Raw genomic sequence first — 72,089 nt, forward strand, 5'->3', positions numbered from 1 at the left:
AGGACACATATGAATTACACAGGTTCTGAGGCTGATTTAATGCAGATAAGGCACCAAGTGTGTTTAATTATCACCTTAATCAGCCACAGAACCTGTGTAATTAATGTGTGTCCTGGATTAAAGGCATGATGTGGCAACCCTAGTGTCACTAGAACAGGAACAGGAGAGAAATCATCAAATGGGGACACTAGAGTTGCCACCTCATCCCTTTAAACCTGAACACATATGAATTACACAGGTTATGAGGCTAATTTAATGCAGATAAAGCACCGAGTTTAATTACCACCGTACTCAGCCACAGAACCTGTGTAATTAATACATGTTCGGGTTTAAAGGAAAGAGATGGCTACCATAGGTGACACCCTGGGCTTTCCTCTCAAAAACCCCAATTGGCGCCATTATCATGCCTCCCCCTCCTCCATCTTGTCCTCTGTATGGAGTACAATGCGGAGCCCAGGCTGCTCTCCTTCCCGCCATGGCGGCTCCTCCGGGCAGAGACGGTCAGGCAGCGCGAGGAAAGCCCGGCCTCCCGCGTCCTCCAACCGCCTTTGCCGGCAGTCCCCTCCCCCCACAGCCCCGCGCGTGCGCCCTAACCTCCAGCTGGGCCGGAGACGCTGCTATCGCGTGACGTCAGGGGCCGAAGGTGGGCGTGTCCGTGGAGGAGCTGTTCTCCGTCACTCCCGGAGCGGGCTGCAGTAGTCTGGAGGGAACCGTACGGGGGAGGCCGGGGCAGAGCTTCTTCCCTCCTCTTCCCGTCGCCGCTCAATCGGTGTTACCGCTGCCGCCGACACTCCACCGCCCTTTGCTGGCAGGTAAGGCGTATCCGCTGTGTGCGAGCCGGTTCCCCGTCCTTTCCAACATGGCTTCCCCTTCACCGGCCTATGTGTGTCCTCTCCTCCCATTGTCTTCGGTGTGGGAGCGGAGTCCGGCCCCCCGGGGAGCTGTGTGACCTTCTCATACCGCCATCTCCTCCCGGCCTCATCCGACGGCGTCACCGACCGGGCCCCGATCATGGCGTCATCCGCTGTGTGCGGGGCGGGGATTACCTCCTCTGTCTCCTGCACTACCGACCGTCCCGGTGATCGGCACCCCCCTCCTCCAACCTTCCCAGTGACCGGCACCCCCCCCCCCCCCCTCCTCCAACCTTCCCAGTGACCGGAACCCCCCTCTCCAACCTTCCCAGTGACCGGCACCCCCCCTCCTCCAACCTTCCCAGTGACCGGAACCCCCCTCTCCAACCTTCCCAGTGACCGGAACCCCCCTCTCCAACCTTCCCAGTGACCGGAACCCCCCCTCTCCAACCTTCCCAGTGACCGGCACCCCCCCTCCTCCAACCTTCCCAGTGACCGGAACCCCCCTCTCCAACCTTCCCAGTGACCGGCACCCCCCCTCCTCCAACCTTCCCAGTGACCGGCACCCCCCCTCCTCCAACCTTCCCAGTGACCGGCACCCCCCCCCCTCCAACCTTCCCAGTGACCAACACCCCCCCTCCTCCAACCTTCCCAGTGACCGGCACCCCCCCCCTCCAACCTTCCCAGTGATCAACACCCCCCCCCTCCTCCAACCTTCCCAGTGACCGGCACCCCCCCCCCCTCCTCCAACCTTCCCAGTGATCAACACCCCCCCCCCCCCCTCCTCCAACCTTCCCAGTGACCGGCACCCCCCCTCCTCCAACCTTCCCAGTGATCAACACCCCCCCCTCCTCCAACCTTCCCAGTGACCGGCACCCCCCCCCCCCCCTCCTCCAACCTTCCCAGTGATCAACACCCCCCCCCCTCCTCCAACCTTCCCAGTGACCGGCACCCCCCCCCCCCTCCTCCAACCTTCCCAGTGATCAACACCCCCCCCCCTCCTCCAACCTTCCCAGTGACCGGCACCCCCCCCCCCCTCCTCCAACCTTCCCAGTGATCAGCACCCCCCCCCCCTCCTCCAACCTTCCCAGTGACCGGCACCCCCCCCCTCCTCCAACCTTCCCAGTGATCAACACCCCCCCCCTCCTCCAACCTTCCCAGTGACCGGCACCCCCCCCCCCCCTCCTCCAACCTTCCCAGTGATCAACACCCCCCCCCCTCCTCCAACCTTCCCAGTGACCGGCACCCCCCCCCCCTCCTCCAACCTTCCCAGTGATCAACACCCCCCCCCCCCCTCCTCCAACCTTCCCAGTGACCGGCACCCCCCCCCTCCTCCAACCTTCCCAGTGATCAACACCCCCCCCTCCTCCAACCTTCCCAGTGACCGGCACCCCCCCCCCCCCTCCTCCAACCTTCCCAGTGATCAACACCCCCCCCCCTCCTCCAACCTTCCCAGTGACCGGCACACCCCCCCCCCTCCTCCAACCTTCCCAGTGACCGGCACCCCCCCCCCTTCTCCAACCTTCCCAGTGACCGGCACCCCCCCCCTTCTCCAACCTTCCCAGTGACCGGCACCCCCCCCCCTTCTCCAACCTACCCAGTGACCGGCACCCCCCCCTCCTCCAACCTTCCCAGTGACCGGCACCCCCCCCTCCTCCAACCTTCCCAGTGACCGGCACCCCCCCCCCTCCTCCAACCTTCCCAGTGATCAACACCCCCCCTCCTCCAACCTTCCCAGTGACCGGCACCCCCCCCCTCCAACCTTCCCAGTGACCGGCACCCCCCCCTCCTCCAACCTTCCCAGTGATCAACACCCCCCCTCCTCCAACCTTCCCAGTGACCGGCACCCCCCCTCCTCCAACCTACCCAGTGACCGGCACCCCCCCTCCTCCAACCTACCCAGTGACCAACACCCCCCCTCCTCCAACCTTCCCAGTGACCGGCACCCCCCCTCCTCCAACCTTCCCAGTGACCGGCACCCCCCCCCTCCTCCAACCTTCCCAGTGACCGGCACCCCCCCCTCCTCCAACCTTCCCAGTGACCGGCACCCCCCCTCCTCCAACCTTCCCAGTGACCGGCACCCCCCCTCCTCCAACCTTCCCAGTGACCGGCACCCCCCCTCCTCCAACCTACCCAGTGATCAACACCCCCCCTCCTCCAACCTACCCAGTGATCAACACCCCCCCTCCTCCAACCTTCCCAGTGACCGGCACCCCCCCTCCTCCAACCTTCCCAGTGACCGGCACCCCCCCTCCTCCAACCTTCCCAGTGACCGGCACCCCCCCTCCTCCAACCTTCCCAGTGACCGGCACCCCCCCTCCTCCAACCTTCCCAGTGACCGGCACCCCCCCTCCTCCAACCTTCCCAGTGACCGGCACCCCCCCCTCCTCCAACCTTCCCAGTGACCGGCACCCCCCCTCCTCCAACCTTCCCAGTGACCGGCACCCCCCCTCCTCCAACCTTCCCAGTGATCAACACCCCCCCCTCCTCCAACCTTCCCAGTGACCGGCACCCCCCCTCCTCCAACCTTCCCAGTGACCGGCACCCCCCCCTCCTCCAACCTTCCCAGTGACCGGCACCCCCCCCTCCTCCAACCTTCCCAGTGACCGGCACCCCCCCCTCCTCCAACCTTCCCAGTGACCGGCACCCCCCCCTCCTCCAACCTTCCCAGTGACCGGCACCCCCCTCTCCAACCTTCCCAGTGATCAACACCCCCCCCCTCCTCCAACCTTCCCAGTGATCAACACCCCCCCCCTCCTCCAACCTTCCCAGTGATCAACACCCCCCCCTCCTCCAACCTTCCCAGTGACCGGCCCCCCCCCCCCTCCTCCAACCTTCCCAGTGACCGGCACCCCCCCCCCCCTCCTCCAACCTTCCCAGTGATCAACACCCCCCCCCTCCTCCAACCTTCCCAGTGATCAACACCCCCCCCCCTCCTCCAACCTTCCCAGTGATCAACACCCCCCCTCCTCCAACCTACCCAGTGACTGGCACCCCCCTCCTCCAACCTACCCAGTGACTGGCACCCCCCCTCCTCCAACCTACCCAGTGATCAACACCCCCCCCCTCCTCCAACCTTCCCCCGGTGACCGGCACCCCCCCTCCTCCAACCTTCCCCCGGTGACCGGCACCCCCCCCTCCTACCTTCCCCCGGTGACCGGCACCCCCCCCTCCTCCAACCTTCCCCCGGTGACCGGCACCCCCCCCCCCTCCTCCAACCTTCCCCCGGTGACCGGCACCCCCCCCCCTCCTCCAACCTTCCCAGTGTACAGTGTGACATAACATATTGTAACAACCACCATATTATTCTATAGGGTCTCTGCTAAATATGTGTGTGATATATATGTTTTTGGGTGTTCTATGTAGTTTTCTAGCTTTAACTTGAAACCAACCAGTGTCTGAAAAAGGTTTAGTCTGTAAGTGGTTAAACTTCCCTCATTTACAGCCTGAAGTTCATTCCTTTGATCTAAAGAACAAAACTTACAATGTTTATAGTTAGCTCCAGCTGAGGAATGTTGTGAAACTTGGCAGACTGCCTTTTTTTTTTTTTTTTTCTTACAGCTACCAGCTTGAGCAGAGCACTCTGCATAGAACCAGGAAAATGCTTTAAGATAGGGGGGGGATCGTGATGTTGATTCTTAGAGCCCTTTTACACTGCCAGCGCCCAGGCGTCGGCGGTAAAGCGGTGCTTTTAACCCCTGCTAGCGGCCAAATAAAGGGTTAGAAGGGCGCTTTGCAGGTGCTTCGGCGGCACTGCCCATTGTTTTTAATGGGCAGGGGCGCTTTAGGAGCGGTGTATACACCGCTCCTAAAGCGCCTCAAAGTTGCTGCTTGCAGTATTTTTTTTTGACATCCTGTCAGCGCAGCGCCCCAGTTTGAAATCACTCGGCCTTTCACACTGGGATTGCAAATGAGGCTTTTTTCATTCACTTTACAGGTGCTATTTTTAGCTCTAAAGAGCCTGAAAAATGCCTCCAGTGTGAAAGGGGTCTTAAAGTGGAGTTCCACCCTGAAAATGATTTTCACATTTTCCCAGTCCTTTATTAATAAACATTTGCAGTGAATTATTATTTTTTTTAAACTTACCAAAAGTGTCCTGTTCAGTGGTGGCTCCTAATCCGCATCACTTCCTCCCTCGCCTGTGCTTCTGGAAATGTAGTAGTAGTCAGTGGGCAGGACTGTGTGAAAAAAATCACGTTTTTTTCCCGACCTGAAATGACGCTATTTAAGGCGGATCACAGCACCATTTTTAAAAAGGGAACCAAGCCCTTTGTTATATCTATCAATCATATAGTTTGCTCTGCATAGATAATGTTATGTATGTTGCCATAACAGCGTAGGACCTTCCTCCGTCGCCGCCCGTTGTTATGGCAACTTGCTAAAAAATCGTCGCTACTGCCTCAGGAGCATCGCGCATGTGCAAGATCGAGAGGCGCATGCTGGTTTCCCAGCATGTAGCTCTCGGTTATCCAATAAGAGGTTGCGATTGGGCTTCATATGCCCACATTCATGGCAATGGCCAGAAGATGATCATCTAAATCGTAAGATTAAAAAATATATATATATGCTTACTGTCCACTAGCAAATATACATATAGTTTGTGTGTTATTACTGCAGTGTGAGGGCATGCCTGGAAAAAAAAAAAAATTCTGTGGCCGGAACTCCGCTTTAACGATTAATCGTGCAGCTCTACATGTACTGCGGAGATGTGTTGGGTCGTTTTTACTGGAATAATGAAATGTAACATGTATGGTGTACCTTTCATGGAAACAGGCCTCTCTGGAATGACTAGATTTTTTGCTGGTGTGCAATAGCTGTGCATCAATGTTTGTCCTGGTATGTGGTGTTAGCCATAATAAAGTCAATAGTTTAGTTTTGTTTTTGTACGTTTTTTTTTTTTCTTATATATGATCTGAATGCTAATAGAACTTGTATGCACTTCCTGTCTTTTTTTTCTTTATTCATCCTTCTCAAATGCCTCCCCAGACACACTGGCAGCCTTGTTATGTTGGTGCCCCCTGTGCCTGCCAGGGTTCTATGGGGTACAGCTTGGCTCTCCTCTGTGCTTGCGCCTGTTTGCAAATACAGTGTTGTGTACTACACACAGTGAACGTGATGGAGACATGGCGCCAAAGCCGCTCATCTCCCCCACATCAGTGATGACAGCGCTTCCCGAGCTGCGTGCCTTTTACTCTGCCTGTGGGCGCGGTGCTGTGAACGGCGGTGCATAACACTATAGTTCCAAAATGGAACACGGACATGCAGGAGAGGTCTGTGGGACTTCATAGTTCTTGGCAGGTGCAGGGGGCACTAACATAATGGGAGCCTGGCAGTCTCAGCCTAGTTCCATTAGATTGCCCCATAGAGAACAGCAGGGCTGTGTCTGATCTGCAGGCAGATGCACTTTACGGAGTCCGTCCCGTATCACCGGGACCTTAGGCTGGGTTCACACTAGTGCCAATTGGGTGTGGGTTTCTCCGCATCCAATTCGCATGAGAGATTGTGACTGGCTCTCAATGGCGCTGGTTCACACATCTCCATGGTGGCTGCGGAGTGAATTGCACAGAGGTTCTGTGCTTGTTTGGCTCGGAAGCAACGGACCCCTGTTATCAGTCAGTATTGGATGTGAACCCAGCCTTAAAGGAGAAGTCCAGCCTGAGCTTCTCCTATGGATCGCAGGAGTGCAATTTGTTTTGCGCTCTTGTGACCTGTTTTCAGTAGAGAGTGGTCTGAAGTCTGCTCTCTGCTGACATCACGGAAATCAGTCCAGACACTGCGTCATCATGACCATAAAGTCTGGATCCGCCAAATGCCTGGACTGATTCCTGTCTGTGAGCCACAGAGAGCCTGAGATGGCCGCTCTCTGCCCCTCCACAGCCCAGCACTCCAGTGAGTCTTCATGGGGCAGAGCTGAGAGCTGCTGATTGATAGTCAGCAGCTCTCTGCTCGGGGAGATGAGAGAACAAAGCCATCGGCAATGTTGCAGCATTGGTCTGCTGCTGCATCCACCTAGGTAAGTATGGTGGGCAAAAAAAAAAAACCTTTACTTTTAAGCAGCCCATAGATCAGGGATATGCAATTAGCGGACCTGCAGCTGTTGCAAAACTACAAGTCCCATCATGCCTCTGCCTCTGGGTGTCATGTTTGTGGCTGTGAGAGTCTTACTATGCCTCATGGGAATTGTAGTTCTGCAACAGCTGGAGGTCCACTAATTGGTTATCCCTGCCATAGATGATTAGATTTTCTTTCCTTCCACCTGGTAAAAGAAAATTGCTCAATTATCTCATCAACACAGTTGGTGTTGGAGGGGGGTGCTTCCTGCAGCGCTAATGTGTTCTGCTGGAGGGGGGTGTTGTGAGGAGTGTTCCTGGCTGGCAGAACACTATGATTACTGCTAGCGAGTATAGCCACCGGCAGTAATCGCATGCTAAAAATCTAGTAGGCTGGTTGTACAGAGGGTGATTGAACAGATATTGTAAGTCACTACAAGACCATTACTAGGCATTCATTTCCTGTTGTATTGAACCTAGCATAGTCCTGATAAATGTCCTGTATTCTGATGGGAAAGGTAAGCCAAGGGATTTGTGCACAGAAAACGCACTGATCTGGTATTGCAGATGTGGTGACAGACCTACCTGTCCATGTAGAGACTGTTGTGTATCCCTAGTTGATGCCCCCATTGCTCCTGGTTGTAAGGGACGTTAAATCTTGAATGATCTGTGATTTTCTAGCATAAATCTTCCACCTACATACTCCCTGTCCTATGTACACATTGGTAGCATCACTAGGTGATTGTCAGACATCTTGCTGAGAATAGTGTGCTGTATGTGATTCGCCTTACCTACTGTTATCAACTACTAACAAGCAAAGATTTAGTCATTCTGTGCACACAAGCTGTTGGTTTATCAGTCTTGTAATCCTTTCTTTGTGTACACATTATTGTCTTTATATATTCTTGTGGTCATAGGTTGCTCACCTTTGTCTTCTGGGACTTGTTGTTCCACAAGGCATGAATAAAGTCAGAGAAGGGAGTGATTGTTAGCCATTGTATACTATCTTACAGAATCAGTTTCCCTTTAATTCAGCAACTGGTTAATAATAAATAGAATTTAAATACAATGGTTGATTTTTCAGTCACTTTGATATACAAGGTCATCTGCTCATTAACCCCATTGTAGTCCTTTGTACTAATAGTTCCCTATTCCAGTTCACTGGTTAATTAGTGATCCCTGAAAACCCTTCTCTTCAAAGAAGCTTATCCTGCTTTTAACGAAGACTGTTTTACTTCCTCCATCAGGTCATCCCCCACAGCTATTACCTTTTGTATCAATTGACACTCCCCTTTTAGATTGTAAGCTCTAAGGAGCCGGGCCCTCTGATTCCTCTTGTACCAAATTGTAATGTAATTGTACTGTCTGCACTCATGTTGTAAAGCGCTGCGCAGACTGTTGGCGCTATATAAATCCTGTATAATAATAATTTATATTTAAAGGGAAGAGGAGAAATGTTATTGGAAATTGACTTCCATGGGTTTGGCTGATGTAACTTTAAAGAAGAAGTGCGCTGGTGTGTATTTTGCAGGTTTTGGTTTTGTTTTAAATACTTGAAACCTTTTGAAGGTTTTACCTGTCCCCACCCCCGTCATTCCTCTCCTCCTGGCTTTGTTACTGATGACTGCCCTCTCCCACCCCCACTGACTGGGAACCTGCCAGTAGAAGGGTTAATGGAGTAAGGAGCCATCCTCTTTTTCATGTAAATGTTTTTTTGTGAGGAGTTAGCAGGAAGGAGGCTGGTGGAGGGATTGCTGTACAGTAACATGCAATAATCCTGTCCCCTCCCCCCATGAGTATGAGGGGCTGATGCAATCTGACAGTGTGAACGAGGATCTGATCACATCATAGGGAGACACTCCTCCTCCTCCCCCTCCCCCCCCCCTCCCCCTCCCAGTGTCATCTGTGAGCATCTCCCCTCCCCCCTGCTGCAGGTCATCATTAGCTTGAAATCCGCTCCCCCGCCCGCCCATGGTGTACTGGAGGAGGGGCCGCATTGCGATCAGACATCTTGTGTTTTTTTTTTTTTTCCCTCACTCTCCTCTGCCATGCTGAGTTCATATGAGGTGAGCTTCTGTAGAGTGGGGAAAGGGGGTGCAGGAAAGGGGGACTGCCTGCTCAGGATCACCCACTGGTTTTCTTCATATTACCACTAATGAAGGATGCTCAAGTCAGGTACATTCAATTCTGTCTTTTTATTTATGATTAGATGTGATGTCACCTGAAGCAATAATAATATTAGAAAGGGAACCTTTTCATCGTCTTCTATTCTAGCCCATGTTGTTGTGTTGATAAGTTAAAGGGATGTTCCCCCTGGGTGTCGGAGTTGTGACCGCACTGGGCTGGTCTTGTTGTATAAGCTTGTTTATGAGCTCATTGGGGATTTGGAGGATAGCGCTTCTGTTCTGAACATGATGAACCATGTGACCAGTGTAATCAGTTCATTCTTGGCAGTTATTTTGTGTTTTTGATTCATGTGGATTTAAACTTTTGTTATAAGAATTGATATGCTCAGTCAGCAGTGAGACGTCAATGGGCAAAAAGTGAATTTTATTTTTTGAAATAGATACATTCACAATACTGCATATAGCGATGAGCCGGTTATTTTTTTTCCTCTTAATTGTTACAAACAGGCTTGTCTTTCAATGATTGCACCATTATTGCAGTAGTAAGGATTTTCTTTGTCTGGAAGTCGTGAGAATCGGTGCTTTGCAAAACCCCAAGCCTCTACCTTCCTTTTCTCCAAAGTCTAATTGTGGAAAGGTCATTAGATGTGATCTTGGTTTGTTCCAAGGGTCCTTGTACATGGGGTGCTGTAGGACCTCATCTGCCAGCTGCTGTTTCCTTGTTTCAGCGGTTGCCATGATACTTATCCAGAAGACAGCAGTAGCATGCAGCACCGCCTGCAAACCACCACAAATCCCACTTTGAATGATGCATTATCCAATAATTGAAGTACCTGGGGTTTTACCGAAAGTAATTTATCCTTTAAAATGATATTTACCAGTCTTTGAACATAGATTTTTTGTTTTTTTTTTCATTCATTTTCCTATGGTGTAATAATTGGCATCTGTCAATATTTTGTAAGGTAGAACACACGCTGGAAATTTCACTTCTAGTATTTCATTCAACAAAAAAAATTCTCTTATCAGAGCCAAGCCATGTCAGTCCTTCAGTAGCTGTCCTTTCTTTAGTCCTGTAATTTTTAATTAAATTATAAATGGATTTGTCCTGCGGCACAGATTAGAGGTCACTCATGAGCAGCAGTGAATACAGTTGTCATTCGTTGTTGTGGAGATTGTATATTTAAAAATAAATATTCGTTTAGTGTTAAAGGTGTGTTTTATTAGCAGGTTAGTAACGTTATTGCCTGTGTGTGTACTTTTTTTTTTTTTTTTTTTTTTTTTTTTTATAAATGGGCTTCAAAGGATCTATATGCAGCTTATCTGTGCTAGATATTTCACACATAATGACCTGTAATCTCTCCTTAGGTTGTCTTTTTGTGAGTGAGCTTGTGAAAGTTAAAGCTTAAATTTTTTTTTTTTTTTTTTATCCCATTCCTTAATTGCTGTCCAATATACCAAAGATTTGTTTTTAATCCAAATGTCAATGCACTCTTACAGTGTCTTACTGCGTCTATTGGAAACCCTCCATCCCCCCCCCGCAGGTTTAGGGAGTAAAATATAAAATCATTACTTGTGGTATTGCAGCTTCCATGTTTATGAAGCTCTTGTTCAGAGTAGCCTTTTAGTGTGTTGACTTTTTGGTTTGGTTTGTTGGGGGTTGGGTTGCTGATCATGGACCATTGGGAAAGAGGCACAGCAGGGGCTGACTCTGGATATTATTTGTATCAGGGGTGGGACGCAGGTGGTGGCTACATGTGTTTATGGAATGTTAGGTGACCTTTCATATGCATTGGTTTTTGTGTGCGTGTGTTTTTTTTGTTTTTTTTTTGTTAACCGCTTCAACACAGGGCACTTTCGCACCTGTCTGCCCAGGCCAATTTTCAGCTTTCAGTGCTGTCACTTTTTAGACAATTGCACGGTCATGCTACACTGTACCCAAACTAAATTTCTATTGTTTTGTTCCCACAAATAGAGCTTTCTTTTGGTGGTATTTGATCACCTTTGCAGTTTTTATTTTTTGCTAAATGAATAAAAAAAAGACCGAAAATGTTTTTTTTTTTTTTTTTCTTTGTTTTTGTCATAAGTTTCTCCTTCACTGACGATGAGTGCTGATGGGGGGCACTGGCATTTTTTATTGGCACTCATTGGCAGCTGCCTGGGCACTGATTGGCAATTTTCCTTGGTGGTCTAGGGTGGCCATGCCTGGTGGTCCTGGTGGCATCCTGGTGGTCTTGGGCGGGCATCCGAGGAGGGGGCTGCGCTGATAAACAATCAGCACTGACCCCCCCCCCCTGTCGGGAGAGCAGCCGACCGGCTCTCCTCACGTCTGTCAGACGCGTTTGAGGAAAAGCCAATCAACGGCTCTTCCTATTTACATCGTGATCAGCCGTGATTGGACACAGCTGATCACGTGGTAAAGAGTCTGTTAGAGACTATTTACCTAGATCGGAGTTGCGGCGTGTCAGACCGACACACCGCAACAACGATCGCTGCGATGCACACCCCCGGGGGCACGCAGCGGCTTGATATTCCGCAACGTCCTGTGACGTCCAGTCAGGATATCACAACCACTTTGCCACCATCATTCTGCTATATGGCGGGCGGCAAGTGGTTAAAGTGATACTAAAGTCTTTGTCATTTTTAAGGGGGAAAAAAAAGTGTTATACTTGCCTGCTCTGTGTAGTGATTTTGCACAGGGTAGCCCAGAGCCTCGTCTTCTCAAATCCTCCTTTGGTGCTCCTGGCCCCTTCCTTCTATTGAGTGCCCCCACAGCAAGCAGCTTGTTATGGGGGCAGTCGAGTCACAACTCCCTGTGTCCATTCAGACACTCAGCCACCCCCCCCCCCCCCTTCTCTCCTCATTGGTTCACTGACTTTAACCCGCAGCGGGAGCCAATTGCACCGCACTGCTGTCTCAGCCAATGAGGAGGGGAGTCCCGGGCAGCCGAGTCTCTCCTGCAACATCACTGGATATAGATGGGGCTCGGTTAAGTATTAGGGGGGCTGCTGCACACAGGTTTTTTTATCTTCGTGCATAGAATGCATTAAAGCAGTTTTAATATCGTAAAAAATACTGCGCTATCCCATAAGTGGAAATGATCCCCACATGTGTGTGATGAAAAGACAAATATCTCAAACCGAAAATTGAAATGTAAAATGCTGCTGCAACCTTAGATGTGAAACAACCTCCACCTTACTAGCTATACAATTTAAAGGCTGCGCTGCTAGTGCAAATACATGATCATATTAACTGAAAATACCATAATTATGAATGAACACAAGTGAATTGTTTCATAACAAAAAAAAAAAAAAATGCACATAAATCGCATGCAAAAAAAAAAAGAATCGCATGCAAAAAAAATGAGTGGAACATTCAGTAAACAAAAACGATTAAGTAGAGTCCATTTAGTCATAGATTGAAATGAACTGTAGGTCTTGTGGGTGTAGAAAATGGTTGGATAGAGGGAGAAAGACACCCTTCCTTCAAGTGATATAAAGATTATCTCCGTAGGGAGCGTGATGTTAAAATAGAGAGAAGATCCTCCACCTCAAGTAAGGTAAGCCCCTTACCAGATCCAAAGATCTCCTGTCACAGAGATCATGCACACATGTGGCTGTGTCCCCCAGCCACTGGGTCTCTGTCAGTGCGCAGATCGGAAGCCACCTCTCCAGGAAATCAATCCAAACGTGATTTATCCGCTGGAGACCCAGGTCTTCTCTGTGGTTCGCCAACAAACAATGACAGATGACCACTCTTATACTGCCTGGACACGGATATTTGTCATTCTTTTATGGATTTCTCACTCTTCCTTGTTTTTCCTTTCTTAGGTCTGGAAAAGCTTGGTGTTTGATTGTGTCCTTTCTCAGCCAGTCTGAGAAAGGACACAATCAAACACCAAGCTTTTCCAGACCTAAGAAAGGAAAAACAAGGAAGAGTGAGAAATCCATAAAAGAATGACAAATATCCGTGTCCAGGCAGTATAAGAGTGGTCATCGGTCATTGTTTGTTGGCGAACCACAGAGAAGACCTGGGTCTCCAGCGGATAAATCACGTTTGGATTGATTTCCTGGAGAGGTGGCTTCCGATCTGCGCACTGACAGAGACCCAGTGGCTGGGGGACACAGCCACATGTGTGCATGATCTCTGTGACAGGAGATCTTTGGATCAGGTAAGGGGCTTACCTTACTTGAGGTGGAGGATCTTCTCTCTATTTTAACATCACGCTCCCTACGGAGATAATCTTTATATCACTTGAAGGAAGGGTGTCTTTCTCCCTCTATCCAACCATTTTCTACACCCACAAGACCTACAGTTCATTTCAATCTATGACTAAATGGACTCTACTTAATCGTTTTTGTTTACTGAATGTTCCACTCATTTTTTTTTGCATGCGATTCTTTTTTTTTTTGCATGCGATTTATGTGCATTTTTTTTTTTTTTTTTTTTGTTATGAAACAATTCACTTGTGTTCATTCATAATTATGGTATTTTCAGTTAATATGATCATGTATTTGCACTAGCAGCGCAGCCTTTAAATTGTATATTAAAGCAGTTTTATACCCAGCGTCAGCGGCGCATTCACTCTGAAGTTTCGAAGCTGCGAACCTGAAAGAAACGCAGAGGGAACATGTCGGCTCCCTCAGAGTCGCCCGGGAGGCGATGCCGGCGCTTCGTTCTAAGGTAAGTATTTCAGAATGAGCTAGCCTTTTTGCCTTTACAGGTGTGTGTGTGTGCGCCTTTACAGCCACTTTACATTCTTTGTATGAAGGTAAAGAGCCTTCTGTGTGCTTTCTCTCCTCCAACCCCCCCCCCCCCCCCCCCCCCCCCCACCGGCTGTCCCGGGACTCCCTCTCATTGACTGAGACAAGAGGGAGCCATTCGTGTCACTCACAGCCAGTGCGCCAGTCGGGAGAGAGTGGGGGTGGGCCAAGCCGCAGCTCTGACGTCAGCGGTGCATGCTCTCTGGTGGTCTGGCGGATGTTGCTGGAAATTCAGAGCTCCTTGCCGGAACAGGGACTCTCGCGCGCATGCCATTCGCAGCGCCAGAGCACCAATGACATCACTCCCGTGCATGCCCGCGGGAATCCCTGCTCCGGCAAGGAGATCTGAATGTCCGGCACCTGTGGGGGGGGGGGGGGGGGCATAAATGGACATTGTCCCGTTTTCAGTGGTTATACCGGGTTGATACCTACAGGCATTAACCCAGTATTGAGCTTTTCAGCCGGCGATTCCCTGCACCGTAAGAACAATCATAGCGGCTGTTCAGCTGATGATTGATTGTTTTTACAGGTGGTGGGAGGGGACGCCACCCTTCGGTGCTTCTACCCTCTCACCCATGCGATCGAATCCTGCGGCCGGTGGAAGGTCACCATAGAGAATAATGGCGACTAGATGGTCCCCGGCAGTCTGACTCTCGGAGGCCTGGGCACGACGTTATAACGTCCCATCTGGCCTGGCAGTTTTAATAAGCCGAGATCGTTTTTTTGGGTTTTTTTCGCAGGCTTTCCAGCCTGGAGGAGAGATGTGGGGTCTATAAGACCCCACGTTTCTACAGAGGACCTGCCATGCCCTGTTCCTATATTTACTTAGTAATAGGAATAAAATTGATCAAATACAATTTTTAAGGAAAAGTGTAAAAATTAAAAAAAATTTTTAAAGTCCCTGTGTGCTCACATGCAGAAGCAAACATACATACGTCGCGCCCACATATGTAAATGATGTTCAAACCACACATATGAGGTATCGCCACAAACTGAGTGAGAGCAACAGTTCTAACCCAAGACCTCCTCTGTAACTGTAAATTGGTAACCTGTAAAAAAATTTTAAAGCATTGCCCGTTGAGATTTTTAAGTACCAAAGTTTGGCGCCATTCCACGAGCATGCACAATTTTAAAGTGTGATATGTTAGCTATCTATTTACTTGGTGTAACATCTTTCACATTGCACAAAAAAAACTGGGCTAACTTTAATTTGTTTTTGTTGTTTAATTCATGAAAATGCTTTTTTAAAAAAAGCGTTTGAAAAATTGCTTCGCAAATAAAATGTGACAAGTTGCAATGATCACCATTGTATTTCCTAGTTTCTCTGCTAAAAATATATATCTATATCTAGTATTTTATTGTATTTTATAACTGTATTGTCTCCCTTTTATATTGTAAAGCGCTGCGTAAACTGTTGGCGCTATATAAATCCTGTATAGTACTAATAATAATATAATGTTTGGGGGCTCTGAGTAATTTTCTAGCAAAAAATTATGATTTTTTACATGTAGGAGCGGAGTGCCAGAATTGGTCCGAATGGCAAGTGGTTAAGGCTCTATATTTGAATCAGTCTACATGGCAGTTTGATAAGGTGCAGAAACAAGCCGGCTGTATGTCCTGAGATCTTCAGCTGGCCATACATTGAGCGAACGTTAGCTGGTTCCTGAGAATTGAACAGTGGATGGCCCTGTCTGCACCACTCTGCCTGACACCCTTTGACTGAAAAATTGTTGCATGAAGAGCGTCTGCTTCCAATCGGTGGTTAAATAGTCGCAGTAGTATATTTGTCCTTCTTTGCTATTAATTGTGTCTAAAGAAATGTGTAAGTTTGGGCAGCTATACTGAGAAGTTCAGAATTTTTCAGTACTATAGTGAAAGTGGTAGCTGCAAATTTTTATGGCACACAAGAGGAATGATTGTGACTTGCATGTGGTTGTGAGAGCAAAAACCGTTTTTGCATGTAGAATGCACAGAAAAACAGCTGTAATTTAACACTGTAAAAGAATATTCCAGTGTGATTATTTTTTTTTTTTTTTTTTATTCAAAGGACCTGATATTTGTGTATTTGTTTTGTGCTTACAGAAATCGCTAACTTTGCCATTTTTTTTCTTTTCCCATCCCTTAGGTTCTGCCATAGAGGTAATCCTTGTGTCAATGTGAAATTATATGGAAAACACATCTCAGTGTGTGTCCCAATAAGATGTATTTTTTCAGTAATGCCTGAGGAATAAAGACTAAATGTCGGCAATGATAAATGATCTTCCTGGAATTGAAGCATTTCACCAGATTTCTAGAATGAAGACCCCTTCCACCTTCTAAAACAACATCCTACCAAAAATGCTTCATGTACTAGGAATGCCAACCACCTAGATTCATGCGCCCTATCTGTACAGTTGTGGATGGTTTACCATCTGAAGGCACCTTAGGCTCGTTTCCTGGCCCTGTTTCTGTCTTTGAAATGTCGATGCTTCGTGCTTTAGACCCAGTCCAGACCTGGCTGGGACAAGAGCTGGAGAAATGTGGTATTGATGCCATGATTTACACAAGATATGTTTTAAGTCTTCTGCTGCATGACAGCTATGACTACGACCTTCAGGAACAGGTATGAACACCTTAACACCTAGGAATATAATAGGCATGGCTGCCATCAAATTCCATGTAAACTTGTTATTAATGAGTAATAATATGACTTTATTTTAATAGGTTGGTTGCGGAATATTAGAAATTCTCACTTTGTTGGCTGCATGCCAGTTTTGGGTCATTGACTTTCTTAGGAATAACACTAAAGAATGGTCATAGGAACCATAAAGCAAGTTAAAGTCAACAGTAGCACCCTCCCTTCTTCTGTCATTACAGGTTTACGTTGAGTCAAAAGCCAAATGGCTAATGTGCGTTAAAAATTACTGCTGAAACCCAACAATTTTTGTGTTCTTGTCAATGCAGCCTTATGCTGCTTGTTCACTGAGCAATTGTGTTTTTTTTTTTTTTTTTTTTTTATTATTATTATTGAGCAATTCACTCACCTGGAATGAGAAATGTGCAAATGCTTGCCTTCCCTGACAGACTGGTTCCAGGTCACTGACTTACAAAATAGAAACAATACAGCCTTGGAACATGCTCCTTCAAATCTCTTTTTGGCCCGACTTCTCCTATGGATCTTAGCAGTGCAGTTCATTCTGCACTCCTGTGAGCTGTTTTCAGTCGACAGTCGGGATCCACCCAGATGCCTTGACCGGCAGCTGGTTCAGCTTCTCAGCAAGCCTTTGGGAGACTGAGCCACCTGCTCCCGCGCCCTCCACAGCCCAGTACTAGAAGGCGAGAACCCAAGTGATCAGAGTTGATCGCTCAGTTTTCAGTATTAGAAGCAGCAGGGGACAGATGCAGCGTTGCATCGATGCTGCATCCACCTAGGTGAATATAAAGTTTTTATATAGTTTTTTTTGTTTTTTAAGGCCCCATTTTACACTTGTGAATGGGGCTGTTGGCATTTGCATACAGGACCCCCAACAGGGGTTCCCTGCAATCAGCTCCTTTGAAAGACATGTATGACTGATGGCTCCTGCAGCTAAACACAGTGGCTCGTATATAAATGCTCATGGCGTGATTACCTGCAAATGATCGGCCCTGGTAATAGCATTTCTTAGCTAAAGTTTTAATAGTTTGTACTTGTTGCTTTAGGCCCCTTTCACACTGGGGCGGGGGTGGCGTCGGCGGTAAAGCACCGCTATTGTAAGCGGCGCTTTATCGTCAGTATTTGGCCGCTAGCGGGGCGTTTTTACCCCCTGCTAGCGGCCGAGAAAAGGGTTAAAAACCACCACAAAGCGCCTCTACAAAGCGTGGCAGTATAGCCGCGCTGTCCCATTGATTTCAATGGACAGGAGCGGTGAAGGAGTGGTATACACTCCTTCAGTGCTCTGAAGATGCTGCTAGCAGGACTTTTTTTTTTTCCCGTCCTGCCAGCGCAGTTTGCGGGTGCTATTATTAGCGCAATAGCGCCTGCAAACCGCCCCAGTGTGAAAGGGCCCTTAGAGCAAAAGAGTCAAGCTAGAAGGTACCCAGAGGCTGCCTTATCGCCTTTCTGATGAGTCTCAACTGTCATAAAGCTGCAATAAGGATTACGTTTGAGAAAACAAAAGCTTTGCTATTTTTCATCTTGAACAGGTGGCTGGAGGAGATTATTTATCACTCTAAATAGGCAGCACGCCAAGCAGCTAACTTTTCGAGTTTCATATATTTATGAAAGGAAGTATATAAAGGCATAATTAAGCTGCAGTATGTGCACAAGGTCTCCCCGCGGTTCCTCTAGACCAGTGGTTCTCAACTCCTGTCCTCAGGACCCACTAACGGGCCAGGTTTGCAAAATAACTGAAATACATCACAGGTGATATGATTTGCTGCTCAGTGATTGCAGTATTCTAGTCTGCATCAAGGTAATAATTTAAATCTGGCCTGTTAGAGGGTCCCGAGAACAGGAATTGAGAACTACCTATCTAGACAAAAGCAAGCTCTCGGCTACAAGCAATCATGTGTTTATTTTTTTTTTTTTTCATTAGAACAGGGAGGAGATCCAGGCTAAAAGTACAACAATTAATAAACCTTAATACCAGAAAAAAATATCAGCTGGCATATGGACACTCAGGTGGAGGAGGGAATCACAATGTTTAGGAGTGGAAGTCCTTCTCAAGTGGGATCCACCTATTGGACTCAGTGGGTCCCCATACTTCCGTACTGCCTGAGCTGACATTTCTACTCTGACAAGTGGAGAGTACAAGAGAAAAGGACATTATACTCGCCTCTGAGGTATAGGTTAAAACAACCTAAGGGTAGAGATTCGGATTCCTATAAAGGTTTATTCCTGACTAGTTCTTTATATGTATGCAACTATGGGAAATATTAAAAGGTTAAGACGTACAGTGACTAGTGCCTTCTCTATGATGTAAGCTGGCCATAGGTGAACTGGCTAAAATTCAGTCCATCTGTCGGATTTTTTCACACGATCACTGCCAGTGGCTATAGCAGCCAGAAGTGATCATTGTGTTCTGCCTGGAGAACACAATAGTGCTGTGGGAGGGATTTTCCCATCAACCCTGACTGGGTTGATGAGGGAATCCATGGTGGAAGGCAACAATCTAATCTATGGCTTGCTTTACCTGCAACTTGCTTAAACATGTAACCCTTTCCAGCTGTCTGGTGTGTTGGTTTGTTTTTTTATTTTAGAAGTCCTTTTATCCTGACCACCACTAGAGGATGTTTGGCAGCAGAAGACCTTTCCAGTTAACTGAGGAACTAGTGCTTATGAGCCTATTTTCAGAGGCCACTACTACTGGTCATGCTGCTTCAAATGGGGCTTCTCTTCAGGAAACAACCCATTATATTGGCTTTTTTTTTCCCCCCCCAGAGTCAGCAAGGGCAAGTACAAATATATATAGTATGATATATGAATGAGCCATTAAAAAAAAAAACAAAAAAAAAAAAACACTAATGCTAAAAGCTTAAGAAGAATGCCGAAAAACGTTCATGTCCATAGATGCAGGGCACCTTGTCAGCTAAGTATTATTATGTTCCATCAATAGACCACTTGAGCCATTTATAGAATTCTGAAGTCTGTAATGGTAATAAACACAGGCTGTTCCAATGTGGGCGAGGCTACCACAAGGAAAGCTTTTAAGCCAGGTCCTCAACGGCATGTATCAGTCTATAGAGACTAGGCATTGAGTTGTATACTGGTTTGGCAAGTTCAACAATGCTGCGCCCCAGATGGCTTTGATCTCACCTTATAACTGCCCAATTAGCTGAATGACATTTCCCTTCGGCTGTGCTGCTTTAACCAGTGCTGCTGAATCTAGGCTTGTTGGCTACCCCAAAGCAGTCCAGTGCTCCAAATGGCTGTGATCTTGCCTGAAAGTTACCCAAATGTCCTGAAAAAGTCCTAAGATGTGGGATGAAACGCGTTGACATCACAAGGCATGCTACCCTGCCACCCTTGTCTTCCCCACCAGATTTGAATATTTGGTGGTGCTTTCAATACATTTTTAATATATTCTGGGTATAAATGTATACAGATTTTTTTTTTTTTTATAAAGTATAATACACACACACACACTATATTGTCAAAATTACTGGGATGCCTGCCTTTACACGCACATGAACTTTAATGGCATCCCAGTCTTAGTCTGTAGGGCTCAATATTGAGTTGGCCCACTTTTTGCAGCTAGAACAGCTTCAACTCTTCTGGGAAGGCTGTCCACAAGGTTTAGGAGTGTGTCTATGGGAATGTTTGACCATTCTTCCAGAAGCACATTTGTGAGGTCAGGCACTGATGTGGACGAGAGAGATCCTGTCTCCGCTCGCATTCATCCTAAAGGTGTTCTATCGGGTTGAGGCCAAGACTTTGTGCAGGCCAGTCAAGTTCCTCCACCCCAAACTCATTCATTCATGTCTTTATGGACCTTGCTATGTGCACTGGTCCAAATCGTGTGGTGGAGGTTGGATTATGGTGTGGAGTTGTTTTTCAGGGGTTGGGCTTGGCCCCATAGTTCCAGTGAAGGGAACGCTGAAGGCGTCAGCATACCAAGACATTTTGGACATTTCATGCTCCCGACTTTGTGGGAACAGTTTGGGGATGGTCCCTTCCTGTTCCAACATGACTGCGCACCAGTGAACAAAGCAAGGTCCGTAAAGACATGAATGAGTGATTTTGGGGTGGAGGAACTTGACTAACCTGCACAGAGTCCTCACCTCAACCTGACAGAACACCTTTGGGATGAATTAGAGCGGAGACTGTGAGCGCGGCCTTCTGGTCCAAAATCGGTGCCTGACCTCACAAATGCACTTCTGGAAGAATGGGCAAACATTCCCATAGACAAAATCTGTGAAGAGTTAAATCTAGCTGCAAAGGGTGAGTCAACGCAATATTGAACCCTACAGACTAAGACGTCATTAAAGTTCATATGTGTGTAAACTTTTGACAATAGAGCTTTTCTGTATTGTAGTAGCGGTCTTTTTTTTTTTTTTTTTTGTGGTGACGCCTATCAATATGTTTGCATCAGGGTACCATAATAATTATATGTGGATTCCTCCTAGCAATTGCCCTTTTAAGTCAAAGTAACACAACAAATTTAACTTTGTGGTAAATACTGCATACAGGTCTATATACATTGTCTGTCTTTTTATTTTGCAGGAAAATGACATCTTTTTGGGCTGGGAAAAGGGAGCTTGTAAGAAGTGGGGGAAAGGCAAGAAAAAGAGTTCAGATCTCTCCATGGAAGAAATGAAGAAACAGGCTGCAGTTCAGTGTCTGCTTTCAGCTTCTGATGAAGTATGTGTGTTTTTTTTTTTTTTTTTTTTTTTATATTCTTTCAACCTTCTTATGTTTCCTTTGTATATTGTGGCTGTGTTATCGCTAATAGAACTTGCCAATACCTCAATTTATTTCTAATTTTATATGGATGGAAATGTTGAGCTTTTGCTGTGGTGTTTGCCAAGGGGTAATTTTATATTATTCATGGAAAACCAAAACAAAAACACCAGAAATGCAGCCTTATTGTCTTTTCTTACACCAAAAAACAAACAGCTGTTATCTGATTGCTAAATTCAGTAAATTCTTGTTTTAAAAAAAAAAAAATCCTATTCAAGTATGTATTTTTAAAAGAGAAGTAGGTGGATGCAGCATCTGTCCCCGCTGGCTCGAAGACTGAGAACTGAGTGATCATAGACCACTGATCAGTCCGTGCTCCATGAGCAGAGAGCTGCTGGTCATCAGCACTCTGCTGTGAGCCCCCAGCCCCCCCCCCCCGCACTCAGTGGAGGGTTGGGCTGTGGAGGGGGCCGGCCGGCCATGCTCCTGGGTAGATCCAGACCCATATGGTCACGCTCTTTCCCAAGCCTGGACCGGCTGTGTGAAAATGGGTCATGAGAGTGCAGAACTGACTGCTTTGGCTGTACTTTTCCTTTAACCCAAAGTATCTTTTATTGGTCTCAGCCTCCTCCCAAATCTTAAATTCCTTTTTTTTTTTTTTTTTCTGCTATGATCTGTCTTCCTGTTAGAGGGTTATAGAGGTGATAATAACTGTAAGCGCTTATACAGAAGATGCATACAATCCTGGGGGTATATAAAAATTAGCCAGGCATACAGTCCATGGCCATAGTAGTGGCAGTCCAGGGGTTAATACAGTCTCTGATCATTCAGGATGTGAAGGGCTGGCTAATGGGATGGTTGATCCTAAGGGCGGCTGCTGTCCTCAGGGAGCTGGCTCTGTGGTATTGCAAGAGGGGGTGGAGAAAAGGAAGCGCCACCTGAGTGCAGTATTAATGTAAGAATTTAATGACATAAAAAATAAACCCTTACAGGAAAGACAAATTAAAAAGGCTCATCTGTGAGTAGGCAGTGTATATCTTCCTCAATTTCCAGTCCGGAACTTGTACCAGCGTTGTAGGGCTGCAGATGGAGGCTTGCAGCTTGTGTCTCTTCCTGTGGCCGCACGGAGGAGGTGCGTGACATCACAGGTCATTCAAAAAACTTCCGGGTACACTCCAGGGGGAGGGCTAACATCGAGGGAGGGTTCTGAAGGCTGAGTGTGCTTGGCTACGCGCTCGGAGCTGCTGCTCCTTCAAGAGGCCTATTGAAGGAGCAGCAGCTCCGAGCGCGTAGCCAAGCACACTCAGCTTTCAGAACCCTCCCTCGATGTTAGCCCTCCCCCTGGAGTGTACCCGGTAGTTTTTTGAATGACCTGTGACGTCACGCACCTCCTCCGTGCGCTCCACGCCGGTCCCAGCTTCTCTCTGACGGCCACAGGAAGAGACACAAGCTGCAAGCCTCCATCTGCAGCCCTACAACGCTGGTACAAGTTCCGGACTGGAAATTGAGGAAGATATACACTGCCTACTCACAGATGAGCCTTTTTAATTTGTCTTTCCTGTAAGGGTTTATTTTTTATGTCATTAAATTCTTACATTAATACTGCACTCAGGTGGCGCTTCCTTTTCTCCACCCCCTCTTCCTGTTAGAGGGTGGCTACCTTTTTGTACTCCATGGTCCTTCTGTATATGTAGGATGGTAGCCACCCACACTTGCTCCCAGACTATGGGGTTTGCATAGAGCAGTGCACATGACTGCAACTAGCATGCACTTTATTCCAAACAAGGGAAGTGAGGGGGGATTGGAGAGATTCAGGAGCTCATGAAGCAGAAAAACACAGTAAGAAACCATATTATGAAAATAGCTTACAGAGCCGTTAAGTAGTGTTTTTTTTGTGGACAATGATGTCGCTAAGTGCCACTTTAAGATTTTTTTTTTTTTTTTTTTTTTTTTCTTTTTGTTTTCACCCCTGGCACACTGGTATGGTCAGATGCCTGATCCTCTGAGCTTTGCGGTTTGATCTGGCATCTTCTGTAGAAGTGTAGGGGTCTGATGCGAAGGAACTGAAAGCAGTTGTAGCTCTTCAAGAAAATGATAATCTTCTGCAGAGTCAGTGGGATGCTCAAGTATTTTATATATAAATTTTCTTTTTTTTTTTATATAGGACAGCTTTTCTACATTCTTTCCAGTGGAAACCAACATTTCAGAAATTTCACAAGTGTGTTGCATTTTCTAGATTGCTATTCTTTTACCTTTTCTGTCTCAAATCAGCTTAATGGGGTTTGATTCTGGAAACTGTTTGCCAATACAAGCATGCTTGTTTTCTCCTGGTGGTTCCGACATAGCCTGAAGGAATGTTTATGCAGTGGGGAGAATTTACTGAAACTGGAGCAGCTGTGCATAGTAACCAATTGGCTTCTAATTTTAGCTTGTTTAGTTAGGCTTTAAAAATGAAAACTAGATGCTGATTTGTTGCCATGTGCAGCTGCTTCATACTCTGGCTTCTCCAGTCTTTAGTAAATTACCCTCATTACCTTTTGGGTTACTAGCTTTGCTGCAGGATAAATCCCTTGCCAACTAGGTGTAGGCCAGGGAGTTTTACGTGGCGCTGCGAAAAGCTACGGTGGGCTTTTTTTGTTGGTTACCAGTCACTGGTTCTGCATTAAGCAAAATAACCCCAGACCATCAAAACTAGCTTTGCTATGTTGGACAGTTGATGTCACATTGAGGAATGCTTTAATCTACTTGACAGTACAAGAATCCTACACAAGGAACAGAAGAATAAAACTTTCATTAACCACTTCCCACCTGTATGATGTCATGACGTTCTCCAGTTGAAGTGGTTATACCAGGATGATGCCTGCACAGCCACTTGATCACTTCTGCCGGTAGTGGGAGGTGGTCCCAGCCGGTAGTGATGCAACGGCGGCACTACACAGAGGCACTCCCTCTGTGATACCGGAAATGATGAGAATTTCGACACATCTGGTCCTGACTTTCTTTACGGCCGGGAAAGCAGCCAATTGGACCGATCTGACTGGCTGCATTGGAGGCCAGAGAGATTTGGGGTCACGGCCTATGCTATCATAAGGAATGTTGTTCATCCCCTGTGAAAGTAATAAAGTTGATAAAAAAAAAAAAGTGTAAAGAAAAATTTCAAATAATAAATTTTTTTTAAAGAAAGCGCCACTTCTCCCAATCCCCCATCTCACCAAAACCATGGAACGCATACGCAAGTCCTGCACTCATATGTAAACAGTGATCAAACCATACTTGTGAGGTATAATCGTGAACACCAGAGGTATCATTTTTAGCTCCAAACCTCCTGTGTAACTTTACAGTGGTAACCTGTACAGGCTTTTAAAGTGTCACCTATTGAGATTTTTTGGTAGGTTGGTGCTTTTCCACGGGCATACACCATTTTAAAGCATGACATGTTGGGTATCTATTTACTCATCGTAACATCATCTTTTAACAAAAATAGGTATTATGTAGTGTTTGTGCAATAAAATTCATTAAAAGTGTAATTTTAGCCAAACAAATAGCGTTTGAAAAACCACTGCACAAATACCATGTGAAATAAAAAAAATTGCTATTTTATGAGAGATATATCCCCTGCTGATTTTGTACGTTTGTCCACTGACAAATGATCAGTCTATAATTTTAATGGTGGTAGTTTTTTTTTTTTTTTTTTGTTTTTGTTTTTTTAACAGTGAGAGACAGTATAACAAAAAAAATCCAGAAAACCCATTTTAAAAGTTATAAATTGATTTGCATTTTAATGAGTGAAATAAGTATTTGTAGTTGGCCACCAGGTTTGCACATATCCCAGGAGGGATTTTGTCCCACTCCTCTTTGCAAATCCTCTCCAAGTCATTAAGATTTCGAGGCTGATGTTTGGTAACTCGAACCTTAAACTCCCCATGCATATTTTCTATGGGGTTAAGGTCTGGGGACTGGCTAGTCCACTCTAGGACCTTAATGTGTTTCTTCTTCAGCCGATCCTTTGTTGCCTTGACCGTGTGTTTTGGGTCATCGTCATGCTGGAATACCCATCCACGACCCATTTTCAATGCCCTGGCTGAGGGAAAGAGGTTCTCACCCCAGATTTAATGGTACGTGGCCCAGTCAATCGTCCCTTTTGATGTGGGGAAGTTGTCCTGTCCCCTTAGCAGAAAAACGCCCCAAAGCATAATGTTTTCACCTCCATTGTTTGACGGTGGGGATAGTGTTCTTGGGGTCATAGGCAGCATTCCTCTATCTCCAAACATGACAAATTGAGTTGATGCCAAAGAGCTCGATATTGGTCTCATCTGACCACAACACTTTCACCCAGTTCTCCGCTGAATCATTCAGATGTTCATTAGCAAACTTCAGACGTGCCTAATACATGTGCTTTCTTGAGCAGGGGGACCTTGCGGGCGCTGCAGGATTTCAGTCCTTCACAGCGTAGTATTATGGTCCCAGCTGCCTTGAGATCATTGACCAGATTCTCCTGTGTAGTTCTGGGCTGATTCCTCACTGTTCTCGTGATCACTAAAACTCCACGAGGTGAGATCTTGGTTGGAGCCCCAGACTGAGGGAGATTGACAGTTATTCTGTGTTTCTTCCATTTGTGAATAATCACACCAACTGTTGTCACCCTCTCACCAAGCTGCTTGGAGATGGTCTTGTAGCCCATTCCAGCCTTGTTTAGGTCTACAATCTTGTCCCCGATATCCTTGGACATGTATGTACTTTTGGGGGGAGTTCTACGTAATTTTCTAGCAAAAAATACTGATTTTTACATGTAGGAGCGAAATGTCAGAATTGGCCCGGTAGCTATTTTCCTATCAGTGACTGTCAAACTGGTCTTCCATTTCTGTTTTGGCTTTCACTTCTGCTAGACATGTTCTTTCAGTTTAGTGCCTCGTGATGGTGCAGGAAATTGTGCTCCTTGACCCCCTTAGCTTTCTTTGCAGTTTCATTAAACTGTTCCTAAACCCACAACAGTAAAATCAATCTGTATATGCAGTAAAGCATGCTTGTTATACTCACTGTGGAACTTAAGGGGTTAATCTTCTGCATTGTGTAAAAAGGCTGTTTGATCCTGTATCCACAGATCATCCCCTTCTTGCATTGTCTCCACATGTCTGGATAAGACAGTTACTGGAGTCAGACTGCACATACTCAGTTGAGTACTCGGTTGAGCACATACTCATACTCTGTGACATGTATCGCCAGAGACATGTTTTTGAAAATGGCATACACATGTGCTAGTAGGCAGAATGTACTTGAAAACACTTCATGGAAACAGTATATTTGATAAAGATTTCTGGATATGTTCACCTTTTGTGCAGAAAAGTGTATTTTTTTCCCTACAGGAGCTTTCACCTGCGATCCACTATTCCTAGGGTATGTCAGCCTCCTGCGCACACTCCCTCCAGCTTTCTTCCCATATCTGCCTACAGTGAATGGACTGTAAATGTGCTGTAGAGCACACGTGTAGTCCATTGAGAACTACAAGCTGTTTACTGTGGCGGCAGATGGGAGGGGAGAAAGTCTTTCTTGAAATAACAAAAAAACATACAGTCCAAAGACCAGTGCAATTTCAAAGAGTCTACTCTCACAAGCTTACAATTACAGCAAATCTCGGGCTCAATTTCACACAGTATACCTGTATGAAGGAATACAAGAAACATGCCAAGCTCACATTTCTGTCAGAATAAAATAAACAGTAAATACGAATGATAACAACCAATAGAGCTGAGACATGTCTACGGTAAACTAAGATACAAGACTGTAGAGCGATTGAAAGTAGACAATGTGACATCGGCTGCCGGTGAGAGGATCCCTGTCCACTGTCACAGGAGAAGGGGTCCAGGGGGAAAGGGTAGCAGGAACTGGAACATATTACACCCTACAGATGTAACTTGTTCTGAAGGTAAATTTACCCTTAAACATATTAAAGATTTCTAACTTGGGCTTTCTTTTGGGAAACTAAATCCACTGGGTTTAGCTCGGCTTTAAGAACACTTGTCCTGGTTTTTTTTTTTTTTTTTTTTTTTTAATCTGCAGCAAGCTATATTTCCTACATTTTAATAACGTATCATATCCTGCTTTAAGTATTTTCTGTCTTAAAATTTGTTTCTAAATAACTTTACATTTCTCAAAAAAAAAATTAAAAAAATAATTAAATTCCTGATCCTGGGTGAAAAAATAAAATAAAATAACATGAGCTCGAACATGCACAGCCGCTTTAGACTAGAGTGCTGTAAGTAGTGCAGGTCAGCTATATACGCAGTATTAACCACGTCAGCCCCAGAAGATTTTACCTCTTTCCTGTCCAGAGCACTTTTTACAATTTGGAACTGCGTCGCTTTAACTGAGAATTGCACGGTCGTTCGCTGTACCCAAACGACATTTGGGACACTGGTTCCCTAGTACAGCCTTTCTCAACCAGTGTGCCCTCAGAGGTCCTCAGGTTTGCCGTGGGATCAGGGGAGAGAAGGGCTGTCAGATGAACCTGATCCCCCTGTGTGTGTCTGTGTATGTTACTTTTATTCCTGACAATATGTTGCCTCCTCAGCACCTGTTTTAAGCCAGTAAATGCAGCATCACTACACCGCAACCGTGCAATGCACACAGTTGCAGTGCAGCTCCATTCACCCTGGGTACACCCCCCAGCTGCAGCCACAGCATGTGTATACCCTCAGCTGCTGCCACTGCAGCTAAAGGGGGAGAAGTTGGGGGTGGTAAAAACGGCTCAACCATGTGGTTTTACCGCCCTCTAACCTGACATGTGAACGAGTTCATGGTTCACATCTGTGTGGCTGCGTGCTGTATGTAGGGCAGCCCATTTCTTTCAATGGGCTTCCCTATTCGCAGAAATGCAGAAAAAAGTCCCTGACTTTTTTTTTTTTTTTTTTTTTTTTTTTTTTTTTTTTTTTTAATTGCGCTGCACCAAAAGCACCCCATTGGGGTACCATTAAGAATGGCACCCCTAAAGAGCAGAGCATTCATCTGTGTGTCAGGAAGGAGCGTGTGTTTCGCGACACACCGTAACGTGAACCAAGCCTTGGACTGGGGTGCCTCAAGACTGATAATACTTTTCAAGGGCGCCCCGACTGAAAAAAGGTTGAGAAACCCTGCCCTAGTATATTCATACGCCATTGGTTATAGGCTTGTACCTGGACACTGGGAAGTCCTGTCATAAACCCTACTCCACACTGAGGTGTGTGTGTGTGTTGGGTTTTTTTTTTTTTTTTCCTTGTTAGTGTTCGAGGGGCCTCCCTTCTTTTGTGCAGAAATCTGCTTCACTAGTTTACTTTTGTTTAATATTTTCTTAGAATTCTTCAATCGGCTCCTCACTGCCTTCTAACGTCTACCACAGAACAGTGTATCTGGATCAGTGCAGCCTCAGTAAAACCTTGGGAGCCGTACCCAGACCCCACACTGAGTTGCTTCTGACAGGGGATCCTGCATGGGTGCTCACCTTGGCACGATGTGTTAATTAGCCACAGGATGCTATACAGTCAATGTGTCAAGATGTATCCAGGGTACCCGTGCGGACAGTAGGATGGATACTCCCCGAGCTTTCGCTGTCGGGTATGTAGAGAGGTATGACGTAGAGAAGAATTTGTTCCTGACTATATGGGTAGTTTGTCATCTCTAAAATGCATTTCCTGTACTAAGGTGATGTCTGCTTGAAGACGGTTCATGTCCTGCAAGAGCATCCGTCTCTTTTTCAGGGACGTTGAGTCCTTTCGCATTGAGTGAGATTACTGAGAGTACGTCCATGGTTAAGGAGTATATCTGGGTGGGGGGGGGGGGGGTTTTGCTCGCCAGCAAACGACTGGGAATTGAGCGTATTCCTATGTAGAGGAGTGGTTAGACAAAGCCGGGAAGAGCCCCCGACCCGTCCCAACGCCCCCAGCAATGGTATTTTATTTAATGTAACATATCAGCATACAATCAACATTTGTATGTTGACTTGTGGCAATGTAAGGTATAAACTAAACAGATATGTGCTAAAGCTAAGTGCAAGTGTTCATCTGAGTCTCCCAGAAAATCCACAAATGCACCACTGCTACTGTCCCAAAGCCTAGTCAGGCACCCTCCCAGCATGGAGGAATTGGTGAACATGAATTCCACACAGGTGTGACCCCAGCTGCATAGGAGCCAGGTCATTTACAGGCATAGTGCCTATGAGTTTCTTCTCCTACCCCCCACTTAGGGTGAGCATGTGAGGGCCATCTTAATCTCCAATGGCTCGGACACATGATGTACTCAGGTGCGGTTAGCAAGCGGCCGTAGCACGGCACATCTGGGACGCCCCTCTCTGAGCATCAGTCAAGTAGGACAAGCATGAAATTCTCTCCAGGGGCCAGGATCAGGCAGACAGGCCCCTGCGTGGAAGGCAGTGTAATCAGTCTCCGATGCATACATTGTCTTGTGTACAACATGATAGATACCATCTATCTATTCTTCATGCTAAAGCAAACATTTAAACATTAAGGCACAAAGTCCTTTATTAAGAGCATTAGGTGTAACACTGTAAAAAACATAACTGCATTAGTGCAGCATAGATAACTGTCATCGTACCATGGAGCTTGCAAGTTTGGGACCCCTGCAACCTGCAAGGAAGCAATACTTTGTCTGCAGCAGGGGTAAAACATTGGAGAACAAAAGCCCCATCTGAGAGTCGACAGGCAGTCAAGAGACCGGATGGTGCTTGGGTCCTCCCGCAGCGGGTGTCCATGCATAGTGTAGGAAGTTCCGCCATTGTGGGGGGCGGTCAAAACACCCTGCTAGTCCAGGGATAGAATGAACTCGGGGGGGGGGGGGGGCGCACGAGGCGGTCTGCAGTAAAGCTTTTGCTACTGGCAGGCAGTGGGCTGTTCAAAAGGCGGGTCAGCTACAAGGGCAGAGGTGGTCAGGGGGGAAACCGAAAATGACATCTTGCTCAGGACTCACGTGACCTTTCCATAGAGGGCACCTGGGATCTTCTCCTGGATCTTGGCGAGCGTGCGGCGGGTCTCGGTGTGTAGAGAGGCATGATCTGCCAGTGGGACGCGGAAGGAACTGAAGCCAATCCAGGACCTGTATTGGATCGTGTCAAGGAAGGAGAACAACGCCTGTAATTCCGCTGTTGGATCTAGAGACCTGGGGCCTATGGCCCTATGGACCCTGTGTATTTCTAGCGTCACCGGGGGGGGATCGCTACAACAGTCTCCCTGAGGTTTTCAGTGCCCGTAGCTTCCGGGAGACCACTGAGCTGCAGGTTGTTGCGGCAGGTCTGATCTTCAATGTCCTCGAAGTGGAGCTGGAGCGTAATGGCCGCGTCTTGGAATTGCTCCTGAGCAGACATCCGGTGTGCCAGGGTGGAGAAAGACTCTTCTCCTGTAGCTACCCTGTTAGTGAGTGTGGTTATGTTATCTTTCACCTCCTGGATGTCTCGGCGGTGGGTTTCCTCCAGCCGGAGGATCAGGCTTGCCCATCCTAGTGGGGAAGGCCTGCAGTAATTACCGAATGTCTTGGTCAAGCTGGCTTGCGCCTTGTGGTTGTGGGGAGGCAGACATCTCTGGCCAAAAGCTGCCGGGGTCTCTGGGAAGGCAGCCGAGGGACTGGGAGATGGAGGCCACGTGTCTGGGGCCTGGCCTCCTGAGGGGAGCCACTTGGAGCTGCCACTCCAGCACCTGGGGAGAGACTCTGGAGTTGCAAGAAATTGCAGTATATTGCCCTTGGACGTGTTGCCCATGAAACCTAGAGTACTGTTTATGTGCATTGTCATTGGCCAATTAGATTGACTTTTAGTGTATGTATATCTACATCACTAGCCTAGTCTCAAAATACCAACCTGATCATCCTCTTCGTTTCTCCCAAGACCTCCTGCTCCCTAATCGCCTCCACCCATACTCTCCTCCAGGACTTCTTCCGAGCCACTCTCATCCTCTGGAATTTCCTACCCCAATCTGTCAGACTATCTCCAAATCTATCCACTTTTAGGCGATCCCTGAAAACTTTTCTCTTCAGAGAAGCCTGTCCTGCCTCTGCGTAACAATTGTACTTTCATTTTCTTCATTAAATCATCCCCCACAGTTATTTACCCTTTTGTATCACTTGACCCTCCCTCCTAGATTGTAAGCTCTAACTAGCAGGGCCCTCTAATTCGTCCTGTATTGTATTGTAATTGTGCTGTCTGCCCTAACATTGTAAAGTGCTGCGCAAACTGTTGGTGCTAAATAACTCCAGTATTATAATAATATAACCCATGCGGAGATGTGAATGGGCCCTAAGAAACGGTCAGTTTGTTTCATCCTGGTAATGTTTTTGATGGATAGGCTTTCCTTTAGCACAAAACGAACTTACAATTGGCAAGTGCTTATGTTCATGTAAAGAAATTTTCCACATTGAAAACTTAGGGTTCATTCATGGTTTGCCTTTGTGTGAACACGTAAGACTGCCTATTTAGTAGACTTCTAACACACTAGAAAAGACAAATTTACGCGCAGCATCTTTTCCAGTGCAGTGCACCACAATAAATGGTAGTGTGTTATGAGAGGCAATTAGGTGACACTGATGATGCACTAATATGCACCACTGTTGGGCGGCACTGGTGGGCACTGACAACAGTGATGGGCATTGATTGACAGCATTGATGGGCAGCACTGATAGGTGGCACTGGCATCGATAATGAGCACTGATTGGTGGCACTTGCGGGCAGTGGTGGGCACTGATTGCTGCCACTGTGTTGCACTATTGTAATCAGGGCACTGATCAGTGTCCTGATTACATTCGTACATGTCTACCCAGTGAGGAGATGCCACTGATCTGCTCTCCTCACACTGTCAGTGTGAGGAGAGCCGATTACCGACACTTCCTTGTTTACATGTGACCAGCTGTGATTGGACACAGCCGATCACATGGTTAAAGAGCCGTGGCTCTTTACAGAGATTGGGGATGCGGCGTGGCTGTTCTGGGACGCTGTTATGACGGTGTCCCAGAACGAGAGCTGCACCGCTCTGCCGCCATTTGGCAGTGGGCGGGAAGCAAGGAGTTAAAGGGGCTACTGAGAAAATGGGTTGATTAACTTGAACTGGAGAGTGAGAAATCTGGTGCAGATGTGCATGCTAGCCAATCAGCTTCTAACTTCAGCTTGTTCAATTAAGCTTTGACAAAACCCAGAAACTGATTGGTTTCTATGTAGAGCTGCACCAGATTTAGCACTCTCCAGTTTTAGCAAATTGCCCAAGTCGAGTAGTTTGCAGATGACTTGCGTTCCATCGCTCTCATCATCTGTCTGTGTATGGCTCTTTAACAATGCCAAGTAACTGGCATTTTAGATATCAGTGAATATTTCCATTCTGCTCTGCTTTCCTAGCTGACGCAGGCCATCTGCTTCTTTAGCTAGTGCTAAAAATAGTTCCTAAGTAATACTTATAAAGTGATTTAACATTTGTCACCACGGATAACAGGGACCCAACATCCCCCCCCTCCCTTTCTTTTTGCATTTGCTTTTCATTACATGCATATTTCTGCTGTTTTGGAAGATGTTTTTGGTGGTTTTACATCAGCTCCAGATTCTTCCGCTTTAAACTCGAAGCTGTTAAGGCTATTTTTAGCTCAAACCTTTAGCCAAGCGCTGTCATGTGATTCTGTCAGTGGGTTGTTTGCAGACATTGAGATGCATGTTCTGTGTAAGGCATACAGGATCTATGCTTTGCTCTTTTTTTTTTTTTTTTTTTTTTTTTTTTTATATCCTTTTCACTGTCGGCTACAAAGCCCAGTGTTTTTGTGCCAAGAACATATTCCCCCACCACAGTTAATATAAACTTTGGTAGGAGGAGAGCCTGCTTTTCACCTGTATTGGTCCAGAAGATCATCTTTGTTCGTTGTTTTTTTGTTCTTCCCTTTACAAGCGATTGCTTTTTCCCTAAGCAATGTTCTTTCAATTATTGACACGCATTCTTGGTTTGCTGTCGCTAAATTCATCTTTGTTTGCCATGTGCATTTTAATAATGTCAAAACATTGAAGCTCGTTTTCATATAGATTATATTAATAATGGTTTAGTTTTAAAGTATAAATACGTGGTGCAATGATTGTGTTGGGTGAATCACCCTGTGCCTTACCTCACGTGGCTGAGCAGCTGACTAGCACACAACAGCTGCTTAATCCTTCACAGCGACAGCCCACATTCCGGGAAAAGCAATCTGATGCACTGTGCCTGCCTGTCCCCAGCACAAACTCTGTGTGTTCCCTTTCTTTAATTTTTTTTTTCCATTAATCAAAAGGACGATGCCAATTGCTAGAAAGCATAAATGGATTCTTCAGTTCTGTAGCATGGACGTACTATGGCAAAGAGCAAAATTTGTAACCGGAAATCAATTATTGAAAGAATTCTGCCAGTTTGGAAAGACCTTTCTGTTTTGTTGGTGTTACTGTCCTTGTTGCCCCCCTTGCGTTGGTAAAAATCTTCAGACCTGACCAGTGCGCTTTAGTAGCCGTCAGTGTGCACATGCTCGCGGACTGTAAAAATCTATTTTATTGGAGATTTTTCTGTTACAAGAAAGAGGGGGTAGATCTCGGAAATGTGAGATGTTTGAACTCTTCCCCAAATTCTCTTTTTAGAGACTGTAAAGAGGAAGGGAAATGTGAACACACATTTCTCTTTTTTTGATGGATAGATAAAAAAAAAATGGATCTATTCCCCCCCCCCCCTTTTTTTTTTTTTTTTTTTTTTTTTCCCCCAATGGATGGATAATAAAAAAAGTGTGTGTAATAAATATATATACAACGTTTAGGTATATGATGGTTCTTGAAAATATGGTTCCTAAACTTTAGTTCTATTGGCTTAGGAACCAAGACTCGCGAGTAACAAATTGTTGTTGTGTGTTTGCGGAGCTGTTGCCCCCCTCTGTATGTAATCTAATACCAAATGTTTTTTAGTCATCGAAGGTCTTCGGAGTTGTCCAGTAGCTGGAATTGTGGGAGGTGTCAGTGTGTCTTGCTTCGTCCCTAGTACCCTCTTCATTTTCCTGGGATAGCCTGAACCAGTCTGAAGGATTCCAGAATAAGCTTTGTTCTCTTTTTTGGATATTGTCTTTTTCAGCAGCTGTAGGTCCATCATACAGTGCCGATTGAATAGAATAATTGGTCACGCTCTTTTGTTAAAGATAAGCTGTCCCTCCGTACTCATCTCGTTGACCGTAATCGCAGAAGAGGCTGGAATGTTAATGTGCGTGGTACTTTCAGGCGCCCAAATGAACTATTCACTTTTCAATAGACTTGTGTTGCCTTTGAAAGCTTGACAGTTCAGTCTCCACCTCATTTTCCAGCAAGATGCCAGTGTGATCTCGGTTTTACACAGTGAGCTTTTTTTTTTTTTTTTTTTTCCCTCCACCCCTCCCATAGCCATTGCCTACTATGTACCGCTTAACACAACAGCATGCAGAATGTCAGCTGGTGTAAGACGTGTGTGATACAGGAACAAATAATCTGTTTCCGAAACTTCACTCCTTGAGCTATGGTAAGAAGGTGACAAACTCAATTGGCTGTTACCATTGTATCGCTTCTTCATTACATGGTTTTGCAGGGGTGCGTGTCTTGTCTGCTTTGGGGTGAAGAATTAAAGCTTTATTATCGTTCCTGAGATGATGCCTGTTATGTGGGACTGATATTGCAAAATGTCACAAAACTCATCTAAAGTGTCATGGCATTCATGTTTGTTTTTTTTTTTGCTTAGTCATTTTAGGCTGTATATAATTGTAGCAGTGGGAGTTGGCTGTAGGTTTAATCATACCGCTTATCTTGTGCTCTTACAGTTCATATTTGATATCCGTAGCCTGGAACCTACACTAGAACACAGCACTCTACTTGCCACCTGAAAGTACTTCAGTCCAGTTAGTTGATTTACAACTTGAAAGCCTGGAAATGGTTTAGCATGTACATTATGTATGTTAAATATTTATGTAGTGGACTTTAGTTACCCACCAGCATCAATTTCTATCAATTGCTCATTGTGCAGGGATTTTTTTTTTTTTTTTGCAGTTTCTTCAGCCTGGAGCTCACAAAGAATGCTTGTATTTGACTGTTAGTCTAGTGAATACTCTTATTTGTCCAACTACAGATGCTAAAGGGAAATCATTTCTTTTAGGATAAATATTGACTACTAGTGAATCCCAGTGACAGGATTTTACATCTCAGCACACACAGCAGTGTTTTGTGATTTTGTGAATTTTAGTCTTACATTTTCTCATGTTGTGTTTTGCAGAGTTCTGGAATTGAAACTTTAGTTGAAGAGCTTTGCTCCAAACTGAAAGATCTCCAGAGTAGCCAAGGTGAACAGCTGATGATGAATAAAGGTAAAAATCTTGGGTAATTTAACTAGTCTCTGTATAGTTTGGGAGGGGGGAAATTACAGTAACTTTTTTTTTTTTTTGTTTGTTTTTTCTGCGACTCCCTCAACCCACAGAGGGCTCCCAAACATCTAGCTTGTGAAAAAAGGAAACTTAACTCTAGATTTGTAGGTAATTTGATAAAGTCTGAATGCTGGAATGAAGAGAAGTTCAACTTGGTGCATAGGCTCTGCCCACAGAGCTTAAAAGCAGGGTGGATTTGATTTAAATCAAGTCTATTTTAAATCGCTAGTAAAAAAAACTCGATTTTGAATCATAATTTTTAAAGAGCAGCTGTCATCTCTGTTCCTCAGCGGCTCCTCCTCTGACCCGCTGTTGACTCACCGACAGTCCCATTCACTTTAATAGGACGACAGTGACACAACAAGATGAGGGACGTGGTGGTAGTAGGTGAGTGGATGCCCGCTAACAGGCGCTGCCATGATGAATCTGAAATGACAGGTGCTCTTTAAATGTAAGGGCTCATTCTTGCTGGTAGAATCTTTAATATTTGCAAACAAAATGAAGGTTTCCTATTTAGAATAAGCAGTCAGGTTAGTAAAACGGCGATATCGGAACCGATTCAATCATACAGTTTGTAGTGTACGTAGATTTGCCAAACGATGGGATAAAGGAATATTGCTTAACTTCGTTTTTATCTCATGGTTACTGTGATATTGTGCGAATGCATCAATGCAGGGCATGTTATCTCAGCTTGCAGACCTTTGATTCATTGAATGAGTTTACAAAAGTGTAAATATTGCAGAATATACAGCCTCATGCTACATATTGAAGCTCCATTTCATGCTGAATAAACTAAATTATTATAGTATCTTAGAAAACTATCTTTCGATTATTACTCCAAAAGCATTTTATTAAAATAAATTTGATAAATTTTAAAAAATGTGTTTTCTGTGGTGTTGTGTTTTTTTTTTTTTTTTTTTTTTTTTTTTTTTTTTTTTTTTTATCCACCCCGGCTTAAAGTGGTTGTAAAGGCTGAAGGTTTGTTACCTTCATATATTTTTTGCATGAAGTTAAAAAACCTTCAGTTTGCCCCCCATTCCCCCCCAGTTCTTATCTAAATCCAGCAACGTGCGTGAGCGCCGAAGCTGATTGAAAATTTGGGGTATTTTTAATTTTTTTTTTCCTTGAAACTAATAAATATTCTATAGAAACAGAAGTAACACATTTCTTCCCTCTAGCAGACTGGCCCCGTTGGCACCGAATTCAAACTTGCATGTGTGGTTTCAGGTGGCACTGTCGTATTTATTTCAGGGTCTTCCAACATTGCACCCCGCTGCCAATACAGTGATTATGCCACATGTTACAAACACTGGGCATCCTGCTCCTGTGTGAACCAACTTTTACACAGCTACTCTTCCAGATATCTGTGCATTGTAGCCTATGGATATATATGCATGTTACTGACCTATATATTAACATTTTACAGATGAGAAGACTAGCAAGACTGTAGATGGATTGCTGTCACCAGAAGCAACATCTCTAGCAAGAAAGGATCAGGCTGAAATGTAAATATCCCTTAAATCTCTTGAAATCTTTGAAAAAATGTTCATATCCTAGGTGAGCCTTCTATTCTAATCAAAGGCAAATAATATGCCAAAATGATTCAAGCATGAGAAAAAAAAAAAAACCTCAAAGATTTTCTCATCCCTCCCAGACACCACAACCAGGAGGATGTCACCACCCTTTATTTTAGAGCCCAACTCCCAAGTTTCACTTTAAATGGTTTGTTCGTTTACGAATGAATGTTGCTACTGTTGATGCTGAATAAACTGTATGTAGCATCAGATACACACCGTATACAGTGCTACAATACAGGGACTTCCAGTCCTGTTTCCGAAACAAAATCGAATTGGGCCGAGCGCTGCTTTGCCATTCACAGGAGGTGTTAAGTTTTATGAATGAATGCAAGGCTTCCGCTGACTGAGTTATGGGTCATGATGTCATTTGCCTTTCTCTTCACCTCAGCTAATTAGAGGAAGCCTTGTATTCATACTTACCGTATTTATCGGCGTATAACACTCACCTTAATTTTAAAAGGGAAGTTTCAGGAAAAAAACAAACTAAACATTTTTAATAAAGAACTTTGAAGCAATGTAAGGGTTAGTGCAGCCTGATCAGTGCCCATCTGCACCCTCACTATTGCATATTAATGCAGCCTGACATTGCCTATTAATGCAGCCTGATCAGTGCCCATCTGCAGCCTTTCCATTGCCCATCATTGCAGCCTGATTGGTGCCCATCTGTAGGATCTCCATTGCCCATTAATGCAGCCTGATCAGTGCCCATCTGCAGCCTCACCATTGCCTATTAATGCAGCCTGATCAGTGCCCATCTGCAGCCTTGCCATTGCCCATCATTGCAGCCTGATCAGTGCCCATCTGCAGCCTCTCCATTGCCCATCATTGCAGCCTGATCAGTGCCCATCTGCAGCCTCTCCATTGCCCATCATTGCAGCCTGATCAGTGCCCATCTGCAGCCTCTCCATTGCCCATCAGTGCAGCCTGATCAGTGCCCATCTGCAGGCTTGCCGTTGCCCATCATTTCAGCCTGATCAGTGCCCATCTGCAGCCTATCCATTGCCCATCATTGCAGCCTGATCAGTGCCCATCTGCAGCCTTGCCGTTGCCCATCATTTCAGCCTGATCAGTGCCCATCTGCAGCCTATCCATTGCTTATCATTGTGGCCTGATTAGTCCCATCTGCAGCCTCGCCATTGCCGGATTACACAGAGGGATCTCCTGCTTACTTGGAGCTCAGTCACACACAGTCCCGCCTCCTGGATGGTTCCAATGATAGACAGAACACCGGTTCAATGCCGGGACATGTGACGTCTATCCTATGAGGCAGGACTGTGACTGAGCGCTGAGTAAACAGGAGAGCCCGGCTATGTGTAATCCGGCAATGGCAAGGCCGTTTTTTTTTTTTGTTTTTTTTTCTCGTTCCAACAACGAAAAATTCTCTGGTCCCTGCATCCACACAAGCAAAGTGGATGCAGGGATTTCCCCTGCTGTGCCATTGTAATCTGATGAAAAGGTTCAAACTTTTATCAAATGCATTGGGTATCTTAACGGAAGGCAAAATTTGAGCTACTTCTCAACAATCGGCCACATTAAAAAAAAAAAAAAAAAAAATTTTTAAGGTCCATTAAATGAGTTTCGTTAGCTATAGTTCGCATCAATCAGGATCTCATTAGTCACCTGTCTTCAAACCAAAAAACTTTTTTTTTTAAAGTCAATGTCATGAATAAAAAAAAAATCACGTTGGAGGTAGTCGTTACAGAAAGTTTTCACACAATAGTTTCAAAATGTGGCAGTAGAAATGGTATTGTCTATAATTCACCATTTATGTGGTTTTTGTTTTGTTTTTGTCCATTTACAGGTATTATGAAGCTTTTCCACCTCTGTCAGAAAAGCCAGTTTGCCTACAAGAAATAATGACCGTGTGGAACAAATCAAAAATCTGCTCTTATTCTAGCTCCTCCTCATCTTCTACTGCCCCACAAACAAGCACCGAAACTCCATCACCAAAGAATTGCAACAGCGAGAATGAAACCATAGTTAGCAACAAAAATAACGGAGCTTCTAACACTGTACAGGCAAAAAACCATCAAAGAAAAGGCAAGAACGAGAAAGAGAACAAGTTTAGCACCCTAACAGATGCTAAAACTGGTATATCAAAAAGTGTGAGGCGCAAGTCAAACGGAAAAATCCGCCCTCGATCCTGGTCATCTGGATCGAGCGAAGCAGGCTCAAATGGTAATCAGGGAGAAACAAAAACGCGTTTTGTCAAAGTAAGGCAAAAAATTAGGGATGTCCGGAACAAAAAGGGGAAAATCAGCCCTAAAACTCTGTCCAAAAATGTTGAGAGAAAAAATGTTGCAGCTAGCAGCAGTAGTAGTGTGGGATCTGTGAAAACACTCTGCAAAAGAGTAAAACGTCAGATAAAAGAATATGCATGGAAAGACTTGAATGAAGGAAATGTCTTTGAAGAGAGAAAAAAAGAGACACAATTCAGAGAGGAGCCTTTGTGGTATACTGAACCCATTACAGAATATTTTATTCCTCTGAACGGTAAAAGTAAATTAGAAACTGCATACAGAAAACATCAGAATTGGCATAACAGGTCAGAAGAGATGGAAGAGTTGTCAGAGATCGTAAAAGATCTTCATTTAAATAACCACAATATTCATGAAACATACCTCGCAGCAGGTACCTTTATTGAGGGTCACTTTGTAGAAATGCCTGCAGTCATAACAGAGGCAAGTGATCCCACAGGGACCTCTAACTGTTCTCTTCTAGAGGACAACTATTTGGATGATGTTCACCCTATAGAATTTACACACTTCTATGAAGTGGAAATTGATCAATCCATGTTGGATCCTGGTGCCTCAGATAAGGTGAAAGGAGAAAGTCGAATCCTGAATATGATTCGACAGAAGAGCAAACTGCAAAGTGATTTTGAGGCTGAATCTTGCAAAGTGTTAGAAGATAAGGATTTGCAATGGGGGAGTGCAATATGGACAGAGTCAACCAGTTCTATTGGTGCTGAAGATTTGTTCTTGCAAGACCATAGTAAATTAGCTCAATTTTGGGAGTCCTATTCACCCTCCAGCTCAGTAGATGCAGATGGGGAGAGTTTGGGAGGTGACTCCCCCAGTACCCTTTCCCCTTTTTTAGACAGCACAATGCTTAGTGCTCACATGCATGCAGGCAATCAAGATTTATTTTTGGATAGAAATGGCTCTTATTTTTCAGTGTTTGAAGTGCAATGCAGTAACTCTGTACTTCCGCTGCCCAGGGAGCAGATGGTAAATGAGAGAGTCAAATCAGAGTCTTGTTCCAGCATGAATAGGTTTGGGAAAACTCAGTCACGATTACTTATATGGACCAAAAACAGTGCCTTTGATGAAAACGAACAGTGTTCAAACCTCTCAACTAGAACATGCAGTCCGTGGTCACATTCAGATGGAACACGGTCAGATACGGAGGCTCTGAACAGTCATTTAGAAGATTACAGTCAGTTAAATGCAGAAGACTCAGATTACATAATTCCTAGAGTTACCTTAGCCTTCCAACAGAATATCCCTTGTACAACATCAAGAAATCCATTTATGCAGAACAGGACTTTGACTGAAGAATCAGGGCTGGTGTTGGGAAAAAAATCTAAGCTGGAGTCACTTTGCGGCATTCAGCTTGAACAGGAAAATAAGGAGATATGTGACACTATAGAGGCTGAGAGCAAAAACCACCATCATACACATGGATACAGCTCAGGGGTCATCAAAGACATTTGGACAAACATCGAAGACCATTCTGAAAGAGCGGAGGACCAGATCTTCCCACTAGATGTAAATGTATTTAGTTGTCATGAAGCTAATGCTACATGTGATGCTTTTCAGGAGCCCAGTAAGGCCGTTCAGAGGTCTGAGTACCATCTTTGGGATAGTCAAAAAGATCTTGCAGAAAAGCAGACCTTTCTCTCGAGTGATTCATTAAAGATTGATAGTGGAGATTACACAACTCCATCCAAACCCTGGGATATTAACCATGTGAAAGAAAACTCATTCATTCTTGGAGGCGTGTATGGCGAGTTCAAAAACTTCAATGGCGAAGATGAGTGGGCACTGGCACCGGAGAGTCCGGCAAAAGCAAGCCTACTGGAATGTGCTGCCTCCGATGTCGTTACGATAGCAGAAGCAGATGTGTTTATGACTCCAGGAAACAGTTTTGCTCCTGGACATAGGCCGTTGTGGAGACCATTTGTTTCATTTGAAGATGAGCATAGGGAAGATAGAAGCTCAAACAAAGGTTTTTCTTTCATTTTGCATGAAAATTTGCTTGGAACGTGTGAGAATTTCCAGGTTGATGAACCAGGAATGGGCTACTCTTTCTCGTCTTATGAGCTGAACAATAGATTTTCACAGGTTCTTCATGTTGAATGTTCATTTGAACCTGGAAGTATCATTACCAGTAGTCCTAATTACAAACCAAAAGCCTTGTGTTCAGAGTCAGAAGGTGATGGAAATCATCCAAGGATTTGTGGAGTGGAAAGAACGCAGTACAGATCGATAAAAATCTCTCCACGCACTCATTTCCGCCCAATATCTGCGTCTGAACTTTCTCCAGGAGTAGGAAGCGAATCCGATTGTGAATCGGAGAAAGATGAGGTAGCCGCACCTACTCTTTCTGAGGGAGAAGTGTTTGAGGATCCGCAGGATGATCTTAAACCGCTTGAAGAAGATGCTGAAAATGAAGGTCATTTTTATGGAAAGTCTGAGCTTGAATCTGGGAAGTTTCTGCCTAGATTGCAGAAGTCTGGCATGGAGAAAAGTGCACAGACTTCTTTAGACGGTCAAGAAGAATCCTTTGGAGTTTTGCCTTTAGAGAAGCATGACAATTTAGACTTTAGAGTTATAGAGTCGTTTGAAAGTGAAGTGATGGAGAACTCTAAAACAAATTGCAAAATGTTAAAAAGAGAAGTAAATGAAATGGGAGACCTGACTCTGGGATGCGACTCTACATCTTGTGTGGAAAAGGAAGAGGTATGTAGAAGCTTGTTTTCCTCGCTATTCAGTATATACCTTGAAGGGAGGGGGTGCATATAAAATTAGTGACTAGGGCTCTAACTTAATGACTAAAAATGTGTTCCTAGTGTGCATGTATTTGTGTTCCCATATAGCTTTCGAAAGTGAAATGTGTGTATCTATCTTTCTCTATCCTTAAAGTATTCATTCCCCTTGAAATTTTCCACATTTTGTCATGTTGCAACCAAAAACGTAAATGTATTTTATTGGGATTTTATGTGATAGACCAACACAAAGCCGCACATAATTGTGAAGTGGAATGAAAATGATAAATGGTTTTCAATTTTTTTTTTACAAATATCTTTAAAGTGTGGTGTGCATTTGTATTTGGCCCCCTTAAGTCAATGTTTTTTGTAGAACAACTTTTCACTGCAATTACAGCTGCAAGTCTTTTTGGGGACGTCTTTACCAGCTTTGAACATCTAGAGTGAAATTTTTGCCCGTTCTTTGCAAAATGGCTCAAGCTCTGTCAAGATTGGATGGAGAGTGTCTGAAGAGCAACTTTCAAGTTTTGCCACAGATTCTCATTGGATTTAGGTCTGGACTTTGACTGGGCCGTTCTAACACTTGAAAATATGCTTTGATGTAAACCATTCTATTGTATCTCTGGCTGTATGTTTAGGGTCATACAGTCCTGCTGGAAGGTGAACCTCTGCCCCAGTTTCTAGACTTTTGCAGACTCCAACAGGTTTTCTTCTAAGATTGCCCTGTAGTTGGCTCCATCCATCTTCCCATCAACTCTGACCAGCTTCCCTGTCCCTACTCAAGAAAAGCATCCCCTAAACATGTGCTTAAGAACAAATCACAAAGAGCATGGCACAACTGCAAACCTACCAAGACATGGCCGTCCATCCAAACTGACAGGCTGGGCAAGGAGAGCATTAATCAGTGAAGCAGCCAAGAGGCCCATGCAGAGATCCACAGCTCAGGTAGGAGAATCTGTCCACAGGATAACTATTAGTTGTGCACGCCACAAATCTGGCCTTTATGGAATAGTGGCAAAAGGAAAGCCATTGTTGAAAGAAAGCCATAAGAAGTCCCGTTTGCAGTTTGCCACGTGGGGGACACAGCATACATGTGGAAGAAGGTGCTCTGGTCAGATGAGACCAAAATATAACATTTTGGCCCAAAAGCAAAACGCTATGTATGGCGGAAAACTAACACTGCACATCACTCTGAACACACCATCCCCACCATGAAACATGGTGGTGGCAGTATCATGTTTAGGGGATGCTTTTCTTGAGTAGGGACAGGGAAGCTGGTCAGAGTTGATGGGAAGATGGATGGAGCCAAATACAGGGCAATCTTAGAAGAAAACTTGTTGGAGTCTTCAAAAGACTAGAAATGGGGCAGAGGTTCACCTTCCAGCAGGACCGTATGACCCTAAACATACAGCCAGAGCTACAATAGAATGGTTTGACCCCAGATCTCACATTTAAGAGGTCCTGCCATGCTTTTTTTTTTTTTTTTTTTCCCCAAAGGATGTTTACATTCCTTGTAATAGGATTAAAAGTGACCCTTTTTTTTTTTTTAAGAGTGTCAAAATTAAAAAGTTAAATAAGAAAAAAAACTTAAAGCGCCCCGTCCCACTGAGCTCCCGCGCAGAAGAGAAAGCATGTGTAAGTCGCACCCACATATGAAAACTGCGTTCAAACCACACACGTGAGGTATCGCCGTGATCGTTGGAGCGAGAGTAATAATTCTAGCACAGGCCTCCTCTAACTCAAAACTGGTAATCTGTAGAAATTTTTAAACGCCGCCTATGGAGATTTTTAAGGATCAAAGTTTGTCGCCATTCTGTGAGCGGGCGCAATTTTGAAGCGGGACATGTTGAGTATCAATTTACCTGATGTAATATCTTTCACAATATTGAAAAAAATTGGGCTAACTTTACTGTTGTCTTTTTATTTTTGAATTAAAGTGTGTAATTTTTCCCCAAAAATGTATAAGTTTGATGCGCAAATACAGTGTGACACAAAGTATTGCAACGACTATTATTTTATTCCCTAGGGTGTCTGAAAAAAATTATAACATCTGGGGGGTTTTAAGTAATTTTATAGCCCAAAAAAAACCCCACTGATTTTTACTTGTAAACACCAAATCTAACTTTTCCACAGCTTTATTCCTGACCTGTCTGGTGTGTTCCTTGGCCTTTATGATGCTATTTGTTCACTAAGGTTCTCTAACAAACCTCTGAGGGCTTCACAGAACAGCTGCATTTATACTGAGATTATAGTACACACGTGGATTTTAATTTACTAATTAGGTGACTTCTGAAGGCACTTGGTTCCACTAGATTTTAGTTAGGGGTATCAGAGTAAAGGGGAATGAATACAAATGCACGGCACACTTTTCAGATATTTATTTGTAAAAAAATTTGAAAACCATTTATCATTTTCCTTCCACTTCACAATTATGTGCCACTTTGTGTTGGTCTATCACATAAAATCCCAGTAAAATGCATTTGTCTTTGGTTTTAACATGACAAAATGTGGAAATTATGGAAAATTTCAAGGGGCATGAATACTTTAAGGCACTGTGTGTCTATATGTAGAGGGAGAGATAGTGAGCTAGATGTATATAAATGTATTTTACTTTAAAGCCACTTTCATTGCAACTTGTTAATGTCAGACGTCAACTACAGCAGTATTTCTCAACCTTTTTACTAGTCAGGGAATCCTTGAGAAGAGTTTAGTCTGGAGGCAACGCAGTCCAAGACTTGGTTCACATTATTGCAAAAAACACGTGCATTCCTGACATGCAGACAAGTATGCTGCTCTTTAGGCATGAGGGCACCATTTAATCCCCAATGGTACCCCCACGCGTTGGCTAACGTGTTTTGTTTTTGATGCAGCGCAATTTTTAAAAGGGTTTTTTGCCATCCCCCAAATGCTCCACCATAAGCTGCAGAGGCAGCAGCCATGATTGCAGCCACAGCATAGTATACCCCCTGGTGAATGGGGCTACATTGCAAGCACCCTACAGCTGTGTGCTGCATTTAGAGGGTTAAAACGGCTGTGGAAGTGGTGATCTATTGCTTCTTCATCTCCTGTCAAATGCCTCTGTAAACTGATCCAAGCATGGAAAGTGTTGTGTTCATTTAAAATTCTGATGAATGAGACCGTTGCATCTACTTGTATTAAAGCATTTGTATGCTATGATACTGATAGGTACCCCAGTTCAGAGTCGTCATCGTCTCTTCCCCCCCCCCCCCCCGCTTTTTTTTTTTTTTTTCTTTTTTTCCTTTTTAACCTGCTGTTTAAAGACTGACTTTTCTTCCATTCGACTATAGGGTGTTCGTTGTTGAGGCTTAGCCATGAAGTCATAGAAAGGCAGATCTCCATGAACAATGGAAAATAACAAAGTTAAAACTAAATTAGAAATGAGTAGCGCAGAGTAGCTCTCCTGGCAAATAAAATGACCATTTCTTTGTTTTTTATGTTCTCATGTTTTAAAAAGTGTTGTTATAGAGGCTCTGTTGTGAGGTTTCATTTTTTTTTTCAGTACCCTCCTTTAAGCATCAATCTTCAGGGAGTAAATGCTGCAAAGGAAAAACAGTGCTGGTGGCAGAAAGCACTGTACTCCCCATTGATCTCTGGACCCTGCTGTGACTGTAAGAACATTATGGTTACTTAGAACAATGTCTTTTATAGTAAATATTTCACATTCAACGTTTTTGTGAAGTAGCGATGGCAATACAAAGCTTACATCCTGCTGCCTCCCACGCATAGCTATTGGTTGAGTATGATTGGCAGGGTTCAATAACCAATAATAGTAGACGGCAGGCCAGCCATCTACCGTTTGAAGAAGTCTGTATTTGCATACAGGGGGTTTTGTGGTCGCCGGGAGTTAAACAATTGGCCAAAGTGTTTTTTTTTTTGTTTTTTTTTTTTAAGTCTGCAGGCATCTGAGGATACCATTGTCTCTTTGCTAATGATCTTGATGAAATGTTTTGTATGAAATAATTCTGTGATTTTATTAACTATATTAGTTTTTTGATACCCTAACAAATATGTATGTCTTTGTAACAGTATTGCTAATACTGAAAGGGTAGCTAAGCTATGTTTTTTAATCTTATGGTTTGACTTTCAGCTTTCTACGCAAATGGTAATGAAGAAGGTCACGTAGATCACACAAGTGGGAAAGATATCCCATGCGCTGGATGGCTTCCTCTGGAGATTGAGAAAGTAGGTAATGTGGTTTTTAGAATATAGATTTGAGTATTCTTTTTTTTCTTTCCCAGCAATTTTTTTTTTTTTGGGCTACAGTTTACTTTTAGTTTGCAAACAGATGTTTGTACTATGCTTCCGCTTCCATTCTTAGTAATGTTAAGCTGTCAAGTGGGCCCATAGAATCTCAGCATTATGAGCGTTTATGCATTGTTACTGAAGGCTGTGCTTGCATTAGCCCTAGTGCATTGCCACTAAGAGCCCTTTCACACTGAGGCAGTTTTCAGGCATTTTAGCGCTAGAAATAGCAACTGAAAACTGCCACCCAAATGTGAAAGCCCGAGTGCTTTCACACTGGAGCATTGCGCTTGTGGGACGTTCGAAAAAGCCCTGCAAGCAGCATCTTTGGGGTGGGTTGGGAACGCTCCCAAAACGCCCATGCCCATTGCAATGAATGGGCCGCGCATCTGAAAAGCCTGAAAAGCGCTTCAGAAGTGCCGTAACAGGTGTTTTTAACCCCTTCGGTCGCTAGTGGGGTTTAAAAGTGCCCCGCTATCGGCCGAAAAGTGCCACTAAAATGAGCGGCACTTTAGCCCTAACGCACAGGTGGCCCCAGTGTGAAAGGGGTTTAAGGCTCTTCTAGGAGGCACTGCAATATCCAAGTGACAGATTTTTCCTGCCTCCCTATCTAATAATTTATTAATGACGCCAAACTAACTTTGAGTTTAGGTCTTCTTTAAAACTACCTGTAGGAGTTTCTCTTCTGACTGCAACAACCTAAAATCTGGAGGATTTGAATTATGCACATAGGTTTGCAGATATTTAAAGGGTAACTCCACCCAAATAAAAAATGACCTTTCCTTTGCAATCTGCAGCTCTATAAGTTTCTGTAAAATGCAATATGACTAACTGGAGAGGTGTTATGTACAGAAAGACCCCAGAAATGTAATTTCCTGCTTGAGTGATTATTGATTTTGCCAGAAGTTGCACTAAGGTACAAGCCAAATTTTAGGCATCCCTTGCAACAAAAATTTCATTTTTGGTGGGATACTCCCACGGGGAAATCCTGTCAAAAGGAATGCAGACCCTGCCACTTTCCTCATAAGAGCCCTGCAGGTGCGTCAGGTGATTGATTTTTAAAATCCCTCCCATACAGATTCTCTTTACACATGGACACAAACCGCTATTTCTTCAGAATAACAAAAGGAATAACAATGTTTGTTAAATCCGTGCAATGTACATCACCCAGAGGGAAATGTGTTTTTTCTCAACAAAAGTGGAGTTACTCTTTAATGAGTGCAAAGGGTGGGCTAATGGTATAGAATGGCATCACCTGTTATATATATATATATATATATATATATATATATATATATATATATATGTGTATATATATATATATATGTGTGTATATATATATATATATATATGTATGTATATATATATATATATATATATATATATATATATATATATATATATATGTGTATATAGAGATAGATATATTTCAGAGTATTAACTCAAATTGTATGACTGCCAGGTAATTAGCATTTTGAAGAGTGGGTTAACAATGACATGCCATGGTTTTTCACTTAATGTGTGTTTTCTTCAAATCTGTACTTGGAGCAATGATCAACACGCTGGCTGCATTTATTGAGCTCTCCTAGTGAAAATGTTGGTTAGTTGGTCACCAACCTTGATCCAGTGGCTTCAATGCATTGAATCACTGACCCAACAAAAGTATGCAGCTCAGGGGCTCTGACTTTGTGATTGTTTGCTCCACACCTCTTGCTTGCCAACATGTCATTGCTAAACAGTTTACACTTCATTTTTAAAGTAAATTTAGGTAAAATTATTATGCGTGGTTTTTTTTTTTTTTTGTTTTTTGTCTTGCAGATGTCTGCATGTAACAATGCCAAAGTTGCCATTGGATTCACTGGTGGAATAAAAAGCAGTAGCTTCAGGAAGAAGATATACTCAAGTGACAGCTCCAGTTCTGACACTGCTTCTGATGGCGGACATGAGTGGGCTGATATTTCCAGAGAGGAACTTTTCTCTCGCACTCAGCTGTGATCAACATCTTTAGCTGTAGCTGTGAAAGATTAGCGTGTTGAGACAAAATCCCGATTGTCTGTTTCCCCTAGGGTCCTTGAACAGCTTTAGTTGCCACTTCGGTGTGTTTTTGTTTAATTTTTCTTTCTTCTTTTTTTTTTTTCTTTTTTTTTTTTTTCCTCTTTCGTTTTGCATTTGAGATTAGCAATCTCATCAAACATTCATTTCCTTTCCTTTATTTTTTTATTTTTTTATTTTTTTTTTCCTCTGGCAAGCTGTTAAACTTCACCTAGTATAGGTAGAATAGCTTTTGTTGTCATATGAATGGATGTGCTTGTGTTTGCAAAATCACTGCTTTGTGCATCTTATTGGCATACTCTCTTTATATAAGTTTTTTATTTTTTTTTATTTTTTAGCTGTAGGCAGAATTGCCATCTAAACAGAGTAGAACCTACAGCTACTTCTGCCATTCAGGCACCTTAGGCTTCTGGAGTCTTTGGCAGTAGTCTCAAAGAACGAGGACATAAATATGTAACACTGTAATCAATCCGTGCCTTTCTGAATGCAGGAGAGTAGCATGAATGACACTTGCCCATTCTTTAAAAAAAAAAAAAAAAAAAAAAAGACAAAAAGCGAATTCTAAGTAGACTAACTAGTAGTAGTGTTTAGAGACTTAAATACTGTGTTTTTTCTATCCTATGATACTTTGCGCCCACTAATAGAGGACAAAATAGTTTTCTGCTAATGTTATTTGCCAAGGGTTTTTTTAAAGTTTTAGCATCCGTTCCTCAAGAAACACCTTTCCTTTTCTGCATAGTGAATTCTATGCTGAAATGCAGCCCAGTGAATATTACTAGAAGGGTGGTGGCATAAAGACTGTTTTTCTGCCAGTGTTTTTGCTGTTCAGATAGCTAAAGTAGAGCTACTTTAATTTTTAGGTGAAAGTGGAGATTATCTAGACTTTCTATACGTTGATTGGAAGGGATGTCGCGCTTGAAGCCTCCATCCTCCTGATTAGTTGTTTTTCTAGTGCTACCAAACATCCCAGGCTTTCAACACTTGGCAAAACCTTTGGGTGCTAGGTCCCTAAAAAGTTATTGCCTTCCAGTGCTGGCTGTGCATCGTCGGTCGGTCTCAGAAATATATTAAATAGCAATGGATTTCTGAAGTTCAGCTAGGCAAGTCTGAAGAGTTTTAGTAGGGTCCATGCACACTGGGCTTAAAAAAATAAAAAAACACCAGTTCTTTTGGCTGGGGTAAAAAAAAAAAAAACGCTTAGAGCATTTTTGTACAGGCATTTAGAAATGTTTAGCGTTTTTTTTTTTTTTTGTTTTTGTTGTTTTTTGTTCTGGCAGAAAAATTCTATCAAACGCAAATTGGAAGATTTTTTTTTTTTTCTGCCTCTAAATGCTGAACTTAAAAATATGCCTCTAAACCTTCTAATGTTCCTGGACACACAGGATAACAAAACGCTAAACTCCCCCAGAAGCTTTTTTTTTTTTTTTTTTTTTTTAACTAGTGTGCGTGGTGGTCCCTGTGCCTTGGAGTTTGTTGGCTCTGGTAAAATAGTTTATAATTCCTAGAACAAGTGATTTTTTTTTTTTGAGAATTAGTAGTAACAGGCATTCCTCACTGCACCAAACTCTGCTGTTTTTAGTAGAATCCTGGCACAACATGTAGGTGGTTGTCATATCTGAATATTGATACCCATGTTCCCTGCAGGAAGTAGTTGTCTTTTATTATAGAATATGGTTTGAGGAGTGTTTTTAGTTAAAGCCAAGATTTGTGCTTGGTGAGAAACCTTTGTGAAAATAGGGAGTAAAAATTGGTAATGTGATCTATTTAGATTTTTCGTGTCGTATGCAAGAAACCTAATAGGTTCTTCTGGTGAACTGTTCGAATTTAGCTCCACTTTTGATATATTGACTCCATTAATGCTGCCCATAGATGAGCCCTTTTGTTTACACTGGATGCAGCTATTTTGTGTTGGCTTCTTTAGTCATTCATTTACTACCATCTTTTGAATATTGTGCCACTGTACGTAGACAGTTTTTTTGTAATCCCATTCACTGTTATTCTTTTGTCATGCACAATGATAAGGTTACCATAAACCCCTTTGGCTTCTGCCATTAGCAGCTCTGTAGTATTGTTGCTGTTACTTAGACTAGTATTTTACATTTTTGTGCTTTGAAAGGACGTCATGGGCAAGTGTGTGAGTGGAGCCTAACTAACATTTTTCACCCTTACTGTGTGACTGAAGTAATGATTGATCCGTGTAGTTTTGTTAGACAAAAAAAAATTTAAAAAAAGAGAGAAAAGGGAAAAAAAATTAGAAAAATCTGCACATTGTCAAAGTGTAATTGTTCAGAATTATCAAAACTTTGTGCTTCTAACTGTTATGCAGATTGTTTAAGCACAGTAGGAGCAATATTTGAAAACAGATTACCAAAACTTAAAACAAGCATGCTTATAACACCAACAAATGCAAAAAAAAAAAAAAAAATATATTGCTTTGAAATAATAGCGTAAATATAAAGGCAATACAAATCGTGGTTGAGCGGTATTTCAGTTTGTGACATCAAAGTTCTGTCACCCGTATTTTTTATTATTTTTGAATGCTGAAATTTGGACAAATACAATGGGAATAACTAAATACATTTTTGACAAAGCAATAGATACAATCTAGTACTGTGATTTTATTTTTTCCCTCCACCCCCAGTAGGCAAAACATTTTAGTAAGGCCTTGTTTGCATAGGCTAAGAGCAGTGTGTTCAGCACGCTTTTACAGAGCTTTTGACTAGCTTTGTTGAAGTGATTGGTCTAGGTCAGTGATGGCAAACCTTGGCACCACAGATGTTTTGGAACAACATTTCCGTTGATGCTCAACTACACTGCAGAGTGCATGAGCATAATGGGAAATATAATTCCAAAACATCTGGGGTGCCAAGGTTTGCCATCACTGGGCTATGTTCACACTAGCCAAAGCTCTGGAAAGCGATCCACAGTGGATTGATTTTCAGAGCGTGGCTCGGCAGACACTGTCAGGCATTCAGGAGGTAGTCAGTCATGCTTTTTTTTTTTTTTTTTTTTTTTTTTTTTAATTCCTGCCTCTAATGGGGCTAATACACTGCAGCCATTGGACAAGAATTTGGCTTGCAGTTGTGACATCAACTTAATGGCAGAATTTGATAGGCGGTAATGACTGTCGACTCGCCATGCTGCAACAAATTTGCAGTGGCTACACAACAAGTAGCTGCTCCACAAAGCATCTTGGCTGCTGCATGTGAACAGTCTTTAGGTGGTCAGCCAGGGGAGTGGTAAAATTGTGGTTCAGCTGCCTGTTTTTACCGCCACCCATGTGCGAGAGGCCTTTAAAAGTACCATTCAAGACCAGTTTTGGAATGTGTTAATGGGAGTGCTGACCTTTTAAACAAGCTGCCTGAAAGTGCAAGCCTTACTCTTAGCAGGTTCTTTAAAGTGATGGTCAGCACTCCTAATAAGATTTGAGTTCAACATTTACAAACTGGAACTAAAGAATTGTTTAACCTAGCAGACGCTTGCTGTACATGCTGCACTCATACAAGCTGAAGTTCCAGTGAACAAGGCCCTAAAGAAATATGTTCTGTAGATGCCACTTCATGGAAATGCAAAGGGGAATTGCAGTGGGGGCATTTGACTCCGCAAACGCTGCTTTCTAGTTGCTGCAGAATTGGCTAACTAAGGCACAAGATTAAAGCCCCCTCTTCATACTGTTGCAACATTAAACAGTAATGGCCTGCTAACCTGCAAAAAAAATATCTATATATTTTTTTAACCCAGTAGAGGTCTGTTAAAGTGCTGTGTTTTGCAGGAAAAATAACATTTGACCTTTTCTGTTTCATAAATGTAAACAGGGGCTTTACAGAAATGCCAATTGTAACCATTATTGAAATGTCTACTTTTTATTATCCAGTTTGCAACTGAAAACGCCTAGAATCTTGTTACTGTTTGCAACAAATCTGGCTTTGATCTTAGTAAGATGTCTTGAATAGAACCACCCCCCAAACAATTCCCCCCTTTTCCATGAAGTATAGCATAGTTTAACCTCCCACTATATGAATTCACTGCTGTCCAGTTGGCTTCCCCATAACCCCCCCCCCCCCGTCTCCCCTGATTAGGTTGACATGGCTAAAAATTCAGCGACATACTAAGCTACTGTGACCACCAGTTGGAGTTCTGTATCCACTAGAGGGCATAGGACACAAACACTGTTGCAATCTTTTTAGTGATTTCTCTACAGATTTTCATAGAGATCTAGCAGAAAAGTAGCACAAATAGCTTTGTTTTTATCCTCGGTAGTGGAGGGGTTCCCAAACAGCAGTGAGGACTTTGGGGTGTGATTTGTTTCAGCCATTCACCCAAAATTAAATCTTTTTTTGGCTTGCTCTTTATACAAATGTGAAAGTTTGATTTTCAGAACATCATGTTGAACTTTGACTATTCAAGAGCAACACAAATAGACCTTTTAATATTTTCTTTCAAAAGTTTTCCCATGCAAATTTTTGGTATTCCAGTGCTAAATCACTTTAGCATTTGAACACTTAAAGGGACAATATTGTCTATTTTGATTTTGTGTGCTAAGTTAGTTTTAGTCTTTTTGTTTGCATTTATGTTTTTTTTTTTTTTTTTCTTCTCTATATGAGTTTAGCTTTTTCTTTTTCATGTGTGAACACCTGTAGTCCCTGCCTTCCTGCCTTTTTTCTGCACAGCATCGAGTCCTGATGTTCTGTTCTATCCTGTTATTTGGATTTGCATTATACATGGGGCCTCAGACATTGAGGACTGAAGCTGCATTGAGTAGGCTGGGCTTTATCTTGCAACCCCTGCGAAGCAGAGAAAGCTCCCCTGCTGTATAGCACAGTACAGCTCAAGTAATATTACAGATGGGCAAATCTTCACCCAGTTTTACAAAAAATGTTTTTTAGACCCGCACATCCTTGACAAGCATCTTAGTTTAACGCTTAATAGAAGACGTTTTTCAAAAACTCAAAAAAAAAAAAAAAGCGGCAGATTTAAATTAAGACTTGCTCAGAACATGCTCCTTCATTAGCCAGAAAAGCCTCTTCAGTGAGTCCCACCATTCCTGGCTTCACTTCATTTAAGCCCTCACCCTCTGGCCTCTGTGACCAATAAGGTCATTGGTTGGGGATAATTGGCAGGTGCTACTTGGCCCCGAAGACATGGAAGTCAAAGCTTTGGTTGTAAAGCAAATTGAGGCTCAAAGGACCGAATAGTAGAGGCTTTGTAGTGGGAAAGTTTAAATGGCTGACAGGTTTGCTTTTATCACACAACTTCTTGGTGGTGGGTGTCCCCTTTTATATAAGTATTGCTTAAATCTTTTTTTTTTTTTTTTTTCTATCCTCATGTTTTCCACCTAAAGAACTCTTGTATGACTGCTCCCTTTTTATAATAGTAAGCTGTATTATCTATCCTAAGTTCTTTTCACTTTCTTTGCTAGATAACAGAAGATTATTTTATTGATCTCTGGTTTTTGAATGACAAAACATTTTCAGAATTTTGGAAGATTTTTGTCCAGTGCTACAAGTTTGCATTGTTCAAAACCACTAAAGCCAGGAAATACTCAGATTGTCATAGCATTCATGATGACCTTAAAACCTTGCAAAGCTGAGAATTAGGCAGTTGCTGTGTTTTAAAAAAAAAAAAAAAAGTACAGAAATGTACAAGTTTACAGCCTGCAGCGGTCTTATAAATGTTTATGCATTTCCAGCAGCTCCTTACTTGTATCTTTTCATGTATGATTACTCCTCACTTATTTAATTAAATAGGGCTATTTCAGACTACCCACATACATTATGGCTAACTCCTTTGTCAAATGTTCTACGTTTTGGAAATATTCAATAAACAGTGCATTTATAGAAAAATATGTGGGTACTGCAGATATCGAAATGATGCCTTGTGGTGCTGGCAATATGCATATGTTGTCTGCAGCTCTATAGTCATCTTAAGAAAAATACTTGGGGAAAAGATTGTCCAGTGGATAATGACTGAAAATATGTAGCTCTGCAGCTACATATTTCTGCTGCTATTGGTCTTTTGCAGGAACTGTTTTGCTGAGAATACACTATCTTCATTTGGCTAACGTTTTTTATTGCCCGTTTAATGAAAACCTCTGCTGAAAGAAATATGAATGCTGTTGCTGGCCTCTCCTGAGCTAATTTACATCTATATGGTTTAATGTAGTCTGTTAAAGCGATAGTAAACTCACAATGCATAGTTTAATATAAACAGTGTGAGGTAACTTACTACCCGTTTCCTTTTATACCTTCTGCACTTCAGCCTGTCAAAAGATGTAGCCCGATTTTCTTCTTTATTGACATCACTGGCGCATGTGCAATAATTCCTTTAGCCACAGCATAAGTGTGCTGTCAGTTAAGATGGCCTCTTGCCATCCTATCATTGCCAGCACTCTCGGAATTGCACCGCAATATCGCACGCGTGCTGATATTTGGCCGAGTTTCTGAAGCTTGGCTAAATCTTTCTGCGCATGGGTGAGATAACGGGTCAGCAGCATAGAAAAAGGGGCAGAAGTGATAGCTGTGGAAGAGAGGAGCCAACGGCACCGGCTTCCAAGGGCATCTGAAGAAATAAAGTAAACCAAAAATATATGATAACTTCACCAATTGCTCTGTTTATTTACATACAAGGCAGCTGAGTTTACTACCGTAAGGCAGCCTATTCATTATGAATGGCCCAATAATGGTCATTGCCCCTCCGACACAATGCACAGTACGATGGATGCATTGACATTTTGTGGTAATGCACATTACCTTATAGGTTTGACTGAGCCCTCTGAGAATGTGCTTGTGCTGCTAGCAAAATTCTTTGAGTTCCTAACACATGTAAGCAATCCAATGTACCGGGCTCACTGGTGGTGTACTTGTATTGGGTCACTGTAAAATTATTAAAACCAGGCAACTAGCACTTTCAGAAAACCAACAAAGGCAGCCTTTCTTTTAAGAATAATCCTACAACTGTCCTTATTTTAATTGTTGACATTCTAGTGAAGAGATAAAAAATTGGGAGGACTAAGTAGTAACCATCTCATGTTAAAATCAGCGAGATTAACATACCATTGCACACAGATTTTTATTAAACTGAGAGACATGGGAAAGCAACGATGATATCGAAATATAATTTTTATTTTGGTGAACCGCTATGGATTCATCCCATAAAGCAGTGCAGTAATGTGCAAATACCAGATGCAGAGGTGGGGTCAGGCTGGTAAAATGTTTGGTGTGGATCACTGCACTTGTCATATCATCATCGTCTTATCATATACCCTTTACTGTTCACTTTTATGTTTTGGTATACATTTTACAAATTCTTGGAGCTTCCTGAAAGGGTTTTGTAGATCCTGCACTGAGAATATGGACGAGAAACTAGTACCTTTTTGTTGCCAGGTGAACATGCAGGTTGTCTAGCTCCTGCAGCAACCAAGGGCTTTCCTGTATTAGTTTGCCATTCATTATACAATAACCTCATGACACTTTCTGTTCCTCATGTGATCACATATACTAGTGAGCCTCAGTATAGGAGCAGACTGCCGTTTAACAGTCATATTTGTAGCAGTGTAGCATTTCAGCTCTTTATGATCGTGACTGGAATGGTACTTTTAAGAAGACCATGGCAATAATCATTTCATTTCTGCTCCTCTTCAAAGCCAGCCATGCAGTAGTATTCTAGCTGGATTTAAAGTTTTTTTTTTTTTTTTTTTTTCCTTCCAGACAGATACATTTTATATTCTTTTTCAAGGTTGGCAAAACGCTGAACGCACTGTGGTATGAAGCGCAATGCATATCCATTGCACTGAAAATGTTTTCCATTCCTGAGCTGAAATTCTGTTTTACATTTTTCTCCCTCAATTGGTTGTATTGTTCTGATTTCATGTACACCAAGAGTAACTTTTTTTTTTCTTGTGAACTTATTTAACACCAAATAAAGAGGCAAAAAACAAAACCTTATGGACTTTCTTGCACTTCTTTTTATAACCGATATAAATCGTATGCTGAATTCCTTGATCAGTGGAGGTTAACGCAATATAGGGGGTCTTCTGTGTGGCCCCTGACATCACCAAAGGGACCCACATGATATTCAGTCAATGCAGTGCTACAGAAAGCTGTCAGACTGGGACATGCAACAGTAGATGGTCACAGGCTGCAAACTGAGAAGTTGTCGCAGGCTGGAGACATGCTTCGGGAGACAGTCATAGCCTGCAGACACATCTGACAACCCTTGTAGAAGTCAAAATGTACTTGTGCCACAATTGTTATTAAAATTTGGAGGGGGAAAAAAGATGGACATCCCAGCAAACTAAAAAAAATGGGTAAAATAAATCAAGCCATTAACTGCCACTTTAAAGAATATTATTTCACTGGCTTGAGTAAAAACTAAGAGAACTCTGCATGGGATTAGAATCAGCACTTGTACAAGATACAGGCATACAGTTATGCTTTTATAGCCTTAAAATGACCTCGTTCCCAGTCCTTGCACATTCAAGTATTTACATATTCTGAACAAGCAGTAAAAGCACTTTAAAGTGTCACTAAAGGCAAAACCTATTTTTTTTTTTTTTTTTTTTCCCCCCTTTTAGTGGCCGTACTTCCTGGGTCACTATAATGTACACACTTTGCTCTCCTGTGACCTAGCGTTGGCTGACAGTGGTCTCTGAAAGGACCCAGACCATACTGTTGGCTGGGAGCTGAAGCCAGCTGTGCCTGCTTCCCCTCCAGCCTGGCGCTCCAGTGATTTGAACAGCTCTGAGTACACATTGAGCTGAGCAATCATTTGTCATGTGATCGCTCAGTTCCCAGTCTGAGCTGACATGGGGCAGCTCCAGCATTGAGAGGAGTATGAAGGTTGATTTACTTTTTTTTTTTTTTTTTTTTTTTACACTAACTTTTTTCACCATTTGACTTAATTGCTATCGCAAGGGGGTGCACAAGCCCCCTTTTGAAGGTTTTGGGCAGATGACAGGTCTTTATGGAGACATCAGGGGTCCATTAGACCCCTGATGTCTACCCTTCCCTCCAAAGCAGTTAACTGAGCACAGATCGAGCTTGGTTAGCTGTTTCCCTGGCTGTAACAGTCAGAGAAATGACCTTTCTGAAACTGGAAGTGACTAAATCATCATTGCTTCTGGGTTAATTTGTCGGGGGAGGGGAGGGGGATGCACGGATATTTCTTCATCTCCTCTGTGGGGAGTCACCCTGACCTGTGTTTACTGCGGTCCCAGGCTCGGTGCGAAAGGGCTCTTAAAGTGATCAGGCAGCTGTAAAGCTGCCTGGTCACTTTTACAAGAAAGCTGATCGCTGGCTAAAAAAACGAAACAAACCAGTACCAGGATCATGGCTGGAAAGAGGTTTTAAAAGGTACATCAGTTGGCAAGTAGTTAAAGGGGGTTTTGTTAATGAGGATTTCCAAGAAAAATAGAACCTGTATTTAAGTGAGGCTCCTCTGTGTGGAAATATTTAACTGTGTCCCCACCATGTAAAGCCCCTGGTAAAAACATCTGGTCCTCTGTTTACATAGAGAACTGTATGTTTAGATGACTCTGCATTATCATATTTATTGAACAGGTGGAGCCTGTGGTTACATACAGTATGCTTGTTCCCAAACAGATGGAATGTCTGGTTAATAGGAAAATCCCCTTAAATATCTGCTTTTTCATACATTTTTAGCAAACCTGCCAGAAAACCTTGTCTTTCACGTATGGCAAGGCATATTTTTTAAAAAAGGTAGTCTTAAGGGCAATCCATGTTGGATTGCTTTTCAGAGGCATTTGATGGGCGTTGAAGAGGCAGTATAATTTAACCCTGTAAATGCTGAAACCGCATGCACAACACAAGGTTATGGGTGTGGCCCCATACACCTTAAATGGTCAGGTTCAACAGCGGTACTGCCTGCCAAATGTGATATGCTGTTTAATTTTTGCCGCAAAGCATCATGGCCACAGCATGTGTACAGTCCTGAGCAGCTGCATGCCTTTCTTTAGGTGGGCGGTCTGGGACAACCGCCTGCTTTTAATGCCCTCTGGCTGCCAGCATGAGAGGTTTGGGACAACTAGAACACTGATGGGTGATGGGGTAACTAAGGTTACCTTTTATTCACATTGCATACAGTATAGTTACTGTTGCATCAACTGCTCAAGCACCTCTGGCAAAGTTATAGGCTGTCCCATCCCCTAACCATTTTCTTTTCACCTGGTAAATGTTGATGAAAATAATGAAGGCACGATATAACTATGTTAAAAGCTATAGTTCAGTAAAAAAAAAAAAAAAATTTGGGATACAGCACCATACACCTTAAAGTATGTGTAACGTGTATCCCATTACCTGAAAGCAGCTGCTTCTGCTCAAAATCCTGTGCTGTGTCCCCTCTGCAGCCGCTGAATACTGCCCTATTGTGACTGTCTTCTGGCACTTTGAAGGTTAACAGCAGTGGCTCCCAATCAGGAAGATGTACTGCTCGTCTGTCCCTTCCTGCCTCCACCATTCATAGAACTTGTCCTACCACACTCCCATAATGCATCTAGTTCTGTGAATGGAGGACGAGGAATTGAATGACAGAATCTCCTCGACCTGTTCGCAGAACTCATGAGTTTTATGAATAGTGCAGGAGACAGGCAAGTGGTGCAACTTTCCTCATTAGGAGCCACTGCCGTTACTCTTCACAGCACCGGAAGGGCAGTATCCAGCAGCTGGGGACATTTTGAGTAGAAGTAGCTGCCTTCAGTTAATGGGCTACAAACCATTACATATACCTAATAAGTATAGTACTGTATTCAAAAAATATTAAATGTCAGCTTTAAGAAATGTATATCAAAAGGCAAGAGAAGACCTGAAATAATTTCTTGGAAATTGCTTCTTTTGGTCACATGACCAGCATTGACGCCTGGGCAGCATTTTTTTTTTTTTTTTAATCCATCCCAGATGTGTAAAAGCACATCTACCTTGAGATGAAATATGTGGGCTACCATTGTTAATCTAGTGCTGAAATGTTAATTGCTTGGCTGCTTTATTTGCCAAGTTGGGGCAAGTATGACGCATTTACTTTTCACAGAGCATTCTGTACCTATTCTCATGTGCTCCCATGCTGCCTTAGATCTCCAAGCATCCACAGAAGCTCCTATACAGTATGGGCTTCCAATCTTACACAGGGCTGTGCATGTTCCCCCTAGTTCAGGGTGCTTACTGTGCTCGGAATTAGGTGATCTTGTTACTTTCTATGACCTGAGCAAAGTGAAAGTTCACACTAGAATCGGGGTGAATTTGGAAATGGTCCAAGTATTTGTTCTGGGTCAGTAAATCAGAGAGCACTTAAATTGCTGGATTAGTGGGGCAGCCAGGAAACTAGCATTTTTAAATAACTACTTCAATACAGGGCACTTTCACACCCTTCCTGCACAGGCTAATTTTCAGATTTCAATTTTGAAACAACGTTTTTCTTAGATTCGTTTATAAAATTTAGCAAAAAGAATTTTTCTTCTTCACTGATGAGGAGGCGCTGATAAGCAGTGCCCTGATTATCAGTGTAAACAATGTACTCAATGTGCCCTGTTAGACTTCCTGGTTATAGGCTCTCCTTTCCTCAGAGATAGCATGTGAGGAAAAGTATTCCAACAACCAAAAAAAAAAAAATCTGTTTTACATGTGACCAGCTGTGATTGGACACAGCTGATCACATGGTAAAGGGCCGCTGTGATTGGACCTTTACAGTGACTTGTGATCAGCTGTGTCTAAAGGACAGAGCGTGTCCAATGAGTGTGCATTTGGAAGGACAGCCTCTTAGAACTGGAGAGCTGATCTGTAGCCATCTTGGCTATAGCACAGTTGAAATAGGAATACCAACTTGCACCAATGTAACTATGTATACCATACCTGGTCGAAGCCCCTGGAAGCTGGAAATCACTAGTAAACACCGCTACTATAGTGATCTCCACTATGAATGCATAGTGTTCTCTGATTGCATAGGGTCGAGCGCATGACATCAACCATCCCACCTCTCCACCTAGTCCAACTGCAATAATTCAGAAAATGCAAGGCATTCTATGAAAGGCACCCATGCTGGGCATCTGGCTGACCAATTGTTTAACCACCTCAATACCATGCCATAGCTGAAAAATGGCTAAAGCGCTGCTCTCTGGTTCTGGGAGTGTGTCCATGGATGTCCTCCCAGAACACACCTCCCACGCTTTGGGCACGCTCTGTGACCACTGTATCCTTTGGACACAGCTGATCACAGATTGAGGTAAAGGGCCAATCAATGGCATTTTACCATGTGATCAACTGTGTCTAATCACATATAAATAAACTTACCGGCTATCGGTATTCCTTTTCTTACGCGCTGTCACAGTGTGAGGAAAGGAGAGCTGATAACCGGCAAGTCTGACAGGGCATTGATCATCAGCCCATGTCAGTGAAAAGAAATTACTTATTTGCAAAATTTTATAACAAACTAGGATAAATATATATATATATAATTTTTTTTTTTTTTTAATTTTCAGTATTTTTAGTTTATTTAGCAAAACCTAAAGAATCCAGCGGTGCTTAAAAACCACCAAAAGACAGCTATCTGTCTCAAATTGATCATGTCATATGGGTACAGTGTTGCATGACCACGCAATTGTCATTCAAAGTGTGACAGGTCTGAAAGTTGAAAATTGGCCTGGGCAGGAAGGGAGTAAAAGTGCTTAGTATTGAAGTAGTTAAAAGGTAGTAGCTCAGTGCAGGATACAGGAACAAGTGGTGATGCCTGGAGTAGTGGTGTCTACTTCAGTGATTTCCTACTTCCAGTGGCATTAGCCAGGTATGGTATATCCATGGTTGTATTGGTCTAATCTGGACCAGTGTAACTATGTTTAAAATATCAATATCCAATCGTGTTTAGGTATGAGCTCAAGAAAAAAAAATTCCCTTAAAGAAAACTTATACTGAGTTTAGTAAGAGACCTTGACTTCAACTCAATCATGTGCCAGCCTTCTCTGAAATGTCCTTGTGTATCTTCCATGACCCTAGGCAAGAACACAAATACATGGCCAAAAATGTAATGCCTCTGACATTGAATGGATATCAGACCAACCATACTTTGTATGTAGTAAGCTGTGCTATTATGTACATGTTACATTTTGTGCAGAGCTTAAAGGCTAAGTTCACTTTTTTTTCCTAAATTCCAGCTCCCCTATTCACCAATAGAGCATTCATGTACTTTTTTTGCAAAAATATCAGCTTTCCAAAATAATCTACAGACACGTACCTTACTGTCCTCCATCCATGATTCAAAATGTATCCATCACTTCTGTCTTGCTTCCTTACAGACAGGGCTGGTGCAAGGATTTTTGATACCTTAGGCGAAACCTAATTTTTCTACTCCACCCCCTTTGCCCTGCCCATGTACACTCTGCCTTTTTAATGAAGCGCCCATCAAATGCAGCCTCGCCAGCGCCCATCAATGCAGCCTACCAGTGCCCATCCATGCAGCCTACCAGCGCCCATCAATGAATGTTTGCTTGCTTCCATTCATTCAGGAGTTGGGACACAGACACAGTCCTCCTGACACTGTGTGAACGGAGCAGTGGCTGCCTGCTGATGCTGAAACTTAGTTGCTTTCTGCAGAGAGAAGAGTGTAAGAACACCAGTGGCCGGGTGCCCTAGGCAGCAGGGCGCCCTAGGCGGCTGCCTAGTTTGCCTAGCGGTAGCACCGGCCCTGCTTAAAGACTGTAGGTCATGACACAGGAAGGAGTTGACCAGCTGGTCTCATTAGTACACACCCTGCATCATCCACCCTCCCACTCCCAGCTGCATGTTTTTTTAAAATGAAATGCAATCAATCAGTGATCACCCTTCTCACTAAATACACAATATACAATCAGATTGCATAGTGTATGGCCATCTTTATACAAGTACATAGAAGGGAGTGGACAGAAACACTCAGCTGTCACGCCCATATCACATCTCTGCATAGCGAGAACTCGCATTCCCACATGCGTTTTTTTTTTTTTTTTTTTAGCAAGGGGAGGAGGCGTTTTGGAGCATTTTCGCTCATCACATAGGGAAGCCCACCCACTTGAATGGGCTCCCCTACAGGCAGCATTCCCCCCAAAGAAGCTTCAGATCTTTTTTTTGTAGAGCACAGCTTTGTGTGTATTTTTTTTTACTGTGATTTTTGGTGCAGAGCATTTCTGAAATGCAAGGAAACTCAGATGTGAATGGAGCCTCATTGTTCTTGTGTTATTGCTCCAATTTCACTTTCAGGCTCCATTCACATCTAGCATAGTGGGAGTGAAAGTTTGTGGCTTGTTTTTCCTGTGACATGCATAGGACAGCCCATTGATTTAAATGGGCTGTGCTATATGTGGCAAAAGGGACATGTTGGCGTTTTGTGCATTACATGTTTTGCAGCATTTGACACGTTTTTTTCACATGGCAAAATGTGTTTGCTTCTGTGTTTGATGTGCCGTTACCAATTAATGGCACTGAAAGCGCAACTAGTGATTTTTAGTTGTATAAAGGTGGCCATACACTATACAATCAATCTGATTGTATAATCTCCTTTAGATCTGCCATCAATTATGTAGTGCAAGGGCATGCCTGATTGGGTACAGAGTGATTGGCTAGATCACTCTGTATCCAATCAGGCAGGCCCTTGCACTACATAATTGATCACATCTGTGCGTTTCCTTGCATTTCAGAAATGCACTGCACCTAAAAATCGCAGTGAAAAACTTACCAAGCTCCACTTTAAAAAAAAAAAAAAAAAAAAGTTCTGAAGCTTCTTTGGGGCGATTGCTGTGTGTAGGGCAGACCATTCAGGTGGGTGAGCTATCCTATGTGTGATGAGTGAAAATGCTCAAACGCCTCCCCACCTCGCAAAAAAATAAATAAAAAATTGCATGTGGGAATGCGAGTTCCCGCTATGCAGAGATGTGAACGCGGATTGACAGCTGAGTGTTTCTGTCCACTCCCTTCTATGTACTTGTATAAAGATGGCCATACACTATGCAATCTGATTGTATATTGTGTATTTAGTAAGAAGGGTGATCACTGATTGCATTTCATTTAAAAAAAATGTGCAGCTGGGAGTGGGAGGGTAGATGATGCAGGGTGTGGGTTAATGAGATCAGCTGCTCAACTCCTTCCTGTGTCATGACCTAAAGTCTGTAAGGAAGCAAGACAGAAGTGATGGATACATTTTGAATCATGGATGGAGGACAGTAAGGTACGTGTCTGTAGATTTTATGGAAAGCTTTGATATTTTTGCAGAAAAAGTACATGAATGCTCTATTGGGGCATAGGGAAGCTGGAATTTAGAAAAAAAGGCTTACCTATAGCTACCGTGGATATCTCCTAAACCTGTACGGTTTAGGACGGTGATGGCGAACCTTGGCACCTCAGATGTTTTGGAACTACATTTCCCATGATGCTCAACTACACTGCAGAGTGCATGAGCATCATGGGAAATGTAGTTCCCAAACATCTCGGGTGCCAAGGTTTCGCAATCACTGGTTTAGGAGATCTCCCCTGTATCAGCATGTGCCGATGTCATCGGCACATGCGCACTGAAGCAACGTCTTGTTTATGCCGTTACCGGCAGCTCTTGCACGCATCCACGGGAATGACATCATCGCGGCTCCGGCAAATCACAGCGCCGGAGCCCTCGATACCTGGAAGTAACTACAGGAGACATGTCGCTGGCCAAAGCGCTGTGTCGGGATCACTGCAGGGGCTTCGATCTAAGGTAAGTATATCATAATGAGCTGGTATACTATGCATACTAGCTCATTATGCCTTTGTCTTGCAGGGGTTTTTTTTTTTTTTTTTTCCTCACTGGGGATTACAACCACTTTAAAGTGCTTCTAAGGCCTAAATGTTTTTTAGTTTAATGCATTCCCTGCATTAAGGTAAAAAATGTTCCACTAGCCCCCTATTACACAGGATTTATATAGCGCAAACAGTTTGCGCAGCACTTTACAACATCAGGGAAGACAGTACAATTACAATACAATTCAATACAGGAAGGATCAAAAGGCCCTGCTCGTTAGAGCTTACAATCTAGAAGGGAGGGTCAAGTGGAACAAAGGGTAGTAGCTGTGGGGGATGATCAGATGGACAAAATGAAAATACAGTTGTTAGGTGTGGGTAGGATAGGCTTCTCTGAAGAGTTGGGTTTTTAGGGATCGTCTAAAAGTCAATAGAGTGGAAGATAGACGGACAGATTGGGGTAAGGAGTTCCATAGGCTTGGAGAGGCTCTGGAAAAGTCCTGGAGACGAGTATGGGAGGAGGTGATGAGTGAGCTAGAGAGCAGGAGGTCTTGAGAAGAATGAAGAGAACAATTAGGTTGGTATTTTGAGACTAATGCTGGCCATACACTATACAGAAAATCGGCCGAACCCATTTTCGAAAAACGAACGTTCGACCGTGACCGCAAACGATCGTGCCATCATATAATGTCCGATAATCTGTTCAGTGGACATGAATAAATAATTTTGTGTTCGTTTTTTTACATATACCTAGTGCAGGCAGTTCGGACGGGAAACACATTAACCTTGCAATTTATCGTACGTTCGGCAGAAATTTTCCAAACATGCCGTTCTTTTTTTTCCACAAAAACGTCACAAACGATTATCGATTTGTACCCACTAACTTGCCGAAAAACGAACGAAGTGTCCATACGAACGATTTTTCGGCCGATTTTTCGTATAGTGTATGGCCAGCATTAGTCAGTGATGTAGCTGGAGGCAGAGTTGTGGATTGCTTTGTAGGTAGTTACTATTTTGAATTTGGAGTGAAGAGATTGACAGAGAGGAGTAGCAGAGACAGAGCGGTTGGTAAGGTGGAGGAGTCTGGCAGCAGCATTCATGATGGACTGAAGGGGGCATAGAGTATGCAGAGGTGGGCCAATGAGGAGAGAGTTAACCAGGGAGTGAATCAAGGCGAGAGATAACCAGGGAGTGAAGAGCTGTGTTGTGTCATTGGTTAGAAAGGGGTGTATTTTGGAGATGTTCCAGAGGTTGAGGCAGCAAGATTTGGACAGTGATTGGACGTGCGGCTTAAAGGAGAGTTCGGAGTCCAGGACTACTCCTAGGACCTTGGCATATGGGGACGGGCTGATAGTTGTGCCATCAATTTTGACAGAGCGATCAGGGTAAGTGGCACATGGGGGAGAAAAAAAATTATAAGTTCGGTTTTGGATAGATTAAGTTTGAGGAAGTGGTGCGACATCCAGACTGATATATCTGATAGTAAAATAGTGATACGTGAGGAGACTGAAGGAGTGGGTTGAGGGGTAGAGAAATAGATTTGAGTGCCATCAGCATAGAGATGGTATTGGAAGCCGTGGGAGGCAACCAGCTGACCCAGGGAGGAGGTGTAGAACAGACCAAGAACAGTACCTTGGGGGACCCCAACAGATAAAGAAAGATGAGAGGAGAAAGTAGAATTGTAGGTAACGCTAAAGGTGCGGTTAAATAAGTAGGTAGAGAACCAGCGAAGAGTACAGTCACAGAGACCAAAGGCATGGAGTGTTTTGAGGAGGAGGGGGTGGTCAACCGTATCAAAGGCAGCAGAGAGGTCCAGGAGTAGGAGTACAGAATAGTGTTCCTTGGTTTTGGCCTTTCAGTAGATCGTTTGTTAGTTTTAGGAGAGCAGTTTATGTGGAATGTTGTGGACGAAATACAGACTGAAGGGGATCAAGAAGGCTATCATCAGCAAGGTGGATGCTCAGTTGGTTGTAGACTAGACGTTCAAGGAGTAATAGAACAGAATAAACAGAAAAGAATAGAACATAGCAATATAATAGTTTTCCAAAATTCTAATTTCAAATAGAATAAATTTGATTTTAAATTGAATTTTATTCAAATGCAATTCAAATGGACAATTTGTATAAACAAAATGAATTCTGAAAATAAATTTTACTAAACAAATTTATATAAATAATGAATTGAAACAAAACAAATTTTTTCATTCTGCACATGTCTATTAAGCGATTCTCACATAACAATGAGGAGGACCTACCTATAAAAAAAAAAAAAAAAAAAAAAAAAAAAAAAGGTAAATCTGATTTTATATCTGCTTTCTCTCAGGCTTCGTGCCAGCAATAGGAGAGTACGTCCCACCTTTATCCTACTTTGACACTCACAAATCCTAAATGTAAATTATTTGTTACTAACCAGAAATATTTTAAATATTGTAACCAGTCTAGTAAATTTCTTGCATATATGACCAAACAACAGACCTCAAGCACAGTAATTACCAAAATAAGAGTCGAAGAGGGCATTCTTTTGCATAACACCAATGTAGTCTTTACCTGTTTTAACAGATTTTACACCAATATGCACACTTCCTCCCTTACCTACCTCCCTCCCTACTGACATTCCCATCCCTTGCGGAGGATCGATAAGCCCTTTTGGACCAGGATATAACAGAAGATGATGTCAAAAATGCTGTCTTGTCTTTGACCTTAGGCAAGGATGGTCTATCCCTGGAGGTTTATAGTAGATGCCTAGACGTTATAGTCCCTGTGTTGGTTTAAGTATATTCTGAGGCTTTCCGTTTAGGGAAACTGCCACCCTCCATGTATGCTGCTTATTCCCAAACTCGATAAGGGACCCCACAGACTACGTCTTACTGTCCAATTTCACTATTAAACATTAATTATACAATTTTGGCAACGATTCTGGCCATGAGCCTAATCTCTTTCATCCTCTATAATTCTTGAGGATCAGTCATTTATTTTTTAGCGTGGCTTTACTTTACACTAATCAGTCATTTATGCCTGGTAAATCCACGTCCATCAACATCTGCAGGACACAGAGACCACCAAAGTCATCGACTCAATTGAATGGCCCTTCTTTTTTTTTTTTTTTTTTTTAACAAACCTCTCTATTGTGCTTCGGTATTGGGCACGATTTTATGAAATGGGTTGCTACTTTATATGTTGACTCCCTCTCTGCCACTGCACAGCCGGAACCAACAGGGCTGCCTACTGTCACCTCTTCTTAGCATAGAGAATTCATCAATCCGAAGTTTTCAGAGACATTACTATTGCAGTTACCTAGCAGTAAGAAGGGTCACTGGTTCGAATCCCAACCACGACACTACCTGCCTGGAGTTTGCATGTTCTCCCTGTGCCTGCGTGGGTTTCCTCCCACACTCCAAAGACATGCTGGTAGGTTAATTGGATCCTGTCTAAATTGTCCCTAGTATGTATAAATGTGAGTTAGGGATCTTAGATTGTAAGCTTCTTGAGGGTAGGGACTGATGTGAATGTACAATGTATATGTAAAGCGCTGCGTAAATTGACAGCGCTATATAAGTACCTAAAATAAATAATGCAAGACCCCTGTAACACCTTAAATAAAACCATACAGATTATTGAATGTTTTGGTACATATTCAGGACTGAAAATCAATTGGCAAAAATCTGCCATGATGCCATAATACCCAGATGTCAGACCCAACAGTATGCCCTCTAAAAGATCAATTTGATCAAAAATTTCTCTTACCCAAATGCCTTTATATTGTATGCCACATGCGCATCATGGTCTCCAACACGTTTTTTTTAAATTATTGATTCCATTTTGACTTCCTTTAGGTGGTTCCAATCCTGCCATAAACTGAAGCACTCGATCCTACAGACACCCAATGACGAGACAGGCATGGTATTGCCCTATTTTTACCATTATTACCTTACGGGCAGTTACGACATTTAACCAATTGGCTTGAACCATCTCAGCCACACATGGTAGAGGCCCACCTGACCACGATTATGGGAGTAGAGCACCCAATGATCGGTTTTAAGGCCCCACTATCTATGTTGCTTAGAATAAAATTCCTCATAATCACACTGGTGAGGTTGATCTGGCAAGAAAAAAATAAATAAATTGCTGAGTATTCAGATATACTATATCTTTAGAACTGTCCATATTGTAAAATCTCATGTTTACTCTCCTTTTCTAACTCTGACTTTGTTTTGGAAGCACAGAGGTCTGAACGTGCTGGCTGAACTATATAATGATGGTGTCTTATATTCCTTTATCATATAAGGGTTGTTTATAACTTTCAATATCTTTTTTTTTTAATGTAAACATCTGCAACTGCACCACGCAGTGTCTACACAGTTTGGAACTCATACCTCTAGTTTTTTCATTATCCCCTTTTTGGGGTACTACATTCTCAAGGTCTCAAAGGCATGATATTCACACTGTATTCACTTTTATTGCGTACCAAATTGGGTAAATCTTCCTTGCAAGTCAGAACTAATCAAACCTGCCTTACTCCCAGTCAATTGTTTGCCATGCATCGTATTCTCACGTCTAATTGTACTAAATGTCTATAACCAGGAGCCAACGTTTTCCCCCTTTGTGAACATGCTTGGTAATACACCAGTACTGGCAATGTATTGTAGCTTTACTCTACTTAGTACTTGCTATCCCAGTTCCACTAACCCAGAGGTATGCCGACTAGGACTCTTAGACAAATAAATGTGGCCTAGATATATATATATATATATATATATATATATATATATATATATATATATTATATACAATAAAAAAATATTTATGACCTGGAAGATGATTAAATGGCTAAAATCATTTCCTCCCACAGTGACTCAAAGGATGAATTCAGTAAACCAATTCATTACGTAGGAGAAAACAATCTGTGATATTACAGCCTGTTTGCATAAACACCATCAGATTTGGGATGTCTAGAATAATTCTACCCTTACTTTAAGCTTCAGTAATTGACATTCTTTGCATTTTACTGTATTCTTGTTCATTGATTGGGTCCAACAACATGGTGCGTGAAAATTTTTCCTTATTTCTCACCCAAAGACAAGAGACGGCAGTTTGGTTTTGCTAATATGTTTATTGTTTTATACTCCCTTACACCAGTTGGAGCTACAGAACTCCACTTCTGGACATGATGCCTTGTAATTCTGGATAGAGATGCATACTCTGTTTTTGTAGATATGTAGCGCCACCTGCAAGCCACTTGTTCAGATGGGTCCCCTGTGCCTGGGCATGACCTCCTCAAAGTCCTCAACCGATCTGACACACCTGGCTGAGTGTTCAAACCCACAATATTGCAAAGAGATCACTATTATCAGTGGTAGATGTTCAACAACAACACAATTTCAAGAACGCACACTCAGTGATTGTAAAAGGAAAGAAATATGATTGTATTACAAGTGATAAACCTTCATGTAAGTATACAGATTACTTGGCATTGGAAAAAATCATTCCAAAGGTGAAAACAACATCTGCTATCCAGAATAGGGTAGATTGGGGCAACAATGGACAGTGGTGATGTACTTTAACAAAAGCAAGGCGACTAATCTGTCCAAATGAGCTAAGTGTGACTGTCCCAGCCTAGAGCAGTCTGGTAAACTCTATAACTACTTAACAGGAGAACAATAACTAGTTAATGATGAGACTGAGCCAAGCAGGCACACTGTAAAAAAGGGTGGCAGTCTTTTGATGTTTCTTCTGCTGGCTATCATTGGGGCCCATTACTAAGAGTTTGTTCACTTTATATTCATCCCAAACTTGGAGAGGAAGGATGCAAGTAGTAGAAGAGAAGTTGCCTTTCCTCTAGCTGGAGATTTAATACAACTGAGATAATACAGCACTGTAACGGGCATATGGATGAGATGTCGATTTGACAGAGGTACCAGAGCAGTCTAAAGCGAAACAGCTCTAGAGGTAATTCACATCCTGCATTCAGTAACTTTGTTGTGCAAGCAGTAACACTCTTGGGCCAATAGCCCTCTCACCATCGCAGGATAAAGTGGATGATGTTCCCAGTGCAAGGTGCCCCCTCGATTCTCTCCTGAGGTCTCCCGCAAACAGTGGTGCAGGTGCTGAAGAACGGTATCCCCAGCATTTCTCTGGCAATCACCTAGACACTTCAAGTGGTATCCAAACCTGAGCTGCTGTGACTTTGTTTGCAGGTTCCCCTTTTTGGATAACAAAGATGTTTTGTTATAGAGGTCCTCTCTCACTCACCTCTGGTGCCAAAAAGCCCCAGGCAACATAATAAAACCCTCTACCTCCCCTCCTCCTTCTTTTGGCCCACTTGGACCTGTAGTTTCCATTCCTTGCACAGTGTCACTATTCCTCCCATTGTGAACTACATCTCCCAGGGTGCAAAGCAATAGTCCTGCTCTCGACTGCTGCAAATTGGCCAGCAAGCGCCATTGAGGAGTGGGAAGTGGGGGAGGAAGAGATGGAGTCCCCACATCCTGCCTGCTGGTACTGTGTTCATCTTGAATATAGTGGCAGTGGGGAACCAGAGACCATAGCCATTGACACCCAGCCACACATATTTTTTGCTATAAACAGAGGTGTAAAAAATACACAATGTACACGTTATCCATATAATGATTACAACATGATAGGATGTGTGTACAAATATTCAATCGATTATCATAAAATTCATCAATACATAACACATCAGCTAAAACGAAGACAGGAGAAACACCAACCAGTAATTTTATTTCAGAAAAGGTTTGTAACCAGGATCTTTATTTAGCCTAGGAGATGAGGTGGCAAGTAACAGCACAAACCACCTAATTTCAATCGTTATTTCTGTCCCCACCATAGGGATCTTTATGTACCCTCTCAAGTGTAACAAATGGCACACGAGGCAAGTGATAATTGTGCTGAAAAGCCACATCTCTGCCAATTGGGGAGATAAAACTGCCCACCCGCATCGCATAGTCACGTATTTTATTTATTTATTTCAGTTACTTATATAGTGCCGTCAATTTACGCAGCACTTTACATATACATTGTACATTCACATCAGTCCCTACCCTCAAGGAGCTTACAATCTAAGGTCCCTAACTCACATTCATACATACTAGGGACAATTTAGATAGGATCCAATTAACCTATCAGCATGTCTTTGGAGTGTGGGAGGAAACCTGAGTACCCTGAGGAAACCCATGCAGGCACAGGGAGAACATGCAAACTCCAGGCAGGTAGTGTCGTGGTTGGGATTTGAACCAGGGACCCTTCTTACTGCTAGGTGAACGTGCTATCCACTACACCACTGTGCCACCCTAATATTTTCATTAAAAACGTTTGTATTGTTTTGCCTATGTAAAAAAAGCCACATTCACATCTAAATAAATCAAATCTGGTGCCCTGATGGGGAACATCCTCCTCCAGCTCCACCAGGTCTGGAGAGCCCAGTGACTTGGCTGACATGCCAACTCTCTCCACCACTTGCCAGGGATTGTTGTCTTGCCAGGGTTTACATAGCATGTCCCTGACTGAGAATACCTCAAAGAGGAAGGCTCATTGTTTTCCACAATGGACCCAGGGAATAAGAACAAAAGGCTCCACACTCCTCGCACATAGGGACCAGGGTTTTTAGCAGCTCATGTGTGACATACCGCCAGCCCCTTCCTTGGTATCACCCACAGGCCAGTGTCCAGCAAAATGCCCTAAATCCTTGGTGTAGTGAAGCGGGTATGGACCACCTGCGCTGCTGCATACCAGTAGCTCTGCATTTTAAGAACACAACTGCTGTCCACACTGTTCAGCAACTCAGACACGTCTGCTGCACTTGTCGGCAGTCTCACCACCCGAACACCTCCGTGAAACTTTGAAACAATCCCAGGTCCTGGGACATGGCACAGGTGGTGTGTTCTATCCTGCTGAACTACACCAAATACTG

General features: G+C 43.3%; 1 protein-coding gene across 4 annotated transcripts; it reads left to right on the forward strand.

Annotated features, from left to right (window-relative positions):
* The first annotated feature begins 638 nt into the window (after positions 1-638).
* KIAA0232 (KIAA0232 ortholog) lies at positions 639-56,364 on the forward strand. Of its 4 annotated transcripts, none has more exons than XR_012237182.1 (10): positions 639-812; positions 15,913-16,389; positions 20,968-21,105; positions 35,397-35,487; positions 36,971-37,049; positions 38,923-42,085; positions 45,632-45,740; positions 46,220-46,314; positions 48,193-51,172; positions 51,297-56,364. XR_012237182.1 is itself a non-coding variant. In XM_073610525.1 (9 exons), exons 2-9 carry the CDS (start codon positions 16,162-16,164, stop codon positions 48,367-48,369), a joined length of 4,080 nt encoding a protein of 1,359 aa, XP_073466626.1. In that variant the 5' UTR covers positions 639-812; positions 15,913-16,161; the 3' UTR covers positions 48,370-56,364. The 4 variants fall into 4 exon arrangements, 2 of the variants coding, with proteins under 2 accessions (XP_073466626.1, XP_073466642.1); XR_012237183.1 differs by having other exon boundaries at positions 48,193-51,166; XM_073610525.1 differs by having other exon boundaries at positions 48,193-56,364.
* Positions 56,365-72,089: the final 15,725 nt, after the last annotated feature.

This window comes from Aquarana catesbeiana, linkage group LG01 (genome assembly GCF_042186555.1).
Source record: "Aquarana catesbeiana isolate 2022-GZ linkage group LG01, ASM4218655v1, whole genome shotgun sequence".
Classification (NCBI taxonomy): Eukaryota; Metazoa; Chordata; class Amphibia; order Anura; family Ranidae; genus Aquarana; species Aquarana catesbeiana.

Bases quoted from the DNA above. Each gene is read 5' to 3' on its own strand.
- KIAA0232 (XM_073610525.1), top strand. From the start codon at position 16,162: ATGCGCCCTATCTGTACAGTTGTGGATGGTTTACCATCTGAAGGCACC. The intron at 35,488-36,970 runs GTAAAAATCTTG...AACATTTTACAG, and splicing joins ACAGCTGATGATGAATAAAG to ATGAGAAGACTAGCAAGACT. The intron at 37,050-38,922 runs GTAAATATCCCT...GTCCATTTACAG, and splicing joins AGAAAGGATCAGGCTGAAAT to GTATTATGAAGCTTTTCCAC.